Here is a 72089-nt window from a genome sequence, read left to right on the forward strand (position 1 = left end):
AAGGTATCTTGGATAGAGCGGAGGCACCCTCGCACAAATAAACCTTGGGGATAAGGTTTTCGCTACGAGGAGGTGTCTTGTAGCATTGGAGGGGCCTTGGAGTGCTTGGAAGGCACCCTCCAAAAGATAAAAATCGCAGTTTGTGTGACGTATCACTACTGAGGCTTTGGGGATAACATCTGTAGCTGGAAGTGCCTCAGACATTGTTGGAGTCTCCCTCAACACTTTTTAAAAGAGCTGTTTGAGCAGCTCTTTGTGCAGAATCTCAAATCACGATCTCTCTCTTATGCACTACTCCAAAGACAATTCTATGAAGTTGTAACATTGCTCTGACGACCAAAAGCTCGCAACTTTAACTCTTTATTCATTGGTATAATTTTTATATATAGCATTTAAACTATTCTTTCATTGTACATGTCTTTATATTTGTAATTATCGAATTATTAGTGAATTGCTCATCAAAAGCTATCGTTGATCTCGGGCCTTGTAGTAGAAGTCGTCACAGGCTTCGAACCAAATAAAAATAAAAGTGTTAGCTTGGTTTATGTCATTCTTACTTTCTTTATTATTTTTTCTGCGTATTCTAATCAAGTTTTTACGAAAAGTGTGAAAAGTCACAAGCATTATTCACCTCCTCTTGCGCTTTTGATCCAATATACCCCTCTGGTGTGAATTCTCAGCTGAGGAAGCTTATGAACACTTGATCTTGGCGCAACCCACAACGGGCGTTTGGAAAAATACTCGGGGGAATTCAAATGATTGTTTTTGCTTGGATCTTCACTCTGACCCAACATACACCTCTACTGAGGCTGCAGATGCCTGGTGCGGGTGAGAATCCATGGCTTGTTCTTGGGACAAGGCTTGCTCCTTGACGTTCACAAATAGCTCATATTCTTCTGGGGTCATGGCAATGTTGATTTTATCGGTTGTGTCCATCTTACATTCCAGAATAGGTGAATGTATTTCTACAAATGATTCTAAATTTATTTCTGTCCAAAAGCTGAGTAGGGCGGTCGATGAGGTGGCAATAATGTTAACGAAGGAATAACTTCGAGCCGGAAGCTACAAATCTAAAACTAGGAGCTGTGGACCTACACACACCACAAATCAAGCTAATAAGAGTGTTAGAGTGAGAACTAGGGAAGGGATCTATGTTGTAGGCACTTCAACGCTCAAGTTAGAACAATGATAGAGATGGGGAAGAAGATGAACGGTAGAATAGTAAATATGGATGTGTGTGTCTGCTTTCGCGTACTTGGCTAACGGAGAGGACCTCGTTTTATATCACCTCTTATAACCTCCATAATAATGAGGCGATAAAGAATGTATGGTGTTAGAATATATCAGATGGTGAAGAATGTACGATAGCCTTTCTCTAGGCAAAAGAAGGTTCTATTGTGTGTATATGTCAGTAATGGGATAGTCTCTATTAAGTAGTTGTTATTCTTTAATAGGTTATTGTGATTCTCTGACAATGCTATTTCCTAGAGAGAATCTGATTGGCTTGGAGCTGACTAGGTTTAAGATGAGAATCATGCTCGTGTGAGTAGGGAGTTGAGTCCTGTAGGTCCGGCCAGCTCTGTGTCAGCCCGGGTTTATGTTGGGAGCCCTACTCATGAGTGAGGAGCTGAGTCCCGTAGATCCAACCGACTCTGTGTTCACCCTGGTTTATACTGGATGCCCTGGATCATAAAATTTATCAAGATGATAACGCACGATTGCATCAGATCGGATAAGTTTAACTTGAGACGCTAGTAATGCAGTATAAAATGAGCATTCGGCCTGAACATTCATTATTCTATACACTTTAACTTGATTCTACTACACCATTTACGCCCAACTACTGTGATGCGACTTTACTACACCTAACTATTGCAGTTAGAACAACATCGACACCGAGCTTCAATCTTCAACTTCAATCCATATTGGTAAAATAATGTTTTGATTTGTTCGTATTATACTTACATATGAGAGTGTAGGTGTTAGTTAGAGCCCTAAAGCCAATCATTTGATGATTGTATTATGAACTTGTTGTATCATATTCTTATATAAATAAAGACATTTATTTTGGTTATTATACTTACTTGTATTGGTGTCAAATAAACTAAGTATAATAGCGTCCTTGAGTAGAAGGTTCTCACCTATATCAATCGGTTAGTTGAACCGATAGTGAGATGATATAGGGAACACTACTTTTAATCATTCCTAGTCGAGTATTAACATTCAGGGACAATGTTAATGTGACGAGACTAGCATGTAGGTCAACTCGATGACTTGATCTCACAAGTCATGGATATAGAGATATCAAGTTGACACATGGGTATGCATTGGAGAATGTATACTGAATGACCCGCCATGAAAAAGTATCATGGATCGTTATATGAGTGTCATATACTTTCTCATGTGGCTATTAGTATGACTACTAGTCCTTAGACCTGAAGTCACCATGGATCCCTACATAAGGAGTTATGTACTTTGATTTCGTCAAACGTCACCCGTAACTGGGTGGACTATAAAGGCGATTACCGGGTATGTAACGAATTATGCAGAGGGATGTGAGTGATGTAGATGGGATCTATCCCTCCTATATGATGGGAGCGACATCGATATTCTTGATAGAGTGAGACCACGAAGTGCATGGCCATGCCCAAATGAGTTAATATGAGATATTGAGCTCATTTGATTTAGTGAGTCTACTTGGAGATCAAGATTTAGATTGGTCAGAGGATGACACGGTCTATGTCTCACATTGATCAATCTAGATGTCTAGGATAGAAGGACACTTGTCATATATTGTGAGGAGTCACAATTAGTAGTCACAAGGTGATGTTGGATCTCAACATTCTTGTAACTTGGGTAGTAATGATGTGTTGCTAGATACCACTCATTACTTATGCTCCTAAATGGGTTTAGGGGCATTGCCAACGTTACAAGAACCTATAGGGTCACACACTAAGGACAATTAGATGGAGATTAGGTTCATATGATGAACCAAGAAGATTAGATTCATGTAATGAATCAAATTGGATTAAGAGTAATCCTAATTGGGCTAATTGAGTTGGACTCAAGTTGATTCATGTGTTTAATGAGTCTAATTTAGATTATGACTCATTGAATCAATTTAATTAAATGAATTATATTCATTATATTAAATTGGCGTGAATTAAATGGTTGGATTAGATCAACCATGAGAGAGATTAAGTCAAGTTTGACTTGACTTGAGAGGAAGATGAAGAGTCAAGTTTGACTTGACTTTATGCCACCTCATTGGTGAGTTGGCATTAAGTGGATCAATGATGATGCTCCACATCATCATGGTTACTTAAGTGAAGTGCCAGCTGATGGGAGTTACCAAGAGTTGTGACTCTTGGTATCCCATGGGGGTTACAAACCACATAAGTGTGGCCGACCACTTTATTGGATGAAATGAGTTTCATTTTTTGTAGAGTAACTCTCATCTTCTTCCTCCTAGAGCTCTCTCTTCTTGGTCTCCCTCTTCTCTTGGCCGAACACCCTAGGTGTTAGCACACCTTTGTTTGGTCTCCTCCACCTAATTTTGTTTGTGTGGATACTTCTAGAGGGTTGTCTACTTTGACAATCTTGAGATCCGGCAAATCGTTGGACTAGCGGGATAGCGAAGGACATCGCATCGAGGGTAACGCTCTTATCTAGTGTAGATCTAGACTTTAGAAACTCATACTCATATTTTTTTTATTTTTCTTCGCACGGATCCGGTGACGGGGGTTTCAGGATTTCCGCGACGCAAAAAAGCGGTTTTCGCGGCCTGAAAATCCCAACAGTGGTATCAGAGCCACGTGCGAAGCTTGTACGAGTTTAGTTTTTGTTTTTATGACAAAAATTCAGAACTGTAACATTCTGTAAATTTCTGTTTTTTAGAGTTTTTATGGGTATTTTTCTCGTAGAAGCGAAGCACAAGTGTTTCGACACTTGTAGGCTTCGACTACCGAGAAGATTTTTCCGAAACGGCAAGGTTTCGCCCCAAAAATTTTTGGGACAGCGGACTAAGGCGCTGTAGGATCGCTTAGGGATACTCGCGATGGTTAGATCGCGGGTAGGGGTGCTGCCCCTGGCCCCGCAAGGGGATTCGTTCCGCGATTGCGCCCGAAAATTGTTAAACGGGACCGCCGGGAAATTTTACTCGTAAAAATTATAAAAATTAGTATTAAAATTACAGGAAATTATGGAAATTACATAATTTAGAATTATGTATAATTTGTGATAATCATGGCCCAAAAACACCCAATCTGATTGGATTTATGTTGTAATTCATATTACGGCCTGCGCGCTGTCATTTGGGTTGTGCGTGTTGTACATTTGATTCGCGACCTGCGCGTCGTGCCTTTCTCTATTATATATTCTTGTTGTAAATTAGTTTAGACTCGAATGTAACTCGAGTTTCAAAATTGTAATGTACAAAATTGGAGCCGTGGAAGGTCTACACGAGACGGAGTTACGAGGAGGGCGCGAGCAACACAAGGTGGTCAAAGGGAAAAGCTTGAGAAGCTGTTGACCTTAGGTTGTCCATCTGATCTTCTCATTGGCTTGAGAAGATCGTAGTAGGGCCATGACTAATCACAAATAAATTTAATTAATTGCTTGTGTGTATGTGATGCATGATTAGTAATTAATTAGTGCCTAACGATTAGATTAGATCTAAATCATGTACAAGATGCACCCTTTCAATTAGATTAGATCTATGGCATATTTGATACACATCGACGATTAGATTAGATCTAAATCGTGTCAACTCTAATGCCTACCGTGTCGTGATACCTATCACTACCTCGATCACATGTGTTGTTGAATCTGCCAAAGCAGAGCAACACATATTATCCTGGTAGGGTACGGAGGGACAATCTTGGTCCCACTTATCAACGCATGGGTGAATACAAACTCAATTAGATTGAGTATTCCTAGTTAACTCGATTGGATCGAGTACAACTATAGGCATTCTTCCAATGGTTGGAAAGATAGGACATAAATCACATTTATATTAATTCTTGGGCGTATTAGCCAAAGCTAACTCAAGTTTTAATATAACTGCGGATAATGATCCTATAAACAAGAGTTGCATAGAGATGTAATTGGTAAATCGTTACCTACCGATCATACTAAGTCTTGGGCGATTTAGCCAAAGCTAACTCAAGGCGTAGTATGATGTAGATCTTGTCCCACATGAATTATAGAATTCAGTGGGAACATCATTAAGTTAAAGGCCTAATTAAATGATTTAAAAGAATATGATATTTATTTTCTGCATTTTTCTGTTGTAGATAACCATGACGTTGAATACAAACACCTTCTCTCTGCGTTCTGTCCTTGAGAAGGACAAGCTCAACGGAGCAAATTTCCTGGACTGGTACAGGAACTTGAGAATAGTTCTCACCCAGGAACGTAAACTGTACGTTCTGGAGCAGCCCATTCCGGAGGCTCCTCCTGCCAATGCCACACGAGCAGACAAAGATGCTTACAAGAAGCATCAAGATGATACATTAGATGTGTCTTGTCTAATACTCGCGACCATGAACTCTGAGCTTCAGAAGCAACACGAGTTAATGTTAAATAATATTTACTCCTCCCACCAAACGATATAGTTCTCATAGGTTCACATAAATTCACATGAATTAATTTAAAGCATTCTGAAGCTCTCCAAGATTACCCACTTAGAAAAGTTTCCTTGTTTGTTTTCTATAAACACATCATTCACATAAACCAAAAGAACTAATTTAAGATAATCTCAAAATCATACCTTTCTGACTTGAAAGCTACATGCCTTTGATGTTGAGATACCCATATCTTAGATGCCACATCTTGGATCATTTTATTCGCTAGCAATAATAGCTTGGTTTTTCACATTAGAAATTTTAAGTGGAAACATCTGATTTTCTATCATTTGCACACAAAAAATGGATTGCCTAGAATCTTTGTCAATAATAATGCAAGCTTCATTATCAAACAAAATTACATAACCACCCATCATCAATTGTCCAACACTTTAACAAACTATGTGCCAAATTAGGAACAAAATAAACATTGTAAAGTAATATTACTTTACCATTGTTAGTCTCTATGACAATAGTGTCTTTGCCTTCGACTTATATTTACTTGTTATCTCTAAGTCCCACTAATATCTTTTGTGATTCATCAAGCTCTTTATATAATGACTTATTGTCAGTCATGTGATTTAAACATCCATTATCTAAAAATAAAATATCATTTTAAACTTCGTTAGAATGAGAATAAACTATAAATAATTTACTTTTCTCATTTTCTTCTTTCACATAATTTACTTGTGAGTCATTTCTACAGTTAGCCTTTATATGCCTAAATATTTTGCAACCATAACACTCAATGAAATTTTTATTTCATTTTTGATCCCCGATAAATTGTCTCTCTTGTCTATCAAAATGATCTCTTTCTCTGTTACGTCCTCTACCACGTAAACTTCCTCTTTGACGACCTCTGCTAGTGAAGTCTTTTTTTTTTCCATCTCCCCTTTCACTTGAGAAGCTTGAAATGTCTTTTCTTTATTCTTTTTAGTGGATCTATTAAGACTTGCTCTTGAGCTTGCAAAACACCTATTAGTTCATCAAAAGAGAAAACAAAGAGTTTTTTAGTTTCCTCAATCACAATTACTATATGATTCATATTTAGAAGTCAAACTTCATAAAACTTTCAAAACAATAATTGTATCAATGATGTTTTCTCTATAAGATCTCATTTGACTGACAATCAAAATTACTCTAGATAAAAATCTAACAAAGATCCTTACCCTTCATAAGCAAGGCCCCAACTCACTTCTGAGAGTTTGTAGTTTCACTGCTACCACATTGAAGGAGACTTGAAATTCTTTCTGGAATATTTTTCATATTTTTTTTGTAATTTTTGAGAAAATCGTCTCATGTACTGCTTGTTGAAAGATGAGTAGTGCTTTTGAATCTTTCTTTCTATTCTCCTTTAATTGATTTTCATCATCATCAAAGTCTTTCTCTACTGAATTCCAAAGATCTTGAGTTCTAAATAAAATATTCATTTTGCTACTCCAAAATTTTTAGCACTCTCCTTTGAAAATGAGCATGAGGGGTTGAGAAACTTTGTTGATTATCATTGCAGGCAAACTAGGACACGTTAAACTTGACTTTGATATCACTGTTTGATAAAAAAAAAAGGGAGGAGGAGAATAGGAGGTCAAGAAAAGACATGTGGATCACAAATAATTTTCAATTGATTTCATTAATAAACAATTAGCATATTTATTGGCTAATTACATAACATATATAAAACACTAACTCCATGATCATATCCCACTAATTCAACTAATACTAAATATATTAAACAAAGATCAAATTTATTTTAACTATTAACTACCACCATTACCACTAACTGCCACCTCATCAATCCACTAATTCTATATTACTTTTGAATCATTTTATTAACACACAATGAGGTCGTCGATGAATTTGGACGAGACCTTCTTGGTGAGGTACTAGTTTAGGAGCTCCTCTTTGGTAGGGTATGTTGGGAATACAATCAAATTCTCACATTGGAAAGACATCAAAAAGATTATGGGTTTAAAAAAGGGATGAAGATATTGTTGGATAATCTGCCAGAGATTTTGGGTAATTATCTAAATTGAAATTACATCAAATCAAATTCAACTTATCTTTCAAGATGACTAAAGCAGATAATCTCAGGCTACCAGCGGGGCTAGTTTCTGTCAAGTGTTGAGTGTTGATTGTCGAGTTCACCAAAGTCAGAGTGCAAAGTCGGGAGAGAAGTCACCCGACTACCAAGTCCAAATAGGTTTTCTAGGGTTCAAAAATTGAGAGATCGAGGTATGCGTTCAACACAGTCTCCTTAAAATAGATTCTTCTACCTCTAGCTTTGTTGCGAGGTTGAATTTAGGTCATCTGTTTCCTAGTATACAATGGTGAACCGTGAGTCGACACCAAGCACTAGTGGTCATGACAAACTGAATGAGTACTCGAATGCTATCACCATTTTTCTACCGAGCAAGAGATGCACGACAGAGAGGGAGAGAGAGAGAGAGAGGGGGGGGGGGGAGGTGAATGGACTATTCTCCTTTTTCCTTATATCTTTTCCTCTCATATTGAAGGCCTTTTATAGGGTGCCTTATAACATTATTTTTTTTTATTTACTAAAGAAACACCACATGTATTATATTATTGTGCATTTCTTATTAATCACATTAAGCATTAATGCATTATATTTGAGCAAAAGAATAATTTAGATGGCAAAATGTCGGTTAATTTGTTTGGGCTTGCGCAGGTTGTGCTCGCACACGAGTCAACTTGGTTCAAGACAAATTTGGACCCTAGATTTTCATCATCATTAAAGTCTTTCTCTACTGAATTCCAAAGATCTTGAGATCTAAATAAAATCTTCATTTTGATACTCCAAAATTTTTAGCACTCTCCTTTGAAAATGAGCATGAGGGGTTGAGAAACTTTGTTGATTATCATTGCAGGCAAACTAGGACACGTTAAACCTGACTTTGATATCACTGTTAGATAAAAAAAAAGGAGGAGGAGAATAGGAGGTCAAGAAAAGACATGTGGATCACAAATAATTTTCAATCGATTTCATTAATAAACAATTAGCATATTTATAGGCTAATTACATAACATATATAAAACAGTAACTCCATGATCATATCCCACTAATTCAACTAATACTAAATATATTAAACAAAGATCAAATTTATTTTAACTATTAACTACCGCCATTACCACTAACTGCCACCTCATCAATCCACTAATTCTATATTACTTTTGAATCATTTTATCAACACACAATGAGGTCATCGAAGAATTTGGACGAGACCTTCTTGGCGAGGTAGTAGTTTAGGAGCTCCTCTTTGGTAGGGTATGTTGGGAATACAATCAAAGTCTCACATTGGAAAGACATCAAAAAGATTATCGATTTAAAAAAGGGATGAAGATATTGTTGGATAATCTGCCAGAGATTTTGGGTAATTATCTAAATTGAAATTACATCAAATCAAATTCAACTTATCTTTCAAGATGACTAGAGCAGATAATCTCAGGCTGCCAGTGGGGCTAGTTTCTGTCAGGTGTTGAGTATTGATTGTCAAGTTCACCAAAGTCCGAGTGCAAAGTTGGGAGAGAAGTCACCCGACTGCCAAGTCCAAATAGGTTTTCCAAGGTTCAAAAATTGAGAGATCAAGGTCTGCGTTCAACACAGTCTCCTTAAAATAGATTCTTCCACCTCTAGCTTTGCTGCGAGGTTGAATTTAGGCCATCTGTTTCCTAGTATACAATGGTGAACCGTGAGTCGACATCAAGCACTAGTGGTCATGGCGAACTAAATGAGTACTTGAATGCTATCACCAGTATTCTGTCGAGCAAGAGATGCACGATAGAGTGGAAGAGAGAGAGAGAGAGAGAAGGGGGTGGGGGGGAGGTGAATGGAGTATTCTCCTTTTTCCTTATATCTTTTCCTCTCATATTGAAGGCTTTTATAGGGTGCCTTATAACATTATTTTTTTTATTTACTAAAGAAACACCACATATTATATTGTTGTGCATTTCTTATTAATCACATTAAGCATTAATGCATTATATGTGAGCAAAAGAATAATTTAGGTGGCAAAATATCGGTTAATTTGTTTGGGCATGCGTAGGTTGTACTCACACACGAGTCAACTTGGTTCAGGACAAATTCGGACATTAGATTTGTACCCCCCCCATGTGAGATAGTCTCTTCTCATGCATTTGTTCACAGCATACATTCTTGTAAAATAATATAAACCAACCATCAAACTTTGAAACTTCTAATGTGGGACTAAAGTCTCATGCACAATGAAGAATCCTTCATCCATCCACCATTTTCCATTCACTTTTTTTCAATAATGCCCACATGAATGGAAATAGGACATGTGGTAGCATTTAGTAGTTGAGCCAGTATAAGATAGGTAGATTTTATCCTTTGAACCTTCCCTTGTAAAGATCTGTTTTCTTATTGGTTAACAGTAGACACAATGCCCTTGAACTGTTTTATCATTAGTGTAAACATTGCCATATCTCACCCAAGATTCTCCCTGATATATCTCATTTCTCATGAGTGTGTCCATTCTTAGCCATGAACATACTTGGTTCTGTAAGAAGTTCTAAGAATTATGTCTCTAATTCTCTTCGAAGCGACCCCATTTCTTTTCTTACATAGGTGATTGCTTAAGAGTATTCCATATTACTATGCTAGATCATTAAGGGTGTATTTGGTTCAAGTCATCATGTATGACCTTAGTTATGTGATTACCAGGTAATCACATAACCAAGGTTATGGGGAATAAAACATAACCAAATGTTGTTTGGTTCAACCTAGGTAATGCAACAAAAACTTGTTTGTTTGAAGGTTTTAATGAATACCCTAGTTTAATATTTTACCGTATTACCCTCAATTACAAAACCAACTATACATATTATTATTATTATTATTATTTATTTATTTATTTTTTAATGTTTTTTACTTTTCTTTTTCATGTATATTTTTTTACTTTTTTATGTGTTTTTTATTTTTTTTAATGTTTTTATATTTTTATATTATTTATATTATTTATTTTTTTTATATTTTTTAATATTATTTATTTATTTATTTATTTTTAATTTTTTTTTAATAAAGTGCACTAATTTCTCTTTCAGGCGGAGAAACATCTTTACAACAATGACAGTACAGAAATAGAAAGCTAAAACAGAAAGTGTCTACAAGTATTGTTTCATTATTTTTCGTTGTACTTAGTTTTTGAGAGCAGAGTTGTTTATATAACCCTGCTCGGGGCGCTTGGAAGTGTTCCAAGTGCCTGGAATGGGTTAGAATTCTATCCCCAATGCAACGTTCAAATGTCTCGTCGAAATGACTAAGAATCGGGTTCCGAACGTCCGGAAGGATTCTGGACGCTCGGAAGGGTTCCGGGAGCCCGGAGTCCGAGCTCCCCGGACTAGTCCGAGCGCCCTGACCTGGTCCGGGTGCCTCGGACTGGTCCGGGCGCCCCGAAGGTTGAAAGTCAATATTTTGTTGACTTTCTTTCCGGGCCTCTAGCTTCGGCTCCGCTTGTTTCGGTCCGGGTCTTATGCTCCGACTCCGCTCCCTTGGGTGATTTCGACCATCCGGAATAGGGCTCACCCAAACCCAACTCCTCCTTCTCAAGCAAACTTTTGCTCCAGCTTCTCGTCCCTCGGAATTGCTGCTTGCTTCATTCTCGTCCGCAGCGTACTCTTCCACAACTTTTCGTCCCTCAGACAACTGCGTCTTTTGCTCCTCGAGCAATCTTCCGCTCCGGCTTCTCGTTCCTCGGAAACACCGCACGCTCTCTTCTCATTTGCTGGTGTACTCTTCCGTAGCACCTCGTCCCTCAGATGCACCGAGCTCGTCGGCTCTCTCCTGTGTCGTCCTTCTCGCTAGCTGCGTCTTTCACTCGACTTCCTGTGCTCCTAAGTTCCTACACACTTAGACACAGGGTTAAACACAATAGGACCTAACTTAATTTGTTTGATCACATCAAAACTATCTTGGGATACCAACAATCTCCCCCTTTTTGATGTGAGCAACCCAAGTTAAGTTAGGATAAACTAACATAAAGTAAAAGAAATAAATTTTGCAATAAAGTGTAAAAATTGAAAAAAAAAAAAAAGTAAGCTACCTCCTTCTAGACTTAATCTTCCCTTCTCCCCTAGACTTAATATTCTCTTCTCCCCCTTTGATCACATAAAAAATGGGATACCTCAAAGAAAATCTAAGGGTAACTTTTCAAAAATAAGAAAATTTTTAGTTAAAAATAATCTGATTGTCCAACATTTTGAAAAACTTATCAAGTTTTTGAAAACTTTGAAAATCATTTTGATATCAACAAAATTTGTAGTAATTTTAGAAACTTTAAGTTTTACAAAAAAAAAAAATTCTAAGTAAAAAAATATTTGAGTAACTATTTAAATATTAATTATAATTAAATGCTTTATCAGTTAGTCAATTAAATATTTTATTTCATTAATTGACTTCTAGGCTATGACGAGACACTAGACCTTTTAGTTATTGGAGCAACAACCACTTTATAGACAAAGTCTCTTAAGGAAATTAAACATTTAATCTACTCTCTGAAAGCCCTAAGTCCAATTAAATTTTAATTTAGACAAGATTTTGGAACCCAATATAGATTCCAACCTACTGGATTAATTAAAAATCTTTTGGGTATGTATTTCTTTGAAATTTTCTTAATTTGTCCCTTGTGATATTTAACATACCAATTCAAATTATTATATCTTTTATTGTTTTGATTAAACGAACATGCACGATTTTTCATGTATGCTATTTTTATTTGCAAATTATCATTTTTCAATTTTATTTTGTCAAATTCTTCTAATGGACATGATTTGGCTAGAATTAATTTTAACTCTTGATTTTCTTTTTCTAGCTTACATCAATCCTTTGACAATAATTTAACAAACTTGAATAATTTATCGAGAGGCAGAGATCGTACCTGACTTATCTTGTTGATCCCATCTTCCGTAGCTCCCCCTGAACTGCTGCTTTTATCCGATGCAGCTCCTCCTCCATCGATGTTCTTGATGCTCATTTCGGACGAGCTTGCTGTTGGTGCGGCTAGCACTAACAGTCTAACTCAAGTTTTGATGAATTACAAAATAGGTTATGTTAGTTTCATTGTTATCTAACACTCTGACCGAGTGTGCAGGAGAAGCCCAAACAGGTCGACGGGCTGACCTGATGTCTGGCACGAAGCCCAGCTAGGTCAACGGGCCGACCGGATAGCTGGCACAAAGTCCAAACAGGTTGACGAGCTGACCGGACGTTTGGCACGAAGTTCAGCTAGGTCAACGGGCTGACCGGATAGCTGGCACGAAGTCCAGACGGGTCGAAGGGCTAACCGAACGTCTGGCGGGTAAGTGAAGATAAGTCACTAGAGGAGAGTGACTGTGAGCACGTATTCCCGGGAAGGGAACATTAGGCGTCGATCCGACTTAGATCCATTTCAGATATCTAAGTCGAGATTGTGACTAGATTCCGGTCTCGAGGCACGAAGTCCAGACGGGTCGAAGGGCTGACCGAACGTCTGGCGGGTAAGTGAAGGTAAGTCACTAGAGGAGAGTGACTGTGAGCACGTATTCCCGGGAAGGGAACATTAGGCGTCGATCCGACTTAGATCCATTTCAGATATCTAAGTCGAGATTGTGACTAGATTCCGGTCTCGAGGAGACGGAATCTAATTACTATTCTGCTTATCTATAAATTGTGCTAACATTCTATTTTGCAGGATATGATTCATACTTTCCTCGAACTAACATTTTCTTGCAGGAAGGAGATTGCAGAAAACAAGGGTTCGGGCGCCTGGAAGGGATTCGGGTGCCTGGAGGCAACTTTTATCCATATCGTCGCTTCGCCACATGGAGATCGCTGACTGGCTCGGCTACGTCACATTCAGAGCGCCCTTGAGGGATCCGGGCGCCCCGAACCTCCTATATAAGAAGGGTGAAGGCTGAAGCAAAGGAATATATCATAATCTGTTGTCCTGTGCTCCTGCGACGCTGCGAAGATTCTCCGACAAGTGCTATTTCTTTTTCTGTCTTTTCTTATTGTCGGTTTTTATCTTCTCTAAATAATTCATGTACTTAACTTGTAATAACTATTCGAATTATTAGTGATTGTCCAACGAAAGCACTCAACGAGTGCGGGCCTTGGAGAAGAAGTCGTCGAAGGCTCCGAACCAAGTAAATCGACCTTTGTTAGCGTTGTTTTTTGTTTTCACTTTTCCGCTGCTTACTCGTTTAAAGTTTTTAAATAGCTATTCACCCCCCTTCTAGCGAAACTCATCGATCCAACACTTACTTTGTGTTTGTTTTCTTGATGGCTTGCCATTAACGCAAGTCCAGAGAAAGTCTCAATCTCTGATTCGGACGACATTTCGTCCCACGTAGCCTTTAGCGTCTTGTACTTGTTAGATTTGACATGTTTCTTGTTCTTGCCCTTGTCTTTGCTCTTCAATTTAGGGAAGTTGTCCTTTACGTGCCCTTTTTCATCATAGTAGTAGCATCAGATTCTTCTTCGTTTTCTACCCTGCAGACTATTAGATTTTCCATATTTAAGCAATTTTTTAAATCGTCATACCATCTTTGTCATTTCGTCATCATCGAGAGAGGATTCTGAATCTTGTTCGTCCATCTTTGCCTTAAAGGCAATGTTGTGCTTCGACTCCTTCTTCGAATCTGCACATCTTGTTTCATGGATTTCAAAAGTTGAAAATAACTCTTCTAAGGTAACATATTCTAAATCCTTAGAGATATAGTAGACATCTACTAATGATGCCCATTTTGTATTTCTAGGGAATGCATTAAGAGCGTACCTTAGCGAATCTCGGTTGCTTATCTTTTCTCCGAGATTCGAAAGTTCGGTGATGAGCTCCTTGATCCTCGAGTGAAGATGTGATATAGTTTCATCTTCTTCGTATCGGAGGTTGCTGATCTGGTTGCGAAGTAAGTCCCGTGTCATAATTTTCGCCTTCGAGGTTCCTTCGTGAAATTCTAGGAATTTTTCCCAGAGCTCCTTGGCGGAGTCGTAAGCTTCGATCCGGTTGACTTCTTGTGGTGGTAGGATGCTCAGTAGATGAAACTCTGTTTGCCGTTTGGCACAAAGTCAACTTATTCCTTCTTCGTCCATTGATATTTTTCCTTGCCCTCGGATACTTCAAAATCAAATTTCATTATTAACAATAAATCGAAGTCTATTTTGAAAATATCTCCATTCTCTTTTTCTAGCTCGTGAATTTCCCTTCGAACTTTGGTGGGTAGATGTTTGGTCTGGCCATCTCATGTGCTTCGTTTGGCAGTTAGTCTTTGTGAAGCATCCTGGCTCTGATACTACTTGTTAGGACCCTTTGAATAGCTCCTGCACAAAAACAAAACAAAATATTTTTCGGACTTATAATTTAATTAAAAGAACACTTGCATAAGAAGGATAAAGAAACTAAAAGACAGAGACACCGAGAATTTACTTGGTTACAACTTAGGAGGTTGTTAATCCAAGGAAGTAAAGCACACTAATTTCTCTTTCAGGCGGAGAAGTCTCTTTACAGCAATGACAGTACAGAAACAGAAAACTAAAACAGAAAGTGTCTACAAGTGTTGTTTCACTATTTTTCGTTATATTTAGCTTCTGAACCGCCCTCGGGGCGCCTTGAAGCATTCCAGATGCTTGGAATGGGATAGAATTCTATCCTCGATGCAACGTTTAAATGCCAGGTCGAAATGACTAAGAATTGGATTCTGGGCGCTCGGAAGGGTTCTGAGCGCCCCAACCTGGTCCGGGCACCCCGACTTGGTTCGGGCGCCCCGGACTGGTCCGGGAGTCCCAAGGTTGAAAGTCAACATTTTGTTGACTTTCTTTCTGGGCCTCCAGTTTCGGCTCCGCTTGCTTCGGTCTGGGTCTTCTGCTTCGACTCCGCTCCCTTGGATGATTTCGGCCATCCAGAATAGAGTTCACTCGAACCCAACTTCCGACCTTCTTGAGCAAATTTCCGTTCCGACTTCTCGTCCCTCGGAATCGCTGCTTGATTCCTTCTCGTCCGCCAGCATACTCTTCCACAGCTTTTCGTCTCTCGAACAGCTGCGTCTTTTGTTCCTCGAGCAATCTTTCGCTCCGGCTTCTCGCCCCTCGGAAACACCGCACACTCCCTTCTCGTTCGCCGATATAATCTTTCGCAGTACCTCGTCCCTCAGAAACACCGAGCCTGTCGACTCTATCCCGTGTCGTCCTTTTCGTTAGCTGCATCTTTCGTTCGACTTCATGTGCTCTTAAATTCCTGTACACTTAGACATAGGATTAAAAATAATAATATTTAATTTAATTTACTTGATTACATTAAAATTATCTTTGGATACCAACACGATCATTCAGAGTTAACTGAATTTTATTATTATTATTATTATTATTTTTTTTTTTTTTGTTCAGATAGAGTTCGACAGTCCTCATCTGATGGAGTGACTGTATTTGAAACCGACAGCTCTAGTACTCAAACGGAGCAGGGCTCTCTTCGACTGCAAGTGGTCTTCAATGCAAGTACTTTTTTTTTTTTATTTGGAGGACAAGTCAAGAAAAACAATTCACCTCCAAGAATGGATATCCGGAATATCAAAAAATAAAAATAAAATAATGTGCATATAAGCATATTTTCCAAATGGTTCATTTTGTGTGTCTATTATTTGATGTTATGAAGAACAAGAGTTGTTTTAAAGAACTTCTATAAATTGTAGACAACCGTCAGACGTGACAAAAAAATACGCATGTCGATCAAATAAAATCTAAGTTATCCTGAAACAAAATATTATATAATTTTCAACAAACCAAAAAATAATCATTTGAACACTCTAATTTCTCAGCATACGAATTATATTTTAAGATTGATGGAAAAACAGACCATCCATTTTAACGGCCAAAAAAAATAATTTAATTTACAAAAAATTCAATAAAGGACACTTCCTATTTGGTTTCATACAGGATGCTACAGACGAATCCAAATATAACACACTAATTAATTAAAATTAAGATGATATGACACTGATATGACAATCAAATTTAAACAGAGGTGATAATCAATATATCATTCTTCGTGAGATTTTATTATTCGCTCGACGTTAAGACGTTTAGTGCGAGGATGTCTAATCTACCAGTTAATTAAACTTAAGAAATCTATCACTCCATTCCTGTATTCTGTGCAATTAATAGTCAATCAAATTTAAGGGATGTTTGGCTTATCATAGATTCGTCTGGTCATACGTTTGACCAGAATAAGGAGACCAACTTCCCATTCAGTACAAGTCTTTTAATATATAATTGGTCAACCACACTGCTAGTCAACCCTATGAGTTTTCTCACATGTTAATCCTCTTTCATATAGTCAGTGGATAATAACTCCAATTAGATTTATAATTATCCCGAGATAATTTTGATGTGGTCAACTACGTTAAGTTAGATCATGTTATATTTAATCCTTGTATTTAAGTGTATAGGAGTTTAGGAATACAAAAAAATCAAGTACAAGACGCAACTAAAAAAAATGATGGCACGAGAAAGGAGTCGACAGACTAGGTGTGTCCGAGGGACGAAGTGTTGCAGAAGAGTACGCTGGCGGACAAGAAAAAAGCATATAATGTTTCAGAGGGACGAGAAGCCGGAGCGAAAAAGTGCTTGAGGAGAAGGTCGGAGTTGTGTTCGAGTGAGCTCAACTCTGGATGACCTGAAAATCACCCAAGCGACAGAGCGAAAGACCGGACAAAAGTCAACTCTGAGTTAACCTCTATCCAGATGCCTGGACTAAGTCGGGGCGCCCATAGCTGGTTCGAGCGCCCAAATCACGAGGGTACCGATCAAGCACCCTTTGCTGCGAATCAACTTTTCGTCTACGTCAACAACACTCCCAGCACCCGGATTGGATCTAAACACTTGGATCGTGATAAAATTTTATCTTTACACTGTTACGTAGCCGTTGCGAGCAGATAAGGCGCGCAACTTGGGACGCCCGAAGCAGGTCTAGGTGTCTGGAGTTGTTATGTCAACAAACGACTACTTTCGACCAGTGGGATATAAATAGAGCTTTGACCTTCTTCATTTAAACACAACACTTATTGTAATCGAGTTTCCATTCATTCTTTATTTCCATTCTGTTCTTTATTTACCTGAGCTGTCAACATTCTGTACGACGCTTCTCTGCCTCCGACTTGTGTCGAAGAAGGAGTCAGCATATAAAGCTTCATTTGCCTTGGATTAGCAATCTCCTCGGTTACAAACCAAATAACCCCGGTAGTCTCATACTTTGTTTTAAGTATTCTTTTTCTCAAAGTGTTTGTCTAATTTTTAAATTTTTTTTTTTGAGAAGGGTACATTTTTCATTTCAGACAATTCAGTCTCCTCTTGTCGGTCATACCAAGACCAACAAAATTTACACAGCTCAACATACCCGTCTCTCATACGTACAGAAGATAGTGTAAAACAACTCTCCTTATAAACTCAGTTAGATTTCCAAATTTTAGATTCTCACTCCAAAGACATGTCTTCTCTCATATGGACGATCAGCTTAAAGTACTGATCGAATCTCCAGGGACTCGGTTCCCCATTTCTTAAAGGTAAGTATCTAAATATATGGTCGGTCGACTAAAGAACCGATCGGACCTAGGGGACTTAGCTTCATATTACTTCAAGAACAGATCTCCAATACCACCAAATGCATAACCAAGCAACTTAAGGGAATGACGGATGTACAATCAACCAATTTATAGATCCAGTTGAGATACACTCAACCGACAACATGGTCAGAGAATCACATTCTGTCAGAATAACAACCGTTTGTTAAAGAATATTTCTCTATTACAATATTAGCATTCACTAGAATCTTTTTCAAAGGTGATTGCACTTCCCATCAACCGATAACTTATGACAACATATTCCTTCAACCGCTTTATTAATTTTGTAAGTTACAAAAGGCAAAAAAGGTGCACATATGAGTAACAGAAGATTTCTCAGACGGTTATTGTACATCGCCCAAGCTGTATGTCTTCCCTTACTCGATAATCTCTGACATTATATGCCACCTTATAATTACAGAGCTTATAAAAGATGATATATAAAATGACCATCTCTGTTGATAAGGTACACAAGTCTTACGATAGTTTTACTTACGCGCACACATTCTACTATTCTTCTCTCCATTTGCTCGCTCGGACGTCATACTGACTTGAACGTCAGAAGATCTTTGCCATGGACCTCTTCTCTGATTTTTTGGCACTGACATTCTATCTGCTCTTTTTGGTATGTGCCGAGAGGAAAAAGAAATCCCTTTTCCTCTAATTCAAAGTCTTCATCCGGTCAAGAGCGCAGCCACTTGTCAGCACATATCTCTCCAATTTTCAGACAGATCAAAATTTGTGTTCTAATAGGAGTACCAAGCAACACAATTACACAAACACACACCAATTATATAGACTGCTACACTTTCTTCAGAAAGTTTAAACACAAAACACAAACAAATAAGTAGGTGCATGATTGCTTCCAATCCATAAGCATCAATTCGTCAAGTGCATATCATCTAGAACAGAGAACAGTTGTTATACATGATATTTTTAACTTAGTCAAACATCTAGACCATCAATATTAGAAGCTCGAAAAGTGTCAAAGAACAATAATGTGAGGGAAGTTTCAATATACGAGCAAGGATGTAACAATCACTAAAAACATACATTAACTAGCATGTATAATTTGGTAGCAAATGAACGAGATTTTACATGTTCAGGTGGCAAATGTGGAACAACGTGAAGTAAATGTAAGATACAAGAAGAAAGAAAACGAAGCAACAAACCTCTAATCTCTGAGTTACTGGATATTTTTACTTCACAATTCATAGTCATCATGCATCCAGCTTGAGCGCCTCAGCGGCAGCCGCCTCCTCTTCATCATCAATGGCGAAATAAGGGTTATGAGCCTCAGGCCTAAACCTGTACCCAGTAAAGACGTAGAAACCAAGGGTGGCTAGCTCCCCAGCAAGCACGCTCGTCCACAGGTATCGGTAAGAAGTGATTGTGATGAGGGCGTAAACCACCACCCTAGTAAAATAGATGTAACAGATGACAACGACGTAATACTGGCGGAAGAGGGTGAGCTTCAGGAGGTTGACAGCGGCCTTTCCGTCGGTCTTGGCAGCCTCGCGGAGGTTCTTGATGGACCAGACGATAGGGAAGAGGATAGTGCAGCAGCAGACCACGTCGACGAGGAGGAAGACTTGCTTCCACGTCACCCAGTCGCGGGCGTAGGGTCCGGACTCGTCGATGACGACCTGAGCGATGTTTGCAACGACCTGGAGTGGGATCACGGCCATGAGCACCTTCTTCTCCCGGTCATGGAGGTAGGGCTTGAGGAAGGACCAGCCAGTGCCGATGAGGACGATGAGGGTGAAGAGGGATATACCCTTGAGGAAACTGAAGATGTAGAAGAGGACATCCCAACCGTGGGCTGAGCCTGTGCGCTCGATGTACGACTTGTCTTCGGCCTCACAGAGGAGGTTGAGGGCCTTGAGGATGACGACAGAGAGCATAAAGTAGTGGATGCGAAAGACGGAGCGGCGCCTCCGGAAGAGGGCCGCGGCCCAAAACACGGCGAGAGCAGCATACACGAAAAAGAGATAGGAGTACACTTGGGGGAGCACGGCGGCGCCGGCAGATAAGTAGGCGCGGGAGGATGGATCGTTAGGGTCCGGGCGGTTGAACATGGCAGAGCGGACTTTCATGGAGACGCCGAGCGGCGGGAGACAGTTTGCGAAGACGAGAGTGAACTGGCCAGGACTGTCGGTGAGGTTGACGGCGAAACGGAAGGTGGTGGCGCGGGCGACGGCTATACCCGAGGGATTGGGTGGCGGGAGTAAACGGTCGAAGGAGTAGACGACGCGGACGAGCTCCGACTGAAGGGCACAGGTGATGTCGAGATCCTGCAGCTGGCGCAGGACGTGGATCCAGGCGTCCCGAGTCGACAGAAAGAATCCCAACTGCGTCAGGTCCAAATCGTCCGTCGACGAATCGGAGGAGAAGGAGATGCCGGAGACGTTGAGCTCCAGGCCGCCCCACCGGGTGAATCCGAACTCGTCAAAGGGGATGATAGACCGTGCGTCGGACAGCACCGCCATTTCACGGATCTCCGCCATCCCCGTTCCGATCCAAAGCGACAACAATACCAATGCGAACGCAAATCCCGCATTGATGCCTGGCAGAGATGGAAAACGCGCTGCCGATTCGATCGCCATGGGAGAAGAAGAGATGTCGGCGTAGCTCTCCCACGGCGGCGAAGAGAGAGAGAAGGCGTTAAATTAGGTCATTTTCTGCCCTTTTCGGCCGGGATGGTTGGTGTGGCTTCGTTTTCACGCTCGGAGTTACGAGAATACCACTGGGAAAGTATTGAAATTACGAAATGGGAACTGTTAAAATATTTTTCCAAAAGCGAAATAAAATAGTAAATAATAAATAAATTGTGGATTTAGAAGGCCTCGCCAAATGCACACAAAGTGTTCGACGCAATGGCTCGCCGGACTTTGAAACCCTGGAACACCATGATGGATGGCAGCATGAAGTTTTGGGGGACGTAGAAGGAGCTGCTGTCTCGTTTCAGATATCACCAGGGACCGATGTTGTCGCCGGGTTCGCGAGGAAGGGCCATGAAGAGAAGGCTCTTGCTTTCTTCGCCGACGCGGTGAGGAAGTCACTTCCACGCTTGCGCCGCGCCCGCCCCCCGGCGACCACTCGGCAACGGAGGGTTGCTCTCGCAGCGTCGTGGCCAGGGGCCTGGCGAACATGCGCGCCAAGTGCGTGCGGCGTCATTCACTGCGTAGACAAAGTGTTGGACGGAATGCGCGTGGAGGGCTTGCTTTCCTGGAACGCCATGCTGTGGGGGGCATCCGAAGCCTTTTGGATGTTCGACCAAATGTCACAATCAGTTGCCTTATCAAATAAAATTTAAATAATATAAAATTTAAGCTCGATTTGTCTTAATTTAATAATAATTCTTTGGTCTATTTATAAATGTGTCGACGAGAGAGGCATGCTAATTTAATTTAATTTTTGCATTGTCAAAATTCATTAAGGACAAAAATTTAGCTGGTTTTTAGTTGTTGGAATTGAATGCATGGACTATTGGCTTTGAATGGTGAAGTAATGACTAGAGATATTATTTATTTAATTTTTTTTTTACTAGTTGTTTTCATGCATTCATTTATGAGAAAAATAAAAAGAATATTTAATATGCCATCATAAATTATGTTGAAGGATAATAATGAAACCTCAACTCACTCACGTTCTACAATTTTATGCCATTTCATTCGGCTAATGGAAAGAAAAATTAAATAATTGGCAATGAAAGATTTGACTTCGATCTCGTAATCATCAGCTTAATTAGTGGTTTAATTACCTCGATTTGTTCCCAAATCCAATTAAAAAGCTTCTCTAATTGTTTGTTTTGATGCAATAACTATACTTTATTTATGCCTCGATATTAATTGCGAGTTTCCATATCCATTTCGGAATCTGTTCCCGGTTCATTGATCTGAACCGGACCGGATCCGCCATTAAATTGGCAGCTTTGCACTTTAACTAAACATGGTGAGAGAGCGGGCCCTGCTCGGTGGTTCCTTGTCGACGAAGGTAGGATACTTGGGTGTGGAATAGCAGAGTTCGAAATTTTGTGTCCGAAGGAAGCGCATTTTACCAAAAAGGAATCTTATTTTTTTACAAGTTTCAAACTGCACCCTATAATGTTTTTAACGACAACTTCTATTGAGAAAATGAGTTATTTGGATGTGTTTGGATAAATATTTAATTATGGAAGGGGTGTGTTGGTAAAATGCTAGTCATTAGGAAGGGACGCGGAATGAAACGAAACGCTTCTTAAATTCACGCGGCGTCCCCGACCAGCTTACCCGTTTCGTCGCCCTCTTCAGCCTTCTTCCTTTCACACGGAAGCGGAGTACGATCGCCGAACGACGACCGCGAAAGACGCGCCGCTCCGGCGTCGAACACCTCGCCGACTATCCCATTCATTTTTTTTCCCTTTTCGCTTGCTTTTCTGGGCATTGAGTGGAGATGGGCGACGCGGAGGCCGCCCGCGGCGACCTGGTGCAGCGACTGAAGCCACCGCCATCGCCGGCGACTTCGTCTTCGTGTTCCTCGGTCGTGGTTCCGGAAGGAGGCGCTGTTTTCTTCCGCCATGGAAGCTTCGTACGCCCCGGCATTCCGCCTAGTGCTCCTTCACCGTCTCCTCCGTTTCACTTCCGATCTCTCTCCCGAAACCCCACCTTCTCCACCCTCGGTTCCTCGTCGCCTAACCCCATCCCTCCACCCTTCGATTCTGCTGGCTTGCCTCCTCGCAACGCTCACCGACGGTCGCAGAGCGATGTCCCAATCGGTTTCTTCCAGTCTGCTTCCCCATCTGGTCCCATGGCGGCCGATGGGGCCACATCAGCGATGATCTGGCAACAGCGCCCTCTTCCTCCTCAGAAAGTGAAGCAGGAGGCCGAGTGGGAGAAAGAGACGGAGAGCAGCGCGGAGGGGAAGTCGGAAGGGGACACCGCCGATGACCTCTTTAATGCTTACATGAACTTAGATGCGCTCGATGCGTCGGGAATGGAGGAGAAACACGGGGATCTGGATAGCAACAAGTTGAGCGGGACGAGGACTAGCATGGCCGACAGCAGTGAGAACGAGGCGGAGAGTAGCTCCATGGACCACTCCGGTGACAAGAGGAGCGTCGAGGGCGATCTTAATCCTGTGACTACACGCCACTTCAGGAGCCTTTCCATGGATAGTCTCTCAGGGAAGCTTCGCTTCGGGGACGAACCTCCCCAGCTGCTGCCTTCTTCGGCAAGTCAAACGGCGCATCATTCACGCAGTGATTCTTTGGATGGCACTGCAAATGTGCTGAATTCGGAGTTTCTCAATACCAAATTCAACAGCGTGGAGATCAAGAAGATAATGGCGAATGAGAAGCTTGCAGAAATGGCATTAGCAGATCCAAGAAGAGTCAAGAGGTGTTTAGTTTCCACCAAAATTCAACTTCTGATACTTCTTCCGCTCTTCAAAAAGCTCAATAGCTGCTAAATTTTATATTCTATCAGGATTTTAGCCAATCGACAATCTGCTGCGCGATCGAAGGAGCGGAAGATGAGGTATATATCGGAATTGGAGCAGAAGGTGCAAACTTTGCAGACAGAAGCAACTACATTATCTGCACGATTGACCTTGCTGCAAGTCTGTCATCTGTGTTATCCTATATCTTCATATGAATTACCTGTATTTTCTCCACCATTAGTCCTCTTCATTTGATCCTTGTTTTGATTCTTCATATGTTTTTGTATTGTTTTCGCAGAGGGATTCGACAGGGTTGTCACGCCAGAACAATGAGCTTAGGATTCGTCTTCAAGCCATGGAGCAACAGGCACAACTGAGAGATGGTAATTTCGCAGCATTATCATTTTTCTTCTTTGTCACATGATATTCCTATAGCTGCAGGTTTGCATTAAGGGTTTCTTGTGAGTCTTTATCATTTAAATTGGTTTCATTAGATGAATCACCCGATCATTTTCAAGATAAATCTTCTTTTTCAATGTTATTTGCCAACAGCCTTTTGCTGATTGATGAGTGTAATTAGGTTAAAATTCAAAGCTCCAGAAATAATAAATAGTCTTAGATGTCTTAGAGCTATTATCTTATAAAATTTTAATATTATGAATGGATCATTACACATTTTGTTCTTGATGACAGATCTCTTGCTTGTCTCTAAATGAAACCTTGATAGAAAATTATGTTATTTGTTGGATATTTTATTCTTTCACTCCAGTTTTATAGTATCAAGGCTATGAAAGGTTTAAATACTACATCGTTTTTGCCTTTTGCACATTGGAAAAAAGGTTGCTCTGTCCATGTTTAACTATCAAATGGCATGAAAGATTCTGCATTCTTTGTTGAAACTTTTTGTTATTATCCTTTATACTCAATTAGGATATTCAATATCATTCTTAGCGGTTTCTACTTGCATGTTTATTCCCTGTTAAATGCTGACATTATCCTTTCTATGACTTACTTGACGCGATCGTTAAAACCATGGTTTTCATGATTCTTAGTTTTGGCCATTCACAACAGATTAATTTTCGCTGTGGTCTCCGTGAGTAATTTGAAGTTTCAATAGACGTCTTTGTGTTTCCTTTATAGCTTAATCTGAATGTGGTTTAGATTGATTCGTTTATAATTGTAAACACCCCTATTACCACTGATAAAGAATTGAACCTTCTATGTGCCTTATCATACGATAAGTTGGTATCTTCATGTACGTCTTGAGCAATGGAAATTTAGTCTGACTTGGTTCTTTGAAGTTTATATCGAATCCTCTTTCACTCTACTTCGTCTAAATCTAAGTTTATTTGTTCTCAGTGTTGAAATTTTCTCATTGTTGTTCTAATGAGACTACTTTTAAGTTGCTCTTTTTGATTCTTGACCGCACACAGCCATCAATGAGACTCTGAATGCAGAGGTTCAGCGACTGAAGCTTGCAACCAGTGAAATCACCGAGAGCAACCTATCGAAGAATGTAGATCGACAAGCGATAAATGCTCAGATCTTCCCCCCACATCAGTTGCAACTGCAGCAGCAACATCAGGTATCAGCTCATATTCCTCTCTATCATTTTCAGTCGCAACACCAGCAGCAACAACAGCAAAGCAGCGGTGGGTTGGATTTGGAATCAAAGAAATGATAGAAGAAATTGAGAATGATGACTTTGGACTCTTTTAAGAAAATTTTATCCTTGCATTTAGGCATTTACTATAATTTATGGGGATTGTCATTGTATTTTATCGATTGACCATGTCAGCTTATTGCATTATGTAGATTTGTTTTTTGGAGTTAATTTAATTTTTTTAAAAAAATAATCTTTCTTTTTATTTTCTTGTATTCAAAGGTTATTTACTTTGCCCGACAAGCGTAAATTACGCTTCCATGTCTATATCACTACTAGCGACGTGGGCCACCACCAGCACATGGACCCCAGGCCTAGGCGGCACACGTGAAGGCACGTGTGATGGTCCACCCGCATGGTCCACGAGCAAGTTTGACCGCACTCGCACATCGCAAACAGTGAGGGAGTGGGGACCCTGAAGTTAATAATGCAGAAAAATATTCAATGAATTGAAAATTACATTCCGCTCTCTCACGAGCGCACGTGCGCGCCTTCCCAAGCGGCAAAAAAAAAAACATAGGCGGATTTTTGCATCCGAGTTTAATTAGGGACGAAATTAAATTGGGGAAAACGACGAAAACCTAGACCTCGTCCTCCTCCGACTCCGACGGCGCCTCCGACTCGTCTTCCTCCGCCTCCGGCGGGGTCCCTCCCATCAGATGCAACTCTTGCTTCCTCCCTTCTGTGTTGCTGCAGGCGACCAAACCGCCTGGATACGTCGCGGCAACGGGAGGCGTTCCGGCGAGGTTGATGAACTGCGAGGCGGGAGGGAACGCCCATATCTGCGCCTGTCCGGACGCCTCCCCAGTCGCCTGCGGCATCATCCACAGCGCTCCCGGTGGTAGCAACCTCACTCCGCTGGACGCAGCGGCCGTGCCGCCCACTGCCCACATCGGCACCACCCCGGTCGGAGAGATCGGCGCCAACCCCGTCGATATGGAGACAGCACCTCCACCTTGTAGCAGAGGGTCTTGGACCGGATAGAACGCGGCGACCGGGGCGAGCGCGGATGCGGTGGACCCGACCGACGCTCGCGTTGGCTGAAGCTTCTTCCGCCGCTTCGCGGCGGACTCCTCGTCCCCGGAGGTAGATGCCAGGCCCGCCGATGAGGACGAGGAAGGAGCCTCTGTGGGGATTTTGATCGCACCGTCGACCACAGTGGCTATGGCCGGGACGGTTCCGGTCCCCGTGGCCGCTATGATGGCCGGCTCCGCGTGCTGGAGTAACCACCGGATGGTCTCGCCGTCCGATTTGTGCCCTAGCTCTCGTGTTAGCTGGAAGATCCGAGCAGCGCAGGCGGCTGGCATCCGGATCCGCCGCCCCCTCCCCTCCACCTTGGTGTGCCGGTCCTTAGTCCTCGGCGCGGGCCGCCGAATGATAGGCAGCGCGCCGATCCCCAGGAACGCCATGGGCTCCCGTTTCGGCGCGATAAGACGGTGCACCTGTCCTCCTCCCCCTCCGCCGCCGTAGCTGCTTCCCGCTGCGCCACTACTCGCGCCTGCGCCGCCCACGTCTTCTATCGCCGGAGAATCCATTGCTGCCTCCGCCGCCCGCAATCGCCACCGATGCCTCGGTTGTTCCTTTCTCTGGGGTTGCAGATAAACAACTAAACCCTGGGAACCACCTCTCTCCATTTTATTCTTTGGTAAACCAAGTGGGCCCCCAGCAAAGATCGGACGGCTAGAAAAAGAGATCAAATGGCCTGCTCCCAACTTCTCGCGCTGTGAGCCGTCTGATCTGATGGGTCCCCCATCTTCCGTTTCTCTCGATGACCTCGATCCGACGGTGCGGGGCATAACGCGTATAAGTTACCGAATCCGTTTTCTACCAACGCTTCCATTGCCAGATGTCCTACACGAGCCAGGAAACGCAAATTCTCGATCTCTGACATGACCATTGTGACGTCATCGCTTTTGTGGCTTGCATGCGGTAACATGACTTTCCTGTTCCGACGCGACAGACGATCCGTACGTCCTCTGTCTCCACTGATTAGGTTCGTTACTCGTTCCGCGCACGTGTCATAAAATTATTGGTGGAATAAACGCATCCGTGATAACGTAGAAAGATTAAGCGCAACGGGTAAAAATACGGGTGGTTTTCGAAAGGTACGCGTGGCAACCTGAAAAGACGACAGCTGGAGCCAACCGGCTCCCAAGGCTTGGGGACCACCCACTTACTAAATGGTGAGTGAGGACCCCACGCGGCACGCCAACGAGAATCTGTCCAATCAATGTATCAATGCTAAGTGATCAAATCATACTCTAATACACTTTTTTTTCACCTAAATCGCCCTAAATTTTCTAAACTATTATGGTAGCACCATATAATCATTATTCTTTTATTTCTGAAAAATACGAGGACGAACTGATAAACAAAAGTTCTAAAATCTTCAATAACAAATCGATATAAGTGAAAATTGCGACCTCCAGTCGATCGGTAGCCCATGTAGTTTAAAGGTTCATGCGGAAACAAGGTTAACTATAGCGGTAATCGGCATAGAGCAAGGCCATCTGTGAGCATAAATACTTTACCTTCAAGAACTTTGCGACAAATGTGATCAATGCAGAGCTCACATATTGTGGTATTGTATACATCGATGTAAAGTCGAAGCTTAATAGTAAGCCTAATAGCACTAAAATTTGCCTGCAAAATGAAAGAAAGAACAAAAGAAAACGAAATAAGTTGACATTATCACAACGAGATCAACAACAATAACAAGATACTGATAAAGTTTGAATAATTTGAGGCTAGTGCAATATAAGATAGATTACACATACCTTGCTTCGAACATGTTGCTAATGTAAGTACCAACAACGGCATTAACCGGAAGAACTGTAAGTCCAAGAACTGCAAGAAATATCGCGACTGAACTCATAGTCCATCGACTCCATCCAAAGTAGAAACTGGTAGTGATGCTCGATTCTGCCAGCAATATCTCCATTGCATACTTGAGCATAAAATATATCAACAGCTCAACCTATAACACAGTTAAAATTCGACTTCTTCGATGATTTGCACACACAACAATTGCAAGCAATCCTTCAGCATTGAGGCTAATGATGATATATGTTTACCTTTACTGATGGAGTAAGCAATTTATAGTCTGAAGCAATTGAAGTCGCCGGCTAATGAGATTCCTCGTGCCCTTCATAAGGTTATTAGAACGGCTAATGACAATTGAAGTCTCCATTTTGCACAAGGCCACTTTCTAATGCTTCATCCGCATGGCCTAATTTCGAGAAAAAAAAATGTAACAGTCGCTGATGTTTCCAAGGTTTACAACCCTCACAGACCGCATCCTGCATTTTCAGTATCAATTTGTTACGTAAGTTGACTAAGCTTCTGCAAATGACTGTTAAATGATTGTACCAAAAAAAAATGCATTGCGTACAAGGTTCAACAATTCACAATTCATCCTTTACACATTTTGGAGTAAATTACAGGAACCATGAAGTAGGAAATTACTGAACCACAGACTAACCATCCAAGATCTTAGAAGATTTTACTTACCCACACAGAAGTCGACCGATGAGAAGAATTGTTAAGGAGCTGAGATCGTAAGCCAATGCATATAGAGGATTGCCTAAGAAGAGTACAATGCTGCTAAGCATCAGAGGTTTGAAGTATGATTTATACGACCATGCACTAAAATAAACTGAAGAAAACACTTGTGCCGCAGCCATAGATCCAATAATGATCCCACAAACTGTTGCAGCCGCTCCAAGGCTCATCGAGTAATCATCAGCAGTTGGCACAACAATGCAAGTGTTGACCATATAAAGAAAGGTATTGGCCAAGTTCAGCGTAAGAGACACAGAGTGATATCTTTCCTCATTGACTTGCTCTTCCTCTTCTTCAATTATGAGGGCATGTTGGCCCAAGAATTGCAGGAAATTTGTAGAGTGAGTTAATTTGTCGACTGATGCATGTAGTAAGTAAATCACAGGATCTTGCACCTGATGCAAAAAGAAAGAGAGAGAGAAATGCCTAAAGAGTGACCTATCGTTTATGCCTTTGGTACAAGAGTAATAAGGACCAAATATCATACCACCAGAGCTGTTGAGGGCTGATCGATAGATAGCTTCCTTGGCGTTCTTGAAGCTCAGAAAGATTGTGAGATAAAGCTCTAATAACAGCTGCTATTCCCTATTAATTCAAAGCATGCAGCCTTTTTTTAGCAGTAACTACAACTGGAAAGAATTTAAAAAGTGATCATCTTGAAAGCATGGTAGGGACGAAAGAGAGACACATTACCACGTGCTTAAAAGCTTGCTGTAGCTGAGAATAAGGATGATTTGATCTAGTACTTATATAATAATCTGTGAACATGTAGCCAAAAAGTTTATCAAATTTCTTCAGTATTTTACGAATACCAGTAGCATTGACATCTACAAATTTGAGAAGGTTTAAAAGATCGTAGCCAACTGCTATATATGCTTCTTGCAATTCAGATATCTTAGATATATATGGTAGGTCAAGAAGCATTGTACGCTCCTCTCCTAACTCTTGGATCTTGTGAGCAATAATCCCTTGTCGCTCGAGAAAGAAGAGGACTGTCTTCTCAATCTAGAAATATAATGAACAAGTCTATTAAAAACAAGCAAAAGAGTCTATGAAATGTTCTTATAAAGTGTAATAGCAACAGGAACAATTTTCTGAAAATAAATCATAAAATATAGAAAACTCAGGAGGACATAAGCTTCGATCACGATTCTATTGTAAAGAAATATTTCCTCCAGTTCATGAAAAAAAAGGGTCAAAGATTGTTGCATCATGTCGAGTGAAACCAACAGCAAAAACCAATTTCTTGGAAGATGCAATTGGTACATAATGAAATTCTAGTTGAAAACAAAAGATATAGAAAGGCAGCATGGTGTATGATAAAAGTCAACTTAAATAGATACAACCAAATTTGTTGATTACAGAATAAACCAAAACCAAGTCACTCGAAAGTTACACGTACTAGATAATATGCCCCTATGCAAGGATAGAAATAAAGTAATCTTATCCAAGATAAGCTATAAAACGGACTTGAAACTTTTTTCATACTTGGTCATCGAGCATCCTTGCAAATTCTTTTAGTACACATCGATGCTCTTTTCCTCCTTGTTTGATTCCTTGTACACATTGCTTTACTTTCTTCTTCATTAACTTGTAGTTGATACAATACCTGGAACACAAGTAAATAACAAATAGCTCATGTTAACATATAAAGCATAACCAGAATTGGCTAAATTGAAACATCAAACGGACGCGAATACATTGGCATAATATAAAGTTAATATGACAAATTGGGCGTAGAGATGATGGTGATATCATCAAATTGGTGATTATTAACTTGACAATAAGGACCATAAACATGTGAATTCTAAAAGAGCAAGGGTAGTGTTTCCCAGCTAAGGAAATGTCACATGAAATTAAACTCTGCCAGCTATTAGGCCAAGCACAAAGGCAATGTCGCAGGCTCATTGCTACAAAAAGTTAGATGGTTCTCTCTTAGTTTCAAGACAATGAGCAAGGCAGACAAAAGAATGGCCCATTAATTTCAAGATGATGCATTTATGCATGTAAGCATGTATAGGGCAATCCTTTTCATAAAAAAAAAACAATGTATAGGGCAATCCTTGCATGTGTACAAATGAACTATTAACCAAAATGTCTGTTGCAATTGAATGCCCTCTAACAGACATGAACAGTGCAATCAAATAATCTAAGCCAACAATGTCATGTTAGATTATTAGCAACATTTAATAAGATCTTTTTATGTTATCCTGCAGGAATTCAAATTTTAACAAATTTAAGAGTTTTCAGCATCTAGCTCCAGCAAAAAGCATGACAAATAGAGTGAAATTTAGCAATGAATGCATACTTCTCCCATTCCTGAACACGATTCACCGATTCACCGTCAACTTCTTGCCAAAGTTGACCATTCTGGCAAATGGACTCTGTTGAATAAGATAAAATAAGAATCAGAAAATGATTAAACCTTGCAAATTTTCAACTTCAATAACAATCAAACTATGGTTACACACAATTTCCTTTTGGTTTGCCAAAAGATGCTAGTTCTTCAAAGTATCAAAAGATTAAAGTGGAGAGTACTACAAAACATCACAAATTTTATTAAACAAATTCGTGAAACACAGGTTTTCCTTCATGACTTGCAGATACTAAATATTCTGCTTCACTGCAATCCTGGAACTCTTCCATCAATCTTGAGACTAGAGTTTCATTAACCAAATAATTTACGATAACAAAATTTACAATACTAGTTTTCATCAAACACAACCATTGAGAGCCTGCATAAACCATGTGGTGCTCTTACTCAGGCTTCAGTAGCTTGTTTCTTCTACCTTCCGCCATTCCCCCAAAAAAATTGAAACTTTTTTTTTTCCTTTCCGTGCGAATCAAATTAAATGAGTACCACATTCGAGGCACGAAAGGCTCCGATTCAACAATAAGAAACAAAAAAAGACATATTTTGAAAACTCCAGAAGAAAGGAAAGGCATCGAGTGCAAACCCAAGGGCAAAGATGGATCATTGTGCAATCGCAGCATAAACAACGCGTCGACTGGAAATGAGAGATAGGAGAGCGATCTGCGACTTTCCAAAGCAAAGATGCCAAGAACTCGCACTCGAGCGGAATCGATTCGTCACAGGAGGAGAAAGCGAACCGAAGCGAGGTCGACGAAGGCGGTGGAGGAGATGTGGCATCTACATGAAAAATATATAGCAGTAGAAATTTCGCCTGGCCAACTTAAAATCATTAATAAATTATTATTCAAACAACAAAATAATAAATATAAAGCAATATATTTTAAATTTGCAACATGTGAAAAAAAATACTTTCCATTAATTTCCCAATCACTAATTATGATTTATGATTAATCATGAGCACTGCACTAATGAATACGTGTCATAAATAAATGTTGAAATCATTAATATAAATGGTTCTATCTTTTTTCTTTCTTTGTTTTTAAATATTCTTGGATATGAAAAATAATTGAATAATGCATAACCTTAACATGATTAACTAAATTTCATAAGAGAATCAAGTCAACCCAAACAAAATTATTGAGAAATGGAAATATGGACATGATAAACTTATTAAAAACAAAAGGCTGACTTACTGAAGTTTAAAAATTCATACAAAAAATAAAAAATCAATCAGTATTTCATATTTCTGTTTATTCCTAAATAGTAGCCTTGAATCATTGGATTCTTTAATAAATGGATATAAAGTTGCAATTATATCTTCCAATGTACTACAACTCATCAATCTAATTCTACAGCTTGATGGTGTTTCTAGGATGATAATTGATGAGTTAAATCACTATGCTTTCGTGTATGAACAAGTACGATAAGGAACCGAGTAAACAACTGATAGCGCGCCTGCCGTGGAGCGTAACATTCCTCATGAAATGATAATCAAACAAAACAAAGTGTTAGCAAATGAATAAATAGCAAAACCCAATCATGAATCATGATCTCAACAACTAACGTGCAAAAGTAAAAAAAATGCTCTTCGTTAACACCTCCGTCAATTGATATCACGGCTAATATGGAAAAGATAAATTAGGAAACAAAAAAGAATGCATGGGAGGATCTTTTTTAATCCTTAATATTTTACCAAGGATCGACCCCGACACTATTGTGCAAGCTCCCATACATTAACCACTGAGCCACGTCCTGGGGACATGATTTCAACAACTAAGAACTACATGGTTGTTCAAATGGTTTTATGTGTCACATGAAGGTGAAGCATATCACAAGGTGTTTGTCTGATTCCGTTGGGAAGCAATGGAGAGTAGATCATCGGTGGTGTGGTGTGAAAGTTGACCTGGTTGAAAAACTCCAAAAATTACCTATGGACAGTAGCTGATACGACACATTGTGAGTAGCCCCAAAGGTAAGGTGGGTGGATAGTCAAGCTGATATGATGGTCAAAGTCAAAGTCAAGGTAAGATAATAGTCAAAGTTAGGATGTACGTATCCGGATGAACTACTCAGAAGTAGGTCTCCCAATATAAACTCGGGTGGCCACAGAGCCGATTGGTTCTACAGGGCCAATTCTTCACTTCTCTTGTGCAAGTCTCTTAGCAAATAACAAGTTGGACCCTAGAGCCAGTCGGACATACAAGACTTAGCTCTCCACTTCTCCTATGTAAGTCTCTCATCATATAGTCGGTCGGGCCCTAAAGCCGGCTGGACATACGAGACTTAGCTCTCCACTTCTCCTGTGTACGTCTTTCAGCATATAGCCAGTCGAGCCTTAGAACCGGCCAAACATACGAGACTTAGCTTCTCACTTCTCTTGTTCAAGTCTCTTTGTAGGATTGAAGAATGAGATAGAGGGGGTGTGAATATCGCCCGTCAAAAAACTCTTTCTTTTCGTATCGTAAAACCAATCAAAGTAAGCAGTGGAAAATAGTATAATAAAACAAACGACTCAAGTGGTTACTTGGTTTGAAGCCTACGTCGACTCCTACTCCAAGACTCGCTATCCTTGACGACATCGTTAGGCAATCCACTATGATTTTTCTTTTCGAAATCTTCAGAAAGAAGCAATGAGTACAAATGCAAGTAGAAGATAGTAACAAACTGTTGGTGCAATATCCCTCAGGTCAAGGTTGACCTGGGTAACCAAGCTGAGTCTTGGTTTGGATTTAGATGTTTGACAATAAGATATTGATTGAAGAAGAGTCAAGTAGGTCAAGGTTGACCGGATACTTGACTGGGAAGTCCTAACTGGGATGTTAGGCAAAATGAAAGACCTAGTGAGTGAAGCTAGGCAGTAGGAAAGTCCTGGTGAGTGAAGCCAAGCAGAAGGAAAGTCCTGGTAAGTGAAGCTAAGCAGAAGAAAAGTCCTGGTGAGTGAAGCCAGGCAGATGGAAAACCCTGGTGAGTGAAGCCAGGTGAAAGTCCTAGTGAGTGAAGCTAGGCAGATGGAAATCCTGGTGAGTGAAGCCAGGTGAAAGTCCTAGTGAGTGAAGCTAGGCAGATGGAAATCCTGGTGAGTGAAGCCAGGTGAAAGTCCTAGTGAGTGAAGCTAGGCAGATGGAAATCCTGGCGAGTGAAGCCAGGTGAAAGTCCTAGTGAGTGAAGCTAGGCAGATGGAAATCCTGGTGAGTGAAGCCAGGTGAAAGTCCTTGTGAGTGAAGCTAGGCAGATGGAAAACCCTAGTGAGTGAAGCTGGGTGAAAGTCACAGTGAGTGAAGCCGAGGCAGGGAAAATCCAGATGGATCGAGGATGATTGGACATACGGTGTTGGGAGAGTCAAGTAGGTCGAAGGATTGGGATACTTAAAGAAAAGTCAAGTGGGTCGAAGGATTGGGACACTTGGTAAGGAGTCCTAGCGGTCAAGGGTGACTAGATGCTAGGCATGACATACCAACAGTCGAGTTGACCGGATGTTGGTTTGGGAGGTTTGGGACTTGGTTTTGGACAAAATCAAGTCTTGGATCGATCGATGGATCGATCCGGCTCTGATCGATCGGTGGATCGATCCGGACTGTCTCCAGAGCCTGGATCGATCCGTGGATCGATCGAGGTCCCAATCGATCGATGGATCGATTGGGGGTTGCCAATCGATGCGGATCGATCCGTGTATCGATCCGGGCTTCCCAACAGGCGCTCTGGATCGATCCGTGGATCGATCCAAAGCCTCCCCGATCGATTGGGAATATTCGAATCGATCGGGATCTGACCGTTGGCGTCGTTTATAGCTGCAGGCGTGTGATGGCTGCGGTAACTTCTTCTCCGATTCACTCCAGATTTCTCGCCAGCTCCTACACAGCACTCACAAAGCTCAGATCGCCAGTTCTTGAAGGATCTTGGAAGTTTTCCAAGTCAAGAGGCGGATCAAAGGCAAGAAGAGAAGCTAGGGTTAGGGTTTTCTGCATTCATTGTAAGCTTTGCGCTTGTATTTTGTTTCCCTTTCCTTCTTCTTGTACCGAGAGTCTTGTAGGGCTTCTCCGCCCTTGGTAGTTACCATAAAGGAGAGTTTTATTTTGTGGAGGGTGTGTGTGTTGGTGTGGATCCTTGGATTAGTCACCTCTTGTGAGGTGGATACCAAGTAAACCAACCGTGTTAGCGTTGTTGTATTTGTTTCTGTATTTTCCGCTGCATATTCTTGAAGAAACAAGCAACGCCGAGCAACGAGCGAACGTGACGAGCTATTCACCCCCCTCTAGCTACTTTTGGTCCTAAAAAGTGGTATCAGAGCAAGGCCGCTCTTCACCGGAATCATCGCCGGAAGGGTCAAGCATAACAAGAAAAGCTAGAGGGTGAAGAAGTTGGAGCAAATTCTTCAAGTTCAAGATTTTATCAAGCTCAACTTCAAGATGCAATTCCAAGATGGGCTTGGATTTGACACAAGGGTGGCTCCACCATACACTTCTACGAGTTTCGATTCTTGGAAATCAAGAATCGAAAATTTTCTTATGATGGAGATAGAGCAATGGTTTGCTCTCATGGAAGGTTTTGAAGCTCCCACAAATTCCAAGGGCAAAGTACTCAAAAGGAGCAAGTGGAGCAAAGACCAAATCCAAAGATGTGAGGCCAATGACAAAGTGACCAAGCTTTTGGTCAATTTATTGCCAAGCAACATCTTGGAACAAATTGGAGAGTTTGAAGATGCCAAGGAGCTTTGGAGCAAATTGGCAAGAATTCATGAGATCCCCTCCACTGTACCAGATCAAGGAGAATCCAAAGAGGGCGACTCATTGGATCAAGACCAAGAGGAGGACTCCGAGGTTGAGAGATGCTCAACCTCCGAAGAAGAAGTTCAAGAAGAAGCTTCATCTTCAAGGGAATGCAACGAAGGGAACAAGGAGGGAGCATACTCCTTGTTTCATATTCAAGATGATGAAGCCTCCACCTCTAGGATTGAGGGGGAGCAATCCTTGGTGACACCGGATCAAGAAGAAGGAGAAGCTTCTACATCCGGGTCAAGAGATGAAGAGATTGAAGAAGCTTCTACCTCCACGAGTCAAGAAAAATCAAATGGAGGAGAATCAAGATCGGATCAAGAGGAAGCTTCTACCTCCGGATCCAAAGGGAAAGATGCCACCCCTACAAGCAAAGGTATAAATATTTCAATTAAAAATAAAAATCATATTATATGCTTTGAGTGTAGGGAACATGGGCACTACAAGAGCAAGTGCCCTAAATTGGCCAAGAAGAAGGGCCAAGTGGCACAAAAGGGCAAGGCGAAGCCCAAGGAGATCATTCCCAACACAAAGAAGAGCAAGGAGCATATTATATGCTTCTCTTGCAATCAAAAGGGGCATTACCGAAGTCAATGCCCCAAGGGGAAGAAGGTGGTCAAAGCTCAAGGAGGCACTAGTCAAGGGGAAGCCTCCAAGGTAAAGAAGAAGGTAACATTTATTGAGCCTACCCCTTTACATTATGGTAAAAAGCATGATAGTTCTAACTTATATCATTTTAATGCTATTTACCATGAAAATAGAAAGCATGATAGCGTTAAAGAAAAACATATAGCTTTTCATGCTAAAACCACTACACCTAAGGCTAGGAATGTAGGTAAAAGTCTGGGCAATAACTCTAAAGATTTTAGATACAAGTCCAAGAACGAATATGCTCATGAATCAAATGAAAAATCTAAAACTAAGGACTTAGTGATAGAAAATCAAGTCTTGAGGTCAAGACTTGATAAAATGGAAAAGACCCTAAAAAGGATGGAAAATATCCTATTAGGGCAAAATGAGCATAACCTAGGTTTAGGGGTACAAAAGCCATCCAATGGCCATAGAGGTTTGGGATACAAACCAAAGGCTAAGAAGGATGTGCCCTCTTACCATAGAGTTCCATATAGTTATGGAACAAACCCTAGGTCTAGTGGTCAAGCCAAAAATACTAGGGAAGTCATCCCTAAGAGTATTTTTGCAATAAATGTGACTAAGACTTCTAAGAAGTCTAAGAAAATCACAAACAAGGTCACAAGGGAGGTTATCCCTAGAGTTGACCTAGAAAATGTGACCAAGGCTTCTAAGAAGCCCAACAAGGTCACTAGGAAGGTATCCCTAGTGAGTACCTAGAGCATCCAAGGAGCACCAATAGGTGTTGGGTTCCTAGGAGCATCTTCTCTACCCCATAGATGGGTTAGAGAGTGTCAACTCCGATTAGAAGGGTAGTTAACCCAACTTTGAGGAAATTGACACTCAAGGAGCATTTTCAAGGTTTTAGTTAACCTTTGAAAATGAAATGGAATTATTGATTACTCCTTGAAAGAGTAAAATGTGCCAAATGGTGAAAAATTGTTTTTATCTTAAAATGGCACAAATTGGGAAAACCTTGAGAAATACCAAGTTGGGATTTTGGTATGTTCTTAGGCAATTTAAGGCAATCCGGGCCTTAATTCAAAAGTGCTACTCTTGAAGAAAAATGGAATATGCCAACATTTGAGGACATGTTTATTTTCAATTGGCATACATTAAATCAAGGAAATTAGAAATGCCAAATTTAGGCTTTGGCATTCTCTTGTAGCACTTTAGGGCAATCTAGGTTTAAGGTGTAAGTTTAGCTAAGACTTTAAGGATACTTAGATAGTTAATCTAGGTATATTTTATTTATGCTAAATCTTGCCATGATTGTTTGTCCATCATATGCCATGACATCATGTCTAGTTTTTGCATTCATGTTTTATTATGGAAAATCCAAAAATACCATGTCATGACATTCATACATCATGTAGTAATAGGATATTTTCTTTTGAAAATTATTTTCTTTTGATGTATGTCATAACATAATCATGCATTAAGTTTAATTCCTTGTAATTAAGGACGAATGGCATTTAATGACACTTATTGACAAGTGACATCCTGGGTGGATGTCTAATATCTCTAAAATGCCTAGATAGATATGCATGATCCCTAGAATAGGGCAAAACCAAATTTTACATCTCACAAAGACCTCTAAGATGACTTGTATGTGTTTTGTCCATAATAGATACAAGTGAGATGTTAGGAAGATGAACAAAACTCAAGATGTTGATTTAGTGCATTCTTTTGAGTTTTAGGTTCATCAAAACACATAGTTATGTGTTTTCCCATCATTGGGAAAGCTAATGTACAAGTCATGTGCATTAAGCACAAGGAATGTGATGGGATATTGGTTTTGAAAATGTTTTTAAAATGTTTTTGGAAAACCTTGGTGAAGGCTATCTTTTGATAGTAATCACCATTGAATAGTTAGACACAAACTTGAAGAGAAACACTAAAGTTTTTGCAAGTTTTCAAGTTTGTGTCAATCTTTGAAAATATGAAGTATTTTCATAGAAAACTATTTTTCCGTGATAGTAAACGCCTAAATAATGTCTACACGAAATTTCATAATTTTAGATTTTTGTAGAATTTTCTGGGGTTTGAAGTTGACTGAAATGGAATTTCAGCAACTATCGAGTCTCGATCGATCCATGGATCGATTGGAGTTCTGAATCGATCCATGGGTCGATTCAAACGGCAATTCCCACGGAGGCTCTGGATCGATCAGCCGATCGATCCGAGAGTCTGAATCGATCGATGGATCGATTCGAAGGTTCAATCGATTGGAACCCAACTTCAATCGATCCAAGTTGTTTCTTTTAGGAAGGCTGATTTGACATCTTTGAACCTATTGTAGTCTAGGTAACCATTCCAAACCCCTTAAATACATTTGTATACATACAAAGGGTGTTTTCATGTTGAAAACAAGGATGGATTGGTTAACGAAGACTAAGTAGAAGTTTAGGTTGAGGTTGTTTCAAATTTTGAATATTTGAACCTCAAAACTTCTAAATTTGGGTTTCCTAATGTTTTAGGGATTCCAAGTCATTGTTGGTGCAATGACAGAAGTTACCACCATGTCTTTAGGAGGAGGGACTCTTTAAAGACATGAAAATTATTTTTCATGAACCTTGGAAGGTGGTTAACCTTCTGTTGTGGACTTGCTCAAGGTTGAGCATTTAAACTTGAAATTGGGAGAAATGGGGAGTGGATATCCTCATTATTTCAAGTGGACACTCAAGTGGTTGAAAATGCTCAAGGTTGGGTATTTGTCAACATTGAGGGAGAAGTTAAGGTGATAATGACGGGTATGGGATCTCATTATCGTGTGATCACAATGAGTGAAGTTGTGATCACGATGAGCAACTCTTCAGGGGGAGAGTCTTCAACAAATGGATTTGTTGAAGTGTGCCCAGAATTGGAGCATAGGTTGATGTGTGTCCAACGATGGGTTGATGTGTGCCAATAGGGGGAGAATGTATGGTTAAGTTTAGGCCTTCATTACCTATGGGAAGGTCATAGGGGGAGAATGAAAGGACTCATGAAAGGGAGTAAGTTAGGCTTTCATTACCTAGAGGGAGTTTGCCCTCTTAGGGGGAGAATGAAGAGCTTAATTTATGCTTTCATTACCTAGTGGCATGAAGAAGGAGGCTATGGGATTAGCCTAACTTACATATGGGATTGTAAGTGTTATTGTGGTATTGTCAAACATCAAAAAGGGGGAGATTGTTGGTGCAATATCCCTCAGGTCAAGGTTGGGTAACCAAGCTGAGTCTTGGTTTGGGTTTAGATGTTTGACAATAAGATATTGATTGAAGAAGAGTCAAGTAGGTCAAGGTTGACTGGATACTTGACTGGGAAGTCCTAACTGGGATGTTAGGCAAAATGAAAGACCTAGTGAGTGAAGCTAGGCGGTAGGAAAGTCCGGTGAGTGAAGCCAGCGGAAGGAAAGTCCAGTAAGTGAAGCGGGGGAAGAAAAGTCTGGTGGTGAAGCCGGGCGGATGGAAAACCCGGTGAGTGAAGCCGGTGAAAGTCCTAGTGGTGAAGCTAGGCGGATGGAAATCCTGGTGAGTGAAGCCGGTGAAAGTCCTAGTGGTGAAGCTAGGCGGATGGAAATCCTGGTGAGTGAAGCCGGTGAAAGTCCTAGTGGTGAAGCTAGGCATGGAAATCTGGTGAGTGAAGCTAGGTGAAAGTCCTTGTGGTGAAGCTAGGCGGATGGAAAACCCTAGTGAGTGAAGCTAGGTGAAAGTCACAGTGAGTGAAGCCGGCGAGGAAAATCCGGATGGATCGAGGATGATTGGACATCCGGTGTTGGGAAGTCAAGTAGGTCAAAGGATTGACCGGATACTTGGCACGAAGTCAAGTGGGTCAAAGGATTGACCGGACACTTGGTAAGGAGTCCTAGCAGGTCAGGAAGTGACTAGATGCTGGGCATGACATACCAGCAGTCAAGATTGACCGGATGTTGGTTTGGGAGGTTTGGGACTTGGTTTTGGACAAAATCCAAGTCTTGGATCGATCGATGGATCGATCCGGCTCTGATCGATCGGTGGATCGATCCGGACTTCTGGATCGAGCCACTGCGGAGAGATTCGCGATCAGAGGTCCCAATCGATCGATGGATCGATTGGGGGCCACTGCTTCGCGCGATAAGCGCCGGATCGATCCGTGGATCGATCCGGTGAGCGCGATAGGCGCTGGATCGATCCGTGGATCGATCCAAAGCCTCCCGATCGATTGGGAATATTCGAATCGATCGGGATCCGGCCGTTGGCGTCGTTTATAGCTGCAGCGTGTGATGGCTGCGGCATCTCTTCTCTGTTTCATCTCCAGATCTTCGCCAGCTCCTCCACAGCACTCTCAAAGCTCGTGATCGCCAGTTCTTGAAGGTTCTTGGAAGCTTTCCGAGTCAAGAGGCGGATCAAAGGCAAGAAGAGAAGCTAGGGTTAGGGTTTTCTGCATTCATTGTAAGCTTTGCGCTTGTATTTTGTTTCCCTTTCCTTCTTCTTGTACCGAGAGTCTTGTAGGGCTTCTCCGCCCTTGGTAGTTACCATAAAGGAGAGTTTTATTTAGTGGAGGGTGTGTGTGTTGGTGTGGATCCTTGGATTAGTCACCTCTTGTGAGGTGGATACCAAGTAAACCAACCGTGTTAGCGTTGTTGTATTTGTTTCTGTATTTTCCGCTGCATATTCTTGAAGAAACAAGCAACGCCGAGCAACGCCGAGCAACGAGCGAACGCGACGAGCTATTCACCCCCCCCCCTCTAGCTACTTTTGGTCCTAACACAAACTACTATCTTCTTTCAAATTAAGTACAATGCAAACTTAAATAAATATACTGACAAAAATAGAAGACAAAGCTCGGTCGACACTTGAACGAAGCAGCAGCTTGCTTGAAGATGAAGCGCAGAGTAGTAGCACGAGCAGCTTTGCACAGAGATGAACTGGAGAATTTTTTTCTGCCTCGGACCTCGAGCTCCTTTTTATAAGAATCGTCACTGTTCGGTCAATCGATCCTTGGGTTCGGTCGACTGAACCCGCTCCCTTCCTTCTTTGCCCGAGATCTGATCTTTGAGCATTAATGATATTTAATGGTTCGGTCAACTGATCACCATGTTCAGTCGACCGAACATTGAACCTTCCCTATTCACTGAGATTTGCACTTAATGCTCCATTAATGAGAGATCTTTCGATCAACCGATCCTCCGATTCGGTCGACCGATTAGCCAAGTTTCCTTCCCCGCTTTGGCTCAATCTGATCTGTGCCACATTATGAAGGTTTGGTCGAGTGATTCTCTAGTTCGGTCGATCGATCAAGTTTTGATCGGAATGTGCTCTGTTTTGGTCTAAACTAGTCTCTGGTCTGAGTTAGCTTTTTTGGTCGACTGATCCTCCGGTTCGGTCGACCGATCAGGTCATTTCCTGCAAAACAGAGTTAGACAATTCTCTATAAAACAAAGGTTAGCACAGTAATACAGTGAAATGCATGAGTAGTAAAAGATAGTAACACTATCTTGATCTCAACTTGAAAACCTTTTTGGTTTCTTCAGTTGGATCAACGACCTAGGATTTGTTCCTTCCCGAAATACGACCTCAATGTCATTACTCTAGTTGCTTACCTTAATCTACCTGCCAAACCTTGGTCCTCCAAAGTTGTTTAGACTTTGCCGCTTAGCATCGGATCGACCCACCAGGACTTTCCCTCGATCTTTGGTCCTCCAAACCTATTGAGCTTCCCTGCCAAGTGTCGGGTTCTCTCGACCCACTTGGTCTTTCTGCCTGGCTTCCACGATCTGCTAAGTCTTTCCTGCCTAGTCACGACTAGGGCTTTCCTGATTGAGTAAACAGCTTGCACGCTCAGTCAACTTGTTAGATCACAACAAGACTTAACTTGAACTTTTGACAACATCAAAACTCAGGTTCGATTCTGGTGCACCCTGCACCAACAATCTCCCTCTTTTTGATGTTTGACAATCAAAATTCACAGTTAAGTTAATAACATATGCAAACATATAAGTAAATAAATATTTTTATTTTTCACTTTACTTCCCGTGAGTTTAATCATTCCCTTTGATACATATCAAAAATAGGAAAACATAACTTAAGAGTTTTGAAATATGGTTTTAAAAATAAGGTTTTGATAAAAAATCTAAGAAAAGTAGACCTTTAAAAATTTAGAAAGATGGATTTTGAAAGTATTTTGAAGAAAATGTTTTTAAAAGAGAATACTTGAACTCAAAAATTTTCAAATCCTTTTTGAAGATACCAATATTTAAAAATATTTTATTTTGAAATTATTTTTTTTTAAATGTCTTTTAATATAGTAACTTCCCCTTAACCATACACTCTTTTGGATATCCTTGTTATCCATAAGGAAGACATTCCTATGAGTGTCTAAGGGTCATGGTTGACTTAATAATCTAAAGACTTAGGTGGTGATTAATAATAATTTTTATATAATATATCAAATTAATCATCAATCAAAATTTTAAAAATAGACTTATATATTTTCAAAAGTCTTTTCAAATATATTTTTAATTTACTTTAGCATCCCACCCATTCTAAATTTTTAAATATGGTAATTTTATAGTTACGCGAGATGACTTTATTGATTTTAAATTTATTGTAATTTGAATTGAGTTAAAATTGAGTTTGAATTTTAGTTGAACTTGGATTATTTTTAAAATAATTAAGGTAATATTAATGGCAATATTATTATTATTATTATTATTTTATATTTAGTTGAGAAATTTTAAGGTTAATTGTAAAAGATAATTAACTAATTAATAAAGGATTATTTTAAGATTAAGTTGATTTTATAAATTAATGATTATTAATTGAGTTAATATAAATTAATTTTAATTGTTATGGTAGATTTATATAGAATGTTTTTTAGATTTGAGTTAATTAAAGATAGTTTTAATAGATTAAATTTATTATTATTTTATGTTAAATTTGTTTAGTATTATCGTGATTATTTTTATTTAATTAATTAAGGATTAAAAGGTTTCTGTCAGATTAATTAATGTTATTGTTAGATTAATTATTAATCATTTCAATTAAGATTGATTATTATATTAATTGTTGATTAAAGTTTCGTAATTATTCTGTTATTGATTATTATTAATTAAGAATGGATTAAATTAGTTTCTTATGAATTAATTAGATAATGATTTAAGAATTAATTTTAATAATTTTGAAAATTTATTAATTTAATTTAATTTAATTTAATTTTTATTTAAGGTTAAAGAATTTTATTTGCTGAATAAAGTTGAAATTAATTAAATATTAATCATGTGTATAAGTTGAATTAGTTAGGGTTAATTAATTAATAATTAATTAAATTTTAATTAATTTTGATTTAAGTTTAATTAATTTTTATTTTAATTTGAGTTTAATTAAATTTTGAATTAAGTTTTAAATAAATTTTGAATTGAGTTTTAAATTAAGTTTGAATTAAATTTTAATTAATTTTGATTTAAAGTTGTAATTTTTTGCTTTAATTAATTTTAGTTTGAATTAAATTTTAATTAATTTTGATTTAAAGTTGTAATTATTATTTTTTTAATTAATTTAAGTTTTAATTAAGTTTGAATTAATTTTGATTTAAAGTTTTAATTTGTTTTTTTGTTTTAATTAATTTTAGATTTTAAGTTAAGTTTAAATTAATCTTAGATTTTATGTTTCAATTAGTCTTATATTTTAAGTTAAGTTTAAATTAATTTTAGATTTTAAGTTAAGGATAAATTAATTTTAGATTTTAAGTTAAAGATAATTTGAGTTTTAATAAATTAAAGTTAAGTTTAATTTTAATTTTAGTTTTAATTGAAGTTTTAATTATCTCCTAATTATTATTGATTAAATTTAGATAACTTAAAGTTAAAATGTTAATTATTTTTTTTAAACTTAGAATTAATGTTTTAATTGATTCAATTAAGTTTTATTAGATTAGTTGATTAATTAATAGTTAATAATTAATTTAGTTTGAATTTAAAGTTGATTTAGTTTGTCTTTATTTAAGTTCTAATTAAGTTAATGTTTATTTAATTAATTTTTAAGTGATTTTAATTTTGAATTATATTTTATGTTTTAATTTATTTTAGTTTTAATTAATTTTAATTTAAAGTTTTAACTTGTTTAGTTACTTTAATTAGATTTAAGTTTAGTTACTTAGATTTAAATTATTAAGAATTTTGAAAAGGTTGTTCAACTCATGTTAAATTTAAACTTAGCTTTGGGTTAATCAAGTAAGTTTTTTGTTCAGTGGTGAGGCATATGGTTTTCTTATGTATCAACGGTAGACCACTTGCTGAATACTTTCCAAAATATTCCTGCTCAAAAAACTTAATACTAAGTTTTGGTCTAACTAGCCCATGTTTAACTAGGGTAACTTCGGTTAGTTCCACTAAGTCTAGTGCACCAAGTAGAATACACAAGATTTAGCCTAGACATGCCTTCGACCAAATTTCTTGGCATACTATCATCCCAATCTATTTCGATGCTATGTTATTAGGATTTTGATAAATCTTTTTAACTAACCGTTCTAAATTAACAGCCTCAGGAGAGAATGCATGACATGATATATAATAGATAAGTATGGATAATCATGGTATGTCAATCAATTCAAACAAATCATATTATTTATTATTGTTGTTGTTTTATTATTATTATTATTGTGGTTGTTGTTATAATTATTATTGTGGTTATTTTATTATTATTATAATTATTGTTTTATTATTATTTAAATTATTATTATTATAATTATTGTTGTTGTAATTATTATTATTATTTTATTATTGTTATTATTGATTAGTTTCAAAATTAAAGGGTACATATTATAATTAGGTCTGTGGAAGTTTTGTTTTAGATTTGACCTTGATATGTAACAAGATTTAGATTTTGTGAGTTGATAAAATTGTTAATAATGTTTTCTAGTTTATCAATTTTATTTTTCAAGAAGTTATTTTCCTTTTCTAATTTTTCTTTGAATTTTTAAATTTTAAAAAATTATTTTCTTTGTTAATTAATCTTAAGGTAGAATTTTGATCTTTATTAGTTGAAAAATTATTTTCTAAATTCTTATGTTCAAAGGTTAAAGGAGAATTTCTATAATTTAATTTATTATTATTTTCCAAAATTTTAATTAAATTTTGTTTATCATTAATTAATTTTAGATAATTATCATTTGGATCTAATTTTAAATTATCTTGAAAAAATGGATTTTGATTAGATCTACCTTATGATTAAGGTTTGAATTGATTTGATCAATTTTAGTTACATTTGAATTAGTTGAATTTAAATTATTTTTGTTAAATAAGGTTAATGTAGGATTTTCATATATTTTTAAATTCATATCACAATCTAAGCAAGAAAGATCGTCTAAACTATGTAAATTTTCATGTAAAATAAATTTATTTACCTTAATTGCTCTCCCTAGATCCTTGGTTCTTCTTTTCGGGCATTAAAATTTGTAATGACCTATTCTTTTGCATTTGAAGCATTCGATCTAGTCTTTCCTTTTCTGGACTCCAGAGGTCGGTTCTGTTGGTGCAACCTTAGGTCAAGGTTGACCTGGTTGACCCGACTCGAGTTGACGTGACTCGAGTTGTATTTTGATGTTTGACTTGGGAAGATTGTCGGTGCAACCTTAGGTCAAGGTTGACCTAGTTGAGTTGCATGTTGATGATTGACACTCGTGAGAGAGTTCTATTCTTGATGTGGGACAAGAATAGATGTTTGGGAGATTATTGGTGCAACCGTAGGTCAAGGTTGACCTGGTTGACCGGATTCGGGAAAAGTCCAAGTATGGAGACTTGGCACGGAAAAGTCCAAGCAGGGAGCTTGGCACTGGAAAAGTCCAAGTATGGAGACTTAGCACGGAAAAGTCGAGCTTGGCGCGCGAAAAGTCCAAGTATGGAGACTTGGCGGGAAAAGTCCAAGCAGGAGTTTGGCAGGGGAAAATCCTAGTGAGTGAAGCTGGGTGAAGGTGAAAGTCACGGTGAGTAAAGCGGGGCATTGGAAAGTGAAGCGCGGTGAAAATCCTAGTGAGTGAAGCTAGGTGAATGGGAAGTCCTAACTGGGATGTTAGGCGGTGTGGAAAATCCTGGAGTGAGGCGGTGAAAATCCTAGTGAGTGAAGCTAGGTGAATGGGAAAGTCCTAACGGGATGTTAGGCGGTTGGAAAGTCCGGTGAGTGAAGCAGGCGGTGGGAAAGTCCTAAGCGGGATGTTAGGCGGTGTGGAAAATCCTGAGTGAAGCGGTGAAAATCCTAGTGAGTGAAGCTAGGTGAATGGGAAAGTCCTAAGCTGGATGTTGGCGGTGTGGAAAGTCCAGTGGTGAAGCCAGGCGGTGGGAAAGTCCGGTGAGTGAAGCGAGCGGTGAAAGTCTAACGGGATGTTAGGCGTGTGGAAAACACTGGTGAGTGAAGCGGTGAAAGTCCAGTGAGTGAAGCCGGGCAGGAAAATCCAGATGGATCGGGGATGATCGGACATCTGGTGTTGAGAAAGTCCAAGTAGGTCAAAGGGATTGGCCGACACTTGGCAGGGAGTTCTAGGGAGTCAAGGGAGTGACCGGATGCTAGGGATGAAGTACCAATAGGTCAAGGTTGACCGGATATTGGTTTGGAAGTCTTGGGATTTGGTTTGGACAAAAACCAAGCTCTGGATCGGTCACCGGACCGATCCGGTGTCACTATATTTTTCCTTAGCGAGCATGCATTGATGTGACGGCTAGAATATTCAAAATGATTTGTAGGCTGGACATGCTCGTCGTTCGTGACATAAACTCAAAAGAGTACAAAAAGACATGTATGGGTCTCGCTATAGTTCGATCGGTCGTGGACCGATCGGGAGGATGCCTGTTCGGTCTCATGGGGTACAACACCTAAGGTGGGCACTCGAAGAAAGCTGATCGGTCTGGGGACCGATCAGAATAGGTCCTGATCGGTCCCCTGACCGATCCAGGCACTAGCCGTTGCGTCGCAACGGCTAGATTTCTTCTGTGTTTTCTTCGCTTTCTTCGCAGGTATAAAAGGAGGGCTGCTGCTGCGAGCCGAAGCTCTTCTTCTTTCTTCCTGTTCTAAGTGCTGCTGTGCTTGAGCTTTGTTGAGCTCCTCTGAAGCTTCGCGTGAGTTTCATTCTACGACTGGGTCAGCTGCTGCTGCTCGCTCTTCCGTGAAGTTGCTGCTTCGTCAACGGAAACCAGTCGAAGGCAAGCTAGCGTTTGTTTTTACATTCATATTGCTCTTGCTTCTTGCTGTATTTCTTGTACACTTATCTTGCTGTTGCAAGAGACTTTGTGGTGAGGTTTCTCCACCCACAAGGAGTATATTATTAGCCGGTTCTCCGGGGACTCATCCACCGACGGATTGATAGGGCTCGTCCACCTCACGGACACGCCGAGGAGTAGGAGTTCATCTCCGAACCTCGTTACATCCATCGAGTTTGAGGTTTGATTTCTTTCTTTGTCGCTTCTATTGTTTTATTTCCGCTGCGCTAACTCGACATTGTAGAAAGAAGAGATCGATTGGGGTCGGCTATTCACACCCCCCCTCTCTAGCCGTACGAAAGATCCCAACAAGTGGTATCAGAGCGAGGCCGCTCTTCATCGGATTCACACCCGTGGGAGCACAAGCTAGAGATGGATCAATTTGGAGAAGACATCACCATTCCACCCTTCTACAACGACAACTTCGCATATTGGAAGGTAAGGATGATGTATTTTCTTAGGACTAATATGTGGAACTGGTTTTGTGTACAAGAAGGGTTTACTCCTCCAATGGATAAAGAAGGAGAGCCTCTAGAGAAGAACAAGTGGACGAAGGAACAAGTCCACCAATTCACGATCAACAATGAGGTAACTAAAACAATTGAATTTTCATTACCTACTAGTGTTTTGTGTAAGATAGGTAAATACAACAATGCCAAGGAGTTGTGGGATAACTTGGCCAAGTACCATGAGGAGAGCTCCACTTCAAGCCATGAAGAGGAGCCTAGTGAGCCAAGTAGCTCACATCATGGAGGGAGCGAATTGGGAGTTGAGGGCTACTCAACATCCAAGGAAGAAGAGGAGGAGAATTCCTCTTGTTCAAGTTCGGAGCAAGAAGAAGAAGTTTCCACCTCCGGAAGGGTTGAAGAAGAAAGCTCATCTCCATTCACAACTCTAGGTAACTCAAACACTGTGATTTCAAGCAAATTACACATAATGTGTTTTGAGTGTAGGAAACATGGACATTACAAGAGTAAGTGTCCAAAGAGGGTAAGAAAGACTCCACCGGCACCAAAGGTCAAGGAAGCCGGAGTCCCAACACGCAAAGGCAAGGAGCACATCGTGTGCTTCCAATGCAAGCAAAGGGGACACTATAGGAGCCATTGTCCGAGGGGGAGGCAACCTCACAAGGGCAAGAGACCGGGCACATCGATAGGGGGAGCTAAGGCAAACCCTAAGGTAATCTCTAAGGTTCATTATTGCAATTCTAATAAAACTCATGCTAGTAGTTTTGTTGCAATTGTTAATAATGATAAGCATGTTAACTTTAGGAACCAATATATGTGCTTAGGTGCCAAAGATGTTAGTCTAGATAAGGATAACACTAGGAAAGCTAACCCTAGGATCAACCCATCTAAGGCTAAGGATAACCTAGGTAGGAATCCTAAATCAACTAGACATATGCCTAGGAATACCTCAAGGAAGAGTGATAAATCAAAAATTGAGGTATTAGAGAAGGAGAATCAAGTCTTGAAGTCAAGACTTGATACTTTGGAAAAGACTCTTAAGAACATGGAGAAGTCATCTCTAGGGTTTAAGAGTCAAAAACCCAAGTCCAAGGACAAGAAAGGTTTGGGTCACAAACCTAAGTCCCAAATGGTCAAGCCCACTTATCATAATGTTCCATTCGATTATGGAACAAAACCTAGGGCTAGGAAGACCATTACCAAGGTTACAAGGGGAGTCACCCCTATAGTTGACCTTGACGAGACCCAAATGACCAAGGCTTCAAAGCCTAAGAGGGTCATTAGGAGGGTTGCTAGGGAAGTCATCCCTAGTGAATATTTAGTGAACCCAATGAGCTCTAATAGGTATTGGGTTCCTAGGAGCATCTTCTCTATCCCATAGATGGGTTAGAGAGTGTCAACTCCAATAAGAAGGGTAGTTAACCCAACTTTGAGGAAATTGACACTCAAGGAGCATTTTCAAGGTTTTTGGGAACCTTTGAAAATGAAATGGAATAATCTTTATCATTCACTCCTTGGAAGAGTAAGGTGTGCCAAAGTGAGAATATATTAATCTTACTTTGAATTGACACAATTTGGAAAAACCTAGAGAAATGTCAAATTGGGATTTTGATATTCTCTTAGGTAATCAAGGCAATCCGGGCCTTAATTTAGAAGTGCTACTCTTGTAGAATTTCAAATGATATAAATCAAACAAGAGATCAAGAAATGCCAATTTGGGTTTTGACATTTTCTTGGAGCACTTTGGGCAATCAAGGGTTAAATTTTAGGTTAGCAAAGTGGTTAAGGATACTTAGATAGGTAATCTAGGTATATTTATTTATGCTAAATCTTGCCATGATTGTTTACCCTCACATGTCATGACATCATGTTTAGTTTTATTATCATTTGAAATGTCATGATAATGCTTAGGCTAGTTTATATGTCATGTGTTAGTTTAGTTTCAAACTTTATGCCATGACATCATGACATTGGCACATGTTTTCATTTATGTTACTAATTTATGCCATGTCATCATCTCTTGCATTAATAATCAATTGAATTGATTTAAGGACAAACATATAATTTGATATTGAGATCAAATTGGTGTTTAGAAAATGCATGAGAACTTAGCCTAAGTTGACCTTAACCCATATCTCACATCAAAATTGACTTGGATGTGTTTGATACACTTTAGATGTGTGTGAGATATTAGGATCATGAGTTAGGATCAAGGTGCATAGGTTTTGTACCTAGATGAGCCTAATTCAAGAAAATAGGGATCATAGGGAAAGCTTGTGTACAAGTCATGTACATTTAGCCCTAAGATTATGGTCCTAAATTCAAATGGTTTTAAAAGCATTTTAAAATTGATTTGAAAAACCTTGATGAAGCTTTCCTAGTGATAGCATTCTTCATTGAGCAAGATGATACAAAGATGAGTTAAACTTGAACTTTTTCAAAGTTTTTGAACTTTGTATCAAGATTGAAAAATGGAAACTACTTTCATAGAAAACTATTTTTCCATGGTAGTATATGTTATGAGGAATGTATCCTCAGAATTTCACATTTTTTCGAATTTTCTGGAATTTTCTAGGAGTTTCTGAATTTCGGGAAGGAAATTTCAGAAATCTGCCTATCAGAGTCTGGATCGGTCTGGGGACCGATCCAGGTAAGTCCTGATCGGTCTGCGGACCGATCCAGTGAAGCATGGATCGGTCTGCAGACCGATCCAGTAGGTTCCAGTAGCACGGGTGCGATCTGGTGAAGGCCTGATCGGTCTGGGGACCGATTCATGGGGTTTCTGATCGGTCTGGGGACCGATCAGAGCGTGCCAGTTTCTGATTTCAGCTGTTGGTCTGAAATTTCAGCTGGAAGTTGGGTTTTTGTAGATTTCTAAAGGTTTGGAACTCCCAAAGACATTGTTGGTGCAATGGTCAAGGGGGAGTTGACCTTTAGGGGGAGTTTATACTCCTTAAGACTTTTGAGAATTAGTGATATGGGATTATCACTAAATTGATTGTTGAGTTTAGTATCAAGGGGGAAATTAAGAGTTTCAATGAAAGGTATGGGACTTTCATTAGGAAGAAATTCTTGACCTTGATACTCTCCTTTTTTCTTTTTGATGTGTGTCAAAAAGGGGAGAGTGTTTATTGGAGAATTATTGGAGAACCCAAGTTAGGTTATCGGGTTAACCTAAGCTAGGGAAAGAATGTCAAGGAATGTTCAAGGAAGAACATTGGAATTCTTTTTGATGTGTGTCAAAAAGGGGGAGAACTATTGGAGAACCCAAGTTAGGTTATCGGGTTAACCTAAGGGGGAAATGTCCAGAGAATGTTCAAGGAAAGAACATTAGACATTGGAAGATGATTGAAAACCTAAGTTAGGTTATCGGGTTAACCTAACTTGATCATGGTTTTGTCAAACATCAAAAAGGGGGAGATTGTTGGTGCAACCTTAGGTCAAGGTTGACCTGGTTGACCCGACTCGAGTTGACGTGACTCGAGTTGTATTTTGATGTTTGACTTGGGAAGATTGTCGGTGCAACCTTAGGTCAAGGTTGACCTAGTTGAGTTGCATGTTGATGATTGACACTCGTGAGAGAGTTCTATTCTTGATGTGGGACAAGAATAGATGTTTGGGAGATTATTGGTGCAACCGTAGGTCAAGGTTGACCTGGTTGACCGGATTCGGGAAAAGTCCAAGTATGGAGACTTGGCACGGAAAAGTCCAAGCAGGGAGCTTGGCACTGGAAAAGTCCAAGTATGGAGACTTGGCACGGAAAAGTCCAAGCAGGGAGCTTGGCACGCGAAAAGTCCAAGTATGGAGACTTGGCACGGGGAAAGTCCAAACAGGGAGTTTGGCACGGGGAAAAATCCTAGTGAGTGAAGCTAGGTGAAGGTGAAAGTCCTGGTGAGTAAAGCCAGGCATTCGGGAAAATCCTGGTGAGTGAAGCCAGGTGAAAATCCTAGTGAGTGAAGCTAGGTGAATGGGAAGTCCTAACTGGGATGTTAGGCAGTGTGGAAAATCCTGGTGAGTGAAGCCAGGTGAAAATCCTAGTGAGTGAAGCTAGGTGAATGGGAAAGTCCTAACTGGGATGTTAGGCAGATTGGAAAGTCCTGGTGAGTGAAGCCAGGCAGTGGGAAAGTCCTAACTGGGATGTTAGGCAGTGTGGAAAATCCTGGTGAGTGAAGCCAGGTGAAAATCCTAGTGAGTGAAGCTAGGTGAATGGGAAAGTCCTAACTGGGATGTTAGGCAGTGTGGAAAGTCCTGGTGAGTGAAGCCAGGCAGTGGGAAAGTCCTGGTGAGTGAAGCCAGGCAGTGAGAAAGTCCTAACTGGGATGTTAGGCAGTGTGGAAAACCTGGTGAGTGAAGCCAGGTGAAAGTCCTGGTGAGTGAAGCCAGGCAAGGGAAAATCCAGATGGATCAGGGATGATCGGACATCTGGTGTTGAGGAAAGTCCAAGTAGGTCAAAGGGATTGACCGGACACTTGGCAGGGAGTTCTAGCAGGTCAAGGGAGTGACCAGATGCTAGGGATGAAGTACCAATAGGTCAAGGTTGACCGGATATTGGTTTGGAAGTCTTGGGATTTGGTTTGGACAAAAACCAAGCTCTGGATCGGTCACCAGACCGATCCAGTATCCTGATTTGTTACGATCGGTCCGGTGACCGATCGGATGAAACGAAGCTTTACGTTGATTCTTGATCGATCGGTGGCCGTCAGCAAGCAAGCGCAAAAAGGCGGTGATCGGTCCACGGACCGAGGCCATCGATCGGATGCGGGGACCGATCAGACGGCGATATCAGAAAGCGAGGGTGGGATCGGTGCGTGGACCGATCGGTTGTCTTTGATCGGTCCACGGGGACCGATCGAACCGCTGCGAAGGTGGGCAGCTTACGTGAAGAAAGCGATCGATGCGGGACCGATCGGAATAGGTCTGATCGGTCCCGGCCGATCCGGTAACCCGTTATCCGTCGCCGGCCTAGATTTCTTCGTGTTTTCTTCGCTTTCTTGCGGGTATAAAAGGAGGGCTGCTGCGAGCCGAAGCTCTTCTTCTTTCTTCCTGTTCTAAGTGCTGCTGTGCTTGAGCTTTGTTGAGCTCCTCTGAAGCTTCGCGTGAGTTTCATTCTACGACTGGGTCAGCTGCTGCTGCTCGCTCTTCCGTGAAGTTGCTGCTTCGTCAACGGAAACCAGTCGAAGGCAAGCTAGCGTTTGTTTTTACATTCATATTGCTCTTGCTTCTTGCTGTATTTCTTGTACACTTATCTTGCTGTTGCAAGAGACTTTGTGGTGAGGTTTCTCCACCCACAAGGAGTATATTATTAGCCGGTTCTCCGGGGACTCATCCACCGACGGATTGATAGGGCTCGTCCACCTCACGGACACGCCGAGGAGTAGGAGTTCATCTCCGAACCTCGTTACATCCATCGAGTTTGAGGTTTGATTTCTTTCTTTGTCGCTTCTATTGTTTTATTTCCGCTGCGCTAACTCGACATTGTAGAAAGAAGAGATCGATTGGGGTCGGCTATTCACACCCCCCCTCTCTAGCCGTACGAAAGATCCCAACAGGTTCCTCCTTTATCTCCGATTGTGCGGATCGATTCTTTGGACATTTACTTTTGTAGTGCCCCTTTTCACTGCACTTAAAACATATTATGTGATCTTTAAATTTTGTATTTACAATATTACCTTTTGAATCCTCGGTAGGATTTTTAGGCCCTTGGTGGCCGGCTAGAGGAGATGAATAGTCCTGCTAAGGAAAATGAACCTTCCTCGAACTTTATAGATTTATAAGAATCAATACTTGCATAAAAGAAATAAGAGACTAAATAAAGAAAGGAAGAGATACTAAAGGTTTACTTAGTTACAATTGGTGAGGTTGTTAATCCAAGAAAGATGAAGAGTTTATTAATGACTCATTCGAAGAAGCCTCTTACAGTAGTTGAAGCCCTCAATTACAGAATAATACTGAAAAGAAATCAATTACAAGTATTGTTCTGAACCATTGGGACCAGGGTTGTATTTATAGCCCTGGTCGGGGCACCTAGAAGAGTTCCAGGCACCTCTAGAGGGATAAAACTTTATCATCATCTCAACACAACCCGCTACGTCACTTTCAGATGAAATTCAGTTCCGGCGCCCAGAAGGGTTCCAGGTGCCTGGAGTCCAGGCGCCCGGACCAGGTCCAAGTCTTCTGCTCCGGTTCCGCTCTCATTGGTCCGGGTCTTCTGCTCCGGCTCCGCTCGCTTAGGTGATCTCGGCCATCCGGAATAAGACTCACCCGAACCCAACTTCCGACCTTCGAGCAATCTTCCACTCCGGCTTCTCGTCCCTCGGAAAACGTCGTGTGCCTCCTTCTCATCCGCTAACGTACTCTTTCTCAGCATCTTGTCCCTTGGATGCACCGAGCTCATCGGCTCTCTCTCGTGTCGTCCTCACTAGCTGCATCTTTCACTCGACTTCCTGTGCTCCTAAGTTCCTGTACACTTATACACATGTGTTAAATACCAACAGGATCTAACTTTACTTAGTTGATCACATCAAAACTACCACAAGAGAACAAAAGAGAGCAAGGGGAAAGGAAGAGGGAGAGGGTCGGCCACAAGAGGGATCACCAACAAGAGAATAAGAATTGATAATTTATGAGGTCTCTCCTCTCTTTCTTTTATATTACTTGCCCAAGCCAAATAAGGAAAAGTTTTTTACAAAAATTAAAATCTTCTTCTTGTTTTTCCTTTTCCCCTTTTTATTTTTCCTTTTCTTTCCTTTTGATTGATTCAATCATCAATCATGGATTGATTGGGCGGCCCCTTGCTTGGGCACCAAGCAAGGGTGGCCGACCACATCATCAAGGAGAAAAATAATTTTTATAAAATTTTATAAAAGAAGAAATCCTCTTATAAAATTTTACAAGCTCTCTTTCCTATTGTGGATGTTAAAAAAGAAAAGTTTTAAAACTTAAAACCATGTTTTAAAATTTAAAACTCCTCTTCTAAAATTTCTTTTTTTAACATGGTTACAAAAATAGAAAGTTTCAAATTTAAAACTTATCTTTCTTTTTTCTAAAAACCATGAGGATGGTTAAAAAGGGAAAGTTTTCAAATTTTTAAACTTTCTTTTAAACCATGTGACCTAATTCAAATAAGGAAAGTTTTTAATTTTAAAATATCTCTTTAAAACTTGTAGATATCTACAAAGAGAAGATTTTAAAAATTCAAAACACCCCTCCTTATTTGAAATATGTGGTCGGCACCCTTCAAACTTCTTATGGCCGGCCACCTTAAGGAGATTATAGCCGACCCCTTTGGCTTGGTCACCAAGCCATGGGTCGGCCCATTCTTGGACACTAAGATGAACTTTTCATGAGTGGATTAGAGGCATTAATGAGGCTACGACAGGGACCTAGAGGAGAAATTGGTTTTGGCCTTCTGATGAGCTTGAGTATCTCGTGTTCGCCTCGAACACACAACTCAAATTCATCAATAATAACTCATTCCACTAGAGAGTTATTATTGCACTACCGCACCAATCCCAAATCACATTATGGGCTCCTTCTTATCATGAGTGTGTTAGTCTCCCTATGTTTAAGATAACGAATGCCCACTAATTAAGTAAGTTACTGACAACTCACTTAATTAATATCTAGCTCCAAGAGTAGTACCACTCAAACTCATTATCATATCGGACTAAGTCCACCTGCAGGGTTTAACATGACAATCCTTATGAGCTCCTCTTGAGGGCATTCTCAACCTAGATAACTAGGACACAAATTCCTTCTATAATCAACAACACACACTATAAGTACTATCATTTCTCAACTTATCGGGCCTATTGATTTATCGAGCTAAATCTCGCCCTTTGATAAGTTAAAGAAATAAATACTAAATTTATGTGCTTGTTATTATATTAGGATTAAGAGCACACACTTCCATAATAACTAAGGTCTAGTTCTTTTATTAAGTCAGTATAAAAAGAACTTACCTAAAATGGTGCTACTCAATACACTTAGAGTGTACTAGTGTAATTCATTAGTCAAGATAAACTAATACTTAATTACACTACGACTATTCTAACGGTTTATTCCTTTCCATCTTAGTCATGAGCAATTGTTTATAATTTATAAAGAACTGATAACATGATCTTCTGCGTGTGACACCACACACCATGTTATCTACAATATAAATTAATTGAATAAGTACATAAATGTAGATATTTTTGACCAAAAATGATTCTTTATTACAAAATAAATGTTTACAAAAGCAAGGCTTTTAGTATACACTCTAATGTTGGAGCAATATCCCTTAGGTCAAGGTTGACCTGGTTGACCAAGCTTGAGTCTTGGTCATGGTTTCGATGTTTGCCAATACATGCAGACAACACATGAACAATGCAGGTGCAGTTGTTCATGTGGGGAGATTGTTGGTGCAATTCTCCACTGATCAGGGCTTGATCAGATTTGGTTGTAGAAGAGTCAAGTAGGTCAAGGTTGACCAGATACTTGACTGGGAAGTCCTAACTGGGATGCTAGGCAGAAGAAAAGTCCTAGTAGTGAAACTAGGTAGAAGGAAATCCTGGTGAGTGAAGCCAGGTGAAAGACCTAGTGAGTGAAACTAGGCAGATAGAAAGTCCTAGTGAGTGAAGCTAGGCAGAAGGAAATCCTGGTAAGTGAAGCCAGGTGGAAGTCCTAGTAAGTGAAGCTAGGCGTTTGGAAGTCCTGGTGAGTGAAGCTAGGCAGAAGAAAATTCTAGTGAGTGAAGCTAGGTGAAAGTCCTGGTGAGTGAAGCCAGGCAGAAGAAAATCCTAGTGAGTGAATCTAGGTGAAAGACCTGGTGAGTGAAGCCAGGCAGAAGAGAAGTCCTAGTGAGTGAAACTAGGCAGAAAGGAAGTCCTGGTGAGTGAAGCCAGGCATGGGGAAATCCAGATAGGTCAAGGTTGACCAGACATCTGGTGAAAGTCCAAGTAGGTCAAAGGGATTGACCGGATACTTGGCACGAGGAAGAAAAGTCCAAGTAAGTCAAAGGAGTGACCAGATACTTGGCATGATGAGGAAAAGTCCAAGTGGGTCAAAGGGATTGACCGGACACTTGGTGAGGGAGTCCTAGTAGGTCAAGGGTGACCAGATGCTAGGCATGATGTACCAACAAGTCAAGGTTGACCAGATGTTGGTTTGAGGGGCTTGAGACTTGGTTTTGGGCAAAAACCAATGTCTGGATCGATCAGCCGATCGATTGGCTGATGCCCAATCGTTCAGCCGATCGATTGGGAAGGTCCCCACGACAAGCCTCAAGTGGGCAAGTCGCAGAGTGCACAGAATGCCTCTGGATCGATCAGTGGATCGATCCAGAGACCCCAATCGATCAGTGGATCGATTGGGGTGGCGCGTTTTTACGCGATAAAGGCTGGATCGATCAATCGATCGATCCAGGCATTTCCTGCAGAGCACAGAGGCGCTCTGGATCGATCGACTGATTGATCCAAAGCCTCCCCGATCAATTGGGAGCAATCCAATCGATTGAGATCCGACCGTTGTGTTAGGATGTATACTAAAAGCCTAGCTTTTGGTATAAACATTTATCTAGAAATAAGAATCACATTGGTCAAATGTCTACATTTATGATAAATGTAATTGTTTAATTAATTTATATTGTAGATAACATGGTGTGTGGTGTCACACACAGAAGATCATATTATCGGTTCCTTATAAATTATAAACAGTAGCTCACGATCAAGATGGAAAGGAACAAACCATTGGAAGGTCGTAGTGTAATTAGGTATTAGTTTATCTTAACTATATAATTACACTAGTACACTTAGAGTGTATTGAGTAGGACCATTTGAGGTCGTTTCTTTTATACTGACTTTATAAAGGAACAAAGACCTCAGTTATTATGGAATTGTGTGCTCTTAATCCTAATATAGTAACAAGCACATATATTTGATATTTATTTCTTTAATTTATCAATGGGTGAGATTTAGTTCGATAAATCAATAAGCCTGATAAGTTGGGAAATGATATCACTTATAGTGTGTGTTGTTGATTATAGAAGGAAACTGTGTCCTAGTGATCTAGGTTGAGAATGTTGGTGCGGGAAGCATCCGACGATCGAACCTTAGTTTTGATAATGGCAAAGGATTCAAAGTTAAGTTAGTGTGTGATCTAACATGTTTGAATAAGTGTTTCAGGAAAGTCCTAGCTGCGGTTAGGCAGGTGAAAAACCCTAAGGGGTGGTAACCTTAGGTCCTAGGGGGCGGTAACCCTAGGTGAGGGAAAACCCTAAGGGGTGGTAACCTTAGGTCCTAGGGGGCGGTAACCCTAGGTGGAGGAAAACCCTAAGGGGCGGTAACCTTAGGTCCTAGGGGGTGGTAACCCTAGGTGGAGAAAAACCCTAGGGGGCGGTAACCCTAGGTCATAGGGGGTGATAACCCTAGGCGGAAAGTCCAGTCGATGCGGAGGACCGGGCATCGTAATCTCTCCGGGGAGTAGGTGACGCGTTCCCGTAGAGGAACAGGGCGTCGGGTCGACCTAGGACTTCCCAGTAGGAATCCAGTCGACTCGGACAATCGAAGGCATCGGTTATTCGTTACTATGTTTTATCGAATCTAACCTGTCTTGAAGGGTATTATTGCTCGGACTAACCTTGTTTTGCGGTGAAGAACTGCTGGAAAAAGGGGTCGGCGCCGGATGGATCCGGGCGAACAGTCCGGCGCCGGACCAAATGTTATCCCCCTCGCGACTTCACGTGGAGCATCCTGGTTGGTTGGTACGTCACCTCGAGCGCCGGAAGGTCCAGCGCCGGAAGGTCATATAAAAGAGGGTCGAGGTGCGGCCAAAGAACATCAATTGCTGGCATCTTCGTGAAGTCGCCAACCAGGACGATCTTGAAGTGCTACTACTCCGACGTCGACAACCCAAAGCTCGGACTCTTCAATATTATGTTGTCGGTATTAGTTCTTTTATTACACTGATTGTAATTCAAATTGTAATCTTTTCCGATATATAGTTGTTGCCCACCAAAGCGGTCAAGGATCGTGGGCCTTGAGTAGGAGTCGCCATAGGCTCCGAACGGTAAAACACCTGCGTCTCTGTGTGTTTTATTTTACTTTCACTGCGTTTCTATTCCGTGTTTTAAGTCGTTAAAAATAGCCACGAGCCCCCCTCTAGCGCTTTCGATCCATCAATTGGTATCGGAGGGTCATTTTGAATCCGTGCAACCACCATTCAAAATATTTTGTCGTGGTATTTTTTTTCGAGTCGATTAGAATTTAGCCTCATAGCTATATTCTAATTATTTTCCTCGAATCGGTTTTTCTCGGAAACACCACCCGAGTTCGTGATTCATTTTTTCTTTCCGCACTACTAAGCCGGGACCAAGGGACATTTTTTTGTTGTTTTTCGCTTTAGGTAAACTGAAATGGCCCTTCAAGAAGGCTATAGTCTTGCCCGCCCCTATTCACCGGAGGCGACTTGAATCTTGGAAAAGTCGGAGGCATATCTCCAGACTCACTTTGAAGTCTGGATGATTGTCAAAACCGGATTCGAGCGACCATCTGATAGCGCCGGCAAACCACTACCGTACGAGGACTGGGATGCATCTTCGATCAAGAAAGTGGAAGCTAATGCCAAGGCAACCTGCACCCTCCAGTGTGGTATGTCAAAAGAAGAACTCAACCGCGTCGGCCCCTTCAACAGCGCCAAAGAATTGTGGGAGAAGCTAATTGAACTTCACGAAGGGACATCCGACACCAAAGTAAGTAAAAGAGACTTAATTTTTAATAAATTATTTAACATCAAATTGCAGGAAGGTGAAACAGCCGCCCAACTCCATGCCCGGATTCAAGATCTGCTCAATGGTCTCCATGCGATTGGACAAAAGGTAGACAACCAGGACATCGTAAGGTATTCTCTAAACGCCTTTCCAAGGAATACCTTGTGGGAATCCATGGTAGATGCCTACAAGGTCTCCAAGGACTTGTCTACCATTAAATTAGATGAACTATTTGCAGAATTCGAACTTCACGAACAGACTAATGCACGCCCGACCGAGAAAGAGTTGGCTTTGGTTGCAGGAACAGGGAGATCGCGTGAGTCAAAGGTCAAGCGAAGAACCGAACCTGAGTCAGAAGAAGAACCAGACTCAGAAGACGACGATGAACTCACAATCGAAATAGTCAGCTTAGTAAAGAAGCTCTGCAAAAAGAAGGGTCCAACCAAGCTCGAAGGTCAAATTCAAGTGACATGCTACGGTGCAATCGAAGGGTCACATCAAGGCATTGCCCGAACAGAAGGATCCAAAGAAACCCAAAAGAAAGAAGGCATTGAAGGCAACATGGGACGAGTCTTCTTCCGAGGAATCCGACGACGAAGAACAAGAACAGACGAACTTTCTTGCCTTGACAGCCCGGGACTTCACCAACGGATCCGGAAGTGAGGACGAATCGGAAGCCGAGTCCGAGAGAAGCCACGGATCCGCATCCGTTTCCGAAGGGCCGAACCCCTCTGTAAGTAAAAGTCGGTTATATAGTTTAATTAATTATTTAATGCATAAAGTAGCTAAGTCTAAGATTCGAATTAAAGCGCTTCTAAAGGAGGTAACACTCCTTAAAGAAACGCCTAATAACGAATCCTTAACTGATCAAGTTCAGACTGGAACCTCAACTCAAGTTCAAAAACTTGAGGAAGAGAATTCCAATCTGAAAAGTCAAGCCAAGGAATTGAAAATAACTCTAGAGCGATTTTCCTTGGGATCCAAGAATCTTGACTTAATTCTTGGAACTCAAAGGGCAATCTACAATCGAACTGGACTAGGATATAAAAAGAAGTATAAATCTTACCTATCCTTAATAAAACCAAATAGAAAAATGGTCCAAGCATGGGTTGCCAAGTCCAACCTGATCAATCAAGTTGGACTTGGATATTATTGGGTTCTTAAGGATCAAATACATTACCTCAATAAACCTTATCGAGGCTATGATCCAGGGGGAGCTAAAACAATAAAAATTCGAAATTAATCTAAAAACTCAAAATTGAAAAATTCATAATTAAAACTTAAAATTCAAAATTCAAATTCGAAATTAATCAGAAACTCAAAATTAAAAATTCAAAATTAATCTAAAAACTCAAAGTTAAAAATTCGAACTTAATCTAAAACTCAAATTTAAAAATTCAAAATTAATTATTAAAATTTAAAAATTCGAAATTAATTATTAAAATTCAAAATTCAAAATTAATTATTAAAATTCAAAATTCAAATTCGAAATTAATTATTAAAATTCAAAATTCAAATTCGAAATTAATTATTAAAATTCAAAATTCAAAATTCAAATTTAATTATTCAAAATTCAAATTCAAAATTAATTATTAAAATTCAAAATTCAAAATTCGAAATTAATCATTCAAAATTCAACATTCGAAATCAATTATTAAAAATTCAATTTCAAAAATTCGAAATTAATTCAAAAATCCAAAAATCAAAATAGAAGGAGGGTCCAGAACAGCTGGCAACTCCGAAATCTATTTACCCGACTGGGTAACCGAACTTAATCTACTCGAAATGGGCAAACAAGAATAGATTACCCGACAGGGTAAGTAAGGATAGATTAAAAGGGTTAGATTTAACTTGAAACACAGTACTGGTGAAGTTTTTGGATGATAGTAAGTTAGGAAAGCTTGGGCATCGCATGTCTAGGAAGATATGGCTTCGACCTGGTGCATTTGGCCAAGTGGAACTGACCGAAGCTACCCTTAAATGGATCCTAACTAGTTAGACCAAGATTTAGTATTAAGTTCAATGGGTAGGACTATTTGAAAAACCTCGAAGGCATGATTACTTTAATGAGTTCCTTGTGACTCACCATAGCCCAGAAGTTTATCCAAAGAATGCTTACTTGTTGAACCCAAAGCTAAACCTGAATCTAACACAAAGTTAAACCAGACCCTTAAATTGAACCTCAATTCATCTCACAAAAATTATAGGATTCCTTAATTGAAAATTCAGATCGGGTGAGATGACTAAGTAATTAAAAACAAACTGATAATTAATTCAAATTAATTTCAAAATTAATTCAAAACTTAATTTTAAAATTCTTTTAAAAAATCTTTTCAAATTTACTTAAAAATCTTTTAAACTTTAATTTCAAAATTACTTGAAAAATCTTTTAAAAATTATTTTGAAAATCACTTTAAAATTCTTTAAAAAACATTTCAAAATTATTTGAAAAAATTCTTTAAAAATCATTTCAAAATTATTTGAAAAATTCTTTAAAAATGCATTTCAAAATCATTAATTTTTTTTTTCATTTCAAAATATTATTCAATTAATTTCAGAATGTTATTCAATTAATTTAAAAGGGTTTAAAAATCTTTAATTCTCAAATCATATTATAAAATTATGATTGCAAATGTTAACTCCATCTCACGCTCACTCATATGCTAAACATGCTTGTTTATCTAGAATGAGTGAGATGGAAAGATAGGAAAATTATTTGTTTTAACCTCTCATGCTTGAACTCCTGAACTCAAAAATTTTTTTAAGGCATTAATTAAGGGGGAGTGATTTTAAATCGGTTTTAAAATTAGTTTTTCTTTAAAAATTTTGACTTGACCTCAAAATTAAAAACTATTTTTGGCATATCTTCGAAAATTCAAGCTATTTTTTAGCTTTAAAATTAAAATTATTTATGACCTGACCTTCAAATTATAACTCCTCTATAAGCTAAATGTTTTCAAAGCTAAGTACTTAATTAAGTTTTCTCTAACTAAACTTAGTTAAATTATTTTCTAAACTTAGCTAATTGGCAAGATGTTCTCTAGAGGCAATATTAAAGTTTAAGCATGTCTGTACTTAAGGGATCTGATACCTGATCAAAACAAATCTTTACTCATGCTTGGACTTTAGGGCTCTGATACCTTACTAAAACAAACGGCAAGCTATTTAAAAATAAGGTTATCGCTTCTCCTTTGCCTTAAGTATCTTTGAAATTCATTCCTCTTAACTAGCTTTTCAAAAAAAAAAAAAAAACTTTTTCAAATTTAAAACTTTCAAGTGTCCCCTATTTTGAATTTTTTTTTGGAATTTTGTTTAAGCTGAAACTTTTTCGAAGATTCGTTAAGTTAAAATTTTTTTCTTAAGTTAGAAAAATCCTTAAAGTTTGAAATTTTTTTTTAAGCTGCAATTAACTTCTTTAAGTTGAAAATTTTTTTTAGAAATTTTCTTTAAAACCTGATTATTTTTTAAGTTGAAAATCTTGTTTGAAAATTTCTGAAGTTGAAAATTTTGTTAGAAAATTTCTGAAGTTGAAAATTCTTCTTGAAAATTTTTGAGAATCTTGTTTGAAAATTTTTGAAGTTGAAAAATTTTGTTTGAAAATTTTCTGAAGTTAAAATTTTTTTTTTCCTTGCTCCTTGCCTAAGTTAAAATAGTTTCTGCTAAATTTTGTCTTGAAAAATTAAGTTTTTTTTTAAAACTAGCTCATTTTTTATATATGGCAAAGGGGGAGAGTAGAGAAATTCAAAGAAAGAAATAAAAATAGAAATTCAAATTCAAAGAAAGAGTAGAGAAATTCAAAGAAAATAGTTTAAAGGGAGCTTGTATTAAGGGGGAGCTATGTTTATCTTGCTATCACGCTTATCCTGTGTCTTGTGCTTATACATAACAGCATATTTCTTGTACTTAACATTGAATTTCGGTTGCCATTATCAAAAAGGGGGAGATTGTTGGTGCGGGAAGCATCCGACGATCGAACCTTAGTTTTGATAATGGCAAAGGATTCAAAGTTAAGTTAGTGTGCGATCTAACATGTTTGAATAAGTGTTTCAGGAAAGTCCTAGCTGCGGTTAGGCAGGTGAAAAACCCTAAGGGGTGGTAACCTTAGGTCCTAGGGGGCGGTAACCCTAGGTGAGGGAAAACCCTAAGAGGTGGTAACCTTAGGTCTTAGGGGGCGGTAACCCTAGGTGGAGGAAAACCCTAAGGGGCGGTAACCTTAGGTCCTAGGGGGCGGTAACCCTAGGTGGAGGAAGACCCTAAGGGGCGGTAACCTTAGGTCCTAGGGGGTGGTAACCCTAGGTGGAGAAAAACCCTAGGGGGCGGTAACCCTAGGTCCTAGGGGGTGGTAACCCTAGGAGGAAAGTCCAATCGGTCTGGAGGACCGGACTGACATCAGGTAATCTTTCCTGAGGGGAGTAGGTGAGGACGCGTTCCCCGTAGAGGGAACAGTAGGCGTCGAGTCGACCTAGGACTTCCAGTAGGAAATCCGAAGTCAGACTCGGACAGTCCGAAGACTGTCAGTTATTCGTTACTATGTTTTATCAGAATCTAACACTGTCTTGCAGGGTATTATTGCTCGGACTAACCTTGTTTTGCAGGTGAAGAAGCTGCTGGAAAAAGGGGTCCGGGCGCCCGGGATGGATCCGGGCGCTCGGAGGTCCGGGCGCCCGGGACCAAATGTTATCCCTGCCGCGACTTCGCCACGTGGAGCATCCTGGTTGGTTGGCCACGTCACACTCCAGGCGCCCGGAAGGTCATATAAAAAGAGGGTCGAGGGTGCAGCCAAAGAACATCAATTGCTAAGCTGTCTTCTGTGAAGTGCTGCCAACGAGACGATCTTGAAGTGCTACTATTCGACGTCGACAACCCAAAGCTCAGACTCTTCAATCTTGTGTTGTCGGTATTAGTTCTTTTATTACACTGATTGTAATTCAAATTGTAATCTTTTCCGATATATAGTTGTTGCCCACCGAAAGCAGTCAAGGACCGTGGGCCTTCGAGTAGGAGTCGCCATAGGCTCCAAACGAAGTAAAACACCTGCGTCTCTGTGTGTTTTATTTTACTTTCCGCTGCGTTTCTATTCTGTGTTTTAAATCGTTAAAAATAGCCACGAGCGCTATTCACCCCCCCCCTCTAGCGCTTTCGATCCATCAGAGAATGTCCCCAAGAGGAGCTCATAAGGATTGTCATGTTAAACCCTGCAGGTGGACTTAGTCTGACATGACGATGAAGTTGAGTGGTACTACTCTTGGAGCTAGATATTAATTAAGTGAGTTGTCAGTAACTTACTTAATTAGTGGACATTCGACATCTTAAACACAGGGAGACTAACACACTCATAATAAGAAGGAGCCCAAAATGTAATTTAGGATTGGTGCGGTAGTTCAATAATAGTTCTCTAGTGGAATGAATTATTATTGATAAAATTAAGTTGTGTGTTCGGGGCGAACACGGGATGCTTAATTTTATCGGGAGACCAAAACCAATTCCTCCTCTCGGTCCCTATCGTAGCCTCTTAGTTATAGAGTACTATACCCACCTATACCCACCTTCTTACCCATCCCATAGGGGCCGGCCAAGCTAGCTTGGAGACCAAGCTAGGGCCGGCCAAAGTTTGGTTCATGGGTGCTTGTTGTGGCCGGCCCTAGCTTGGGTTCAAGCTTGGTGTGGCCGGCCCATATTAAAATAAAAGGATTTTTATTTTTAAAAATTTTTCTTATGTGGATAACATGATTTAAAGGAGAGTTTAAAAATTTAAATCTTTCCTTTTATAAGATTCTACAAAAGATTAAGAGAAGAGCTAAATCTCTTTCCTTATTTGTAGATTAAAAGGTTGATTTTAATTTTGGTAAAAACTTTCCTTTTAATTATGTTCATGATTTAAAAGAAAGTTTAAAAATTTAAAATTCTCTTTTATTAGTTTCTACAAAAGATTAAGAAAAGATTTGATATCTTTCCTTATTTGTAGATTGAAAAGAGATTTTAATTTTTAGAGATAACTTTTCATTTTGGAAATTATCCACATGTTTAAAAGAAAGATTTTAATTTATAAAATTTCCTTTTTATTAACCAATCATGAAGGGATAAAAATTATTGGAAAAATTTTATAAATTTCCGGAAGCAAATAAGGAAGTTTTAATTTGTGTTTAAAATTTTATTTGCTTGGAGATTTGTATATGACCGGCCATTGTAAATTGAGAAGAGAAAAATTATTTTTAATTAAATAAATTTTCCTTTTCATGGAAAAAGAATTAAGAAAGTTTTTATTTAAATTTCCTTATTTGCCAAGACCAAGGATTATAAAAGAGGGGGTAGAGGTGCCTTAATGGTGAACGACTTTATTATTTTTCTCCCTCTTTTCTTCCTTGGGTGTGGCCGGCCCTTTCTTTCCTCTCCTCTCCTTTGTGTGGCCGAAACCTTCTCATGGTGGAGATAGCTTTGGTAGCCGGATCTAAGAAGGAGAAGAAGGAGAGAAAAGAAGCCTCTTTTCTAGCATCCCTTGGAGCATGGTGGTGGTGGCCGAATCTCTTCATCCTAGGAGAAGTTTTGATGACCGAAACTTGTAAGGAAGAAGAAGGTGCTTGGTGGTTCTCATCTCGGAAGATCGTTGCCCACACAACGTCTGAGGTTAGAAGAGGAATACGGTAGAAGATCAAGAGGTCTTTCTAAAAGGTATAACTAGTATTTTTCTTTTCCGCATCATACTAGTTATTTTTGGAAATAATACCAAATACAAGAGGCATGTGATTCTAGTATTTCAAATTTATTTTCGATGTTGTGTTCTTTATTTTTTTTTCCTTGTGATTTGAATGTTCCTTTCGGTTAACCTAAAGTTATTTAAGGAAATTAAATATTAACTTTCCTTAAAAGGCTTTGTCTAGTCGGTGGTGGTTGTTCCCATATCCAAGAAGGCCATGTGCCTCGCCACGTCAGTACTGGGAGCCAATTTTGGAAACTAATGTTTAATGAAATTAATAACCTAGGTGATTTGGATCAAACATGTTAAGTTCCGCAGGAGATCCGAGTCTAAACCTAAAAGAACAAATAAATTAAACTTAGGATCAAACGTGTTAAGTTCCGCAGGCGATCCGAGTTTAATTTAAAAGAACACATGGTAGCTAGGAAAAGATTCAGACCTTTGTACAAAATTTTTGTACAGTGGAACCATTAGGTTTTCCGAGTAGCAACCAACACGTTGGAGCAGATAAAGGCCGTTGGCGTGCTTCTTCTTCGGTAGAACTTCACGGCATTCATCTCAGATCTTCACACCAGGTCTCCACACTTCTTCTCCACTCTACCGCCAGTTCTTGAAGGGTTCTTGGAGCAAGGTTTGATAGTGATCCAAGATCAAGAGGCGGGCTACAACAAGAAGTTAGGGTTAAGGTTTTCACTGCATAACTTGTAAGCTTTTGCTTGTATTTTGTTTCCCTTTCCTTCTTCTTGTATTGAAAGTGTTGTAGGGCTTCTCCGCCTTTGGTAGTTACCAAAAAGGAGTGTTTATTAGTGGAGGTGTGTGTGTGTGCGTGGATCCTTGGACTAGTCACCTCTTGTGAGATGGATACCAAGTAAAATCCATTTGTTAGCATTGTTGTAGTTGTTTCTTGTATTTCCGCTGCACATCTTTGAAAAAACAACAATGAAGCACACGAAGAACGCGACGAGCTATTCACCCCCCCTCTAGCTACTTTTCGGTCCCAACAAGTGGTATCAGAGCGAGGTCGCTCTTCACCGGAATCATCGCCGGAAGGGGCAAACAAAACAAGCAAAGCTAGAGGGTGAAGAAGTTAGAGCAAATTCATCAAAGTCAAAGAATTCAAGAAGCTCAACTTCAAGATGCAATTCCAAGATGGACTTGGATTTGACACAAGGGTGGCTCCACCATACACATCTACAAGCTTCGATCTTTGAAAATCAAAGATCGAAAACTTCTTAATGGTGGAGATAGAGCAATGGTTTTCTCTTATGGAAGGCTTCGAAGCTCCAACGAATTCAAAGGGAAAAGTTCTCAAGAGGAGCAAATGGAGCCCGAAGCAAGTCCAAAGGTGCGAAGCAAATGACAAGGTAACCAAATTATTGGTTAATTTATTGCCTAGCACAATTCTATGCAAAATTGGAGAGTTCAAGGATGCCAAGGAGCTATGGAGCAAATTGACATCAATTCATGAGATCCCCTCCACTGCACCAATTCAAGAAGAATCTAAAGAGAGTAACTCATTGGAGCAAAATCAAGAGGAAGAGGACTCCGAAGTTGAGAGATGCTCAACTTCCGAAGAAGAAGTCCAAGAAAAAGCTTCATCTTCGAGGGAATGCAATGAAGGGAACAAGGAGGAAGCATACTCCTTGTTCCATGTACAAGATGATGAAGCCTTCACCTCTAGGATTAAGGGGGAGTGTAGATCATTGACCCCGGAGCAAGAAGAAGTCTCCACATCCGGGTCAAAAGAAGAAGAGGATGAAGAAGCGTCCACCTCCACAAGTCAAGCTAAATCAAATAGAGGAGCATCACAATCGGATCAAGAGAAAGCCTCTACATCCACATCACATGGAGGACCAAGTGTCATCCCTACATGTGAAGGTAAAAATATATCAAGTAATAATAAAAATCATATTATATGTTTTGAGTGTAGGGAGAATGGGCACTACAAGAGCAAGTGTCCCAACTTGGACAAGAAGAAGAGTCAAGTGGCACCCAAGGGCAAGAAGAAGCCCAAGGAGACCATCCCCACAATAAAGAAAAGCAAGGAGCACATCGTGTGCTTCTTGTGCCAACAAAGAGGGCATTACTGAAGTCAATGCCCTAAGGGGAAGAAGGTGGTCAAGGCTCAAGGAGGAAGCTCAATTCAAGGGGAAGCTTCCAAGGTAAAAAGAAAGGTAACCTTTATTGAGCCTACCCCTTTAAATTATGGTAAAAAACATGCTAGTGCTAACTTATATCATTTTAATGCTATTTACCATAAGAATAGGAAGCATGGAGACATTAATGAAAATCATGTGGCTCTACATGATAAAACTACCACACCTAGGTTTAGGAAGGTAGATAAGAATTTAGGCAACAACACTAAGGATCATAGCTATACGCCTAGAAATAAAAACGCTCAAGGACTAAATAAAAAATCAAAATCTAGGGATTTATGGGAAGAAAATCAAGTCTTGAGGTCAAGACTTGATAAAATGGAAAAGACCCTAAAAAGGATGGAAAATATCCTAATAGGGCAAAATGAACAAAACCTAGGGCCAGGAGTATCAAAGCCATCCAATGGCCATAAAGATTTGGGATACAAACCAAATGTCAAGAAGGATGTAATTTCCTACCATAGAGTTTCATATAGTTATGGAACAAACCCTAGGTCTAGTGGGCAAGCTAAAAATACTAGGGAGGTCATCCCTAAGAGTATTTTTGCAACAAATGCAACTAAGACTTTGAAGAAGTCCAAGAAAGTCACAAAGAAGGTCACAAGGGAAGCAATCACTAGGGTTGACCTAGAAAATGTGGCCAAGGCTTCTAATAAGCCAAACAAGGTCACTAGGAAGGTATCTAGGGAAGTTATCCCTAGTGAATACCTAGAGCATCCAAGGAGCACCAATAGGTTTTGGGTTCCTAGGAGCATCTTCTCTACCCCATAGATGGGTTAGAGAGTGTCAACTCTAAGAAGAAGGGGAGTTAACCCAACGTTGAAGAAATTGACACTCAAGGAGCATTTTCAAGGTTATTATTAACCTTTGAAAATAAAATGGATTTATGATTTACTCTTTGAAAGAGTAAAATGTGTCAAATTTGAGAAGTATTGATTCTATTTTAAAATGGCACATATTGGGAAAACTTAAGGAAATACCAAGTTGGGATTTTGGTATTTTCTTAGTGTTACTCTTGTGGAAGAACGAAATATGCCAACATTTGAGGAATAAGTTTAATTTAAATTGGCATAAGTTAATCAAGAGAACTAGATATGCCAATTTATGTTTTGGCATTTCTTGGAATGTTTAGTGGGTAATCTAGGGTTTAAGTTTTAGGATTAGCTATGCGCTTAAGGATACTTAGATAGATAATCTAGGTATATTTTATTTATGCTAAACCTTGCCATGATTGTTTGCTCACTATATGCCATGACATCATATTTAGTTTTGTATTTTGCATTCATACCTTATGATGAAAAACACAAAAATATCATGTCATGATATACATACATCATGTAGTTATAGGAAATTTTCTTTTGAAAAATATTTTTTTTTGATGTATGCCATAACATATCATGCATTATTTTTAATTCCTTAAAATTAAGGACAAATGACATTTATCAACAGGTGATGTCAACAAGTGACATCCTAGGTGGATGTTCAATATCCACAAAATGCCTAGATAGATATGCATGATCCCTAGATTAGGGCAAAACCAAAGTTTACATCTCACAAAGACTCATAAGGTGACGTGTATGTGTTTTAGTGCACATTAGATACAAGTGAGATGTTAGGATGATGAACAAAAACTCAAGATGTTGATTTAGTGCATTCTTTTGAGTTTTGAATCCATCAAAATACATAGTTATGTGTTTTCCCATCATTGGGAAAGCTAATGTACAAGTCATGTGCATTAAGCCTAAGGAACATGGTGGGAGATTGGTTTTGAAAATAATTTTAAAATGCTTTTGGAAAACCTTGGTAAAGGCTATCTTTTGATAGTAATCATCGTTGAATAGTTGAGCACAAATTTGAAGAAAACACTAAAGTTTTTACAAGTTTTCAGGTTCGTGTTCATCTTTGAAAATATGATATATTTTCTTAGAAAACTATTTTTCCATGATAATATATGCCTTAAATAATGTCTACAACAATTTTCACGTTTTTTGGATTTTTGTAAAATTTTCTAGGGGTTTCTGAAGTTGACTGAAATGAAATTTCAACAACTATATGAACTCCAATCAATCACCCGATCGATTGGAGTGCCTCAATCGATCGGGCGATCGATTGAGAAGGCAAATCATGCGAGCAGAAGCTCACTGGATCAATCCACCGATCGATCCACACTATCTGAATCGATCAGTGGATCGATTCAAGTTGGTTCAATCGATTGGGACCAACTCCAATTGATTGAAGATGCTGATTTTGGCTGGGAAGGCCTGATTTCTGCATCTTTGAACCATGGTTAGTCTATGTAACCATTCCTAACCCCTCAAGACATGTTTGTACACATTTAGAGGGTGTTTTCATGATGAAAACAAGGATGGATTGGTTAAGGTAGACTAGGTAGAAGTTTAAGTGAGGTTTGCTTCAAATTTTGAACATTTGAACCTCTAAACTTCTAAATTTAGGGTTTCCTAAAGGTTTAGGGATTCCAAGTCATTGTTGGTGCAATGACAGAAGGTACGACCATGTCTTTAGGGGGAGGTACTCTTTAAGGACATGAAAATTATTTTTCATACACCTTGGAAGGTGGTTAACCTTCTTTAGTAAAAATGCTCAAGGTTCAGCATTGGATTACAATGGAGAGTGGATATCTTCATTGTTTAAGTTATAAATGCTCAAGGTTGGGCATTTGTCTACATTGGAGAAGAATGTAGGGTTAAGGATAAATGAAGGGTATGAGACCTTCATTATCGTGTTGATCACAACGAGTGAAGTTGTGAACAACGATGAGCAACTCTTCAGGGGGAGAGTCTCAAAGAGGAGAGTTTTTCAACAAGTGAATTTGTTGATGTGTGCCAATAGGGGGAGAAATATAGGGTTTAAGTTAGGCCTTCATTATCTAAGAGGGAGTCTGCCTTCTTAAAGGGAGAATGTAGGTTGTAACTTACGCCCTCATTGTTGGAGCAATATCCCTTAGGTCAAGGTTGACCTGGTTGACCAAGCTTGAGTCTTGGTCATGGTTTCGATGTTTGCCAATACATACAGACAACACATGAACAATGCAGGTGCAGTTGTTCATGTGGGGAGATTGTTGGTGCAATTCTCCACTGATCAAGGCTTGATCAGGTTTGGTTGTAGAAGAGTCAAGTAGGTCAAGGTTGACCGG

The 72089-nt window shown here is 39.8% G+C and overlaps 3 protein-coding genes and 1 pseudogene across 5 annotated transcripts; 1 reads left to right on the forward strand and 3 right to left on the reverse strand.

Annotated features, from left to right (window-relative positions):
* Positions 1-19263: 19263 nt before the first annotated feature.
* LOC121997086 (protein CANDIDATE G-PROTEIN COUPLED RECEPTOR 7-like) lies at positions 19264-21510 on the reverse strand. Of its 2 annotated transcripts, none has more exons than XM_042551330.1 (2): positions 21096-21510; positions 19264-20991 (listed from the first exon to the last, which is right to left on the reverse strand). In XM_042551330.1, exon 2 carries the CDS (start codon positions 20849-20851, stop codon positions 19466-19468), a length of 1386 nt encoding a protein of 461 aa, XP_042407264.1. In that variant the 5' UTR covers positions 20852-20991; positions 21096-21510; the 3' UTR covers positions 19264-19465. The 2 variants fall into 2 exon arrangements, with proteins under 2 accessions (XP_042407264.1, XP_042407265.1); XM_042551331.1 differs by having other exon boundaries at positions 21107-21491.
* A 979-nt stretch (positions 21511-22489) lies between these two features.
* On the forward strand, positions 22490-25519 carry LOC121997087 (bZIP transcription factor 29-like). 2 transcript variants are annotated; one of them, XM_042551332.1, is made up of 4 exons: positions 22490-23623; positions 23711-23885; positions 23962-24046; positions 25097-25519. In XM_042551332.1, exons 1-4 carry the CDS (start codon positions 22680-22682, stop codon positions 25342-25344), a joined length of 1452 nt encoding a protein of 483 aa, XP_042407266.1. In that variant the 5' UTR covers positions 22490-22679; the 3' UTR covers positions 25345-25519. The 2 variants fall into 2 exon arrangements, with proteins under 2 accessions (XP_042407266.1, XP_042407267.1); XM_042551333.1 differs by having other exon boundaries at positions 22494-23623; positions 23711-23843.
* Positions 25520-25742: 223 nt separating this feature from the next.
* On the reverse strand, positions 25743-27137 carry LOC121997088 (transcription factor PCF2-like). The gene has a single exon (XM_042551334.1). The coding sequence runs from the start codon at positions 27120-27122 to the stop codon at positions 25908-25910; it is 1215 nt and encodes a 404-aa protein (XP_042407268.1). The 5' UTR covers positions 27123-27137; the 3' UTR covers positions 25743-25907.
* A 597-nt stretch (positions 27138-27734) lies between these two features.
* LOC121995079 lies at positions 27735-32040 on the reverse strand (annotated as a pseudogene).
* Between the last annotated feature and the right edge of the window lie 40049 nt (positions 32041-72089).

Source organism: Zingiber officinale, chromosome 6A (genome assembly GCF_018446385.1).
Source record: "Zingiber officinale cultivar Zhangliang chromosome 6A, Zo_v1.1, whole genome shotgun sequence".
Taxonomy (NCBI): Eukaryota; Viridiplantae; Streptophyta; class Magnoliopsida; order Zingiberales; family Zingiberaceae; genus Zingiber; species Zingiber officinale.

Coding starts and splice junctions, on each gene's coding strand:
- LOC121997086 (XM_042551330.1), bottom strand. CDS start 20,851: ATGGCGATCGAATCGGCAGCGCGTTTTCCATCTCTGCCAGGCATCAAT.
- LOC121997087 (XM_042551332.1), top strand. CDS start 22,680: ATGGGCGACGCGGAGGCCGCCCGCGGCGACCTGGTGCAGCGACTGAAG. Junction 23,886..23,961: donor TATCTTCATATGAATTACCT/GTATTTTCTCCA, acceptor TTGTTTTCGCAG/AGGGATTCGACAGGGTTGTC. Junction 24,047..25,096: donor ACAGGCACAACTGAGAGATG/GTAATTTCGCAG, acceptor GACCGCACACAG/CCATCAATGAGACTCTGAAT.
- LOC121997088 (XM_042551334.1), bottom strand. CDS start 27,122: ATGCCCCGCACCGTCGGATCGAGGTCATCGAGAGAAACGGAAGATGGG.